General features: G+C 37.2%; 3 protein-coding genes across 8 annotated transcripts in view; 1 reads left to right on the top strand and 2 right to left on the bottom strand.

Moving 5' to 3' along the window:
* Positions 1–11,386: 11,386 nt before the first annotated feature.
* Positions 11,387–37,544, bottom strand: LOC125653330 (serine/threonine-protein kinase Nek4-like). 5 transcript variants are annotated; one of them, XM_048882766.2, is made up of 11 exons: positions 34,516–37,544; positions 28,731–29,018; positions 28,519–28,619; positions 28,226–28,319; positions 27,740–27,847; positions 27,468–27,648; positions 25,414–25,482; positions 24,978–25,038; positions 24,626–24,722; positions 17,740–17,945; positions 16,695–16,908 (listed from the first exon to the last, which is right to left on the bottom strand). In XM_048882766.2, exons 1-10 carry the CDS (start codon positions 34,636–34,638, stop codon positions 17,772–17,774), a joined length of 1,296 nt encoding a protein of 431 aa, XP_048738723.2. In that variant the 5' UTR covers positions 34,639–37,544; the 3' UTR covers positions 16,695–16,908; positions 17,740–17,771. The 5 variants fall into 5 exon arrangements, with proteins under 5 accessions (XP_048738726.2, XP_056000764.1, XP_048738724.2 ...); XM_048882769.2 differs by lacking the exons at positions 16,695–16,908; positions 17,740–17,945 and adding an exon at positions 11,387–11,735; XM_056144789.1 differs by lacking the exons at positions 16,695–16,908; positions 17,740–17,945 and adding an exon at positions 13,302–13,498.
* Positions 37,545–38,162: 618 nt separating this feature from the next.
* Positions 38,163–41,401, top strand: LOC130048721 (rho family-interacting cell polarization regulator 1-like). Its single transcript, XM_056145761.1, has 2 exons — positions 38,163–38,399; positions 40,823–41,401. Exons 1-2 carry the CDS (start codon positions 38,163–38,165, stop codon positions 41,399–41,401), a joined length of 816 nt encoding a protein of 271 aa, XP_056001736.1.
* A 5,978-nt stretch (positions 41,402–47,379) lies between these two features.
* The window catches only part of LOC125653316 (uncharacterized), a 19,262-nt gene continuing 13,284 nt past the window's right edge, over positions 47,380–53,357 (bottom strand). For both annotated transcript variants that reach the window (XM_048882737.2, XM_048882738.2), the window contains exons 5-6: positions 52,499–52,888; positions 47,380–51,297 (exon numbers count right to left, since the gene is read on the bottom strand). In XM_048882737.2, the coding sequence (XP_048738694.1) occupies positions 50,213–51,297; positions 52,499–52,888 (1,475 nt within the window). In that variant the 3' untranslated portion in view covers positions 47,380–50,212. The remainder of the gene's footprint in view (positions 51,298–52,498; positions 52,889–53,357) is intronic.

The following is a 53,357-nucleotide window of genomic DNA, read 5'->3' as shown; positions in this document are numbered from 1 at the left end:
GTAGATCTGTGTAATCAGACTAATGTGTACCTGTAGATCTGTGTAATCAGACTAATGTGTAGCTGTAGATCTGTGTAATCAGACTAATGTGTAGCTGTAGATCTGTGTAATCAGACTAATGTGTACCTGTAGGTCTGTGTAATCAGACTAATGTGTACCTGTAGATCTGTGTAATCAGACTAATATGTAGTGCAGATCTGTGTAATCAGACTAATGTGTACCTGTAGATCTGTGTAATCAGACTAATATGTAGTGCAGATCTGTGTAATCAGACTAATGTGTAGCTGTAGATCTGTGTAATCAGACTAACGTGTAGCTGTAGATCTGTGTAATCAGACTAATATGTAGCTGTAGATCTGTGTAATCAGACTAATGTGTAGCTGTAAATCTGTGTAATGAGATTAATGTATACCTGTAGATCTGTGTAATCAGACTAATGTGTAGCTATAGATCTGTGTAATCAGACTAATGTGTACCTGTAGATCTGTGTAATCAGACTAATGTGTACCTGTAGATCTGTGTAATCAGACTAATGTGTAGCTGTAGATCTTTGTAATCAGACTAATGTGTAGCTGTAGATCTGTGTAATCAGACTAATATGTAGCTGTAGATCTGTGTAATCAGACTAATGTGTAGCTGTATATCTGTGTAATCAGACTAATGTGTACCTATTGATCTGTGTAATCAGACTAATGTGTAGCTGTAGATCTGTGTAATCAGACTAATGTGTAGCTGTAGATCTGTGTAATCAGACTAATGTGTACCTATAGATCTGTGTAATCAGACTAATGTGTAGCTGTAGATCTGTGTAATCAGACTAATGTGTAGCTGTAGATCTGTGTAATCAGACTAATGTGTACCTGTAGGTCTGTGTAATCAGCCTAATGTGTAGCTGTAGATCTGTGTAATCAGACTAATGTGTAGCTGTAGATCTGTGTAATCAGACTAATGTGTACCTGTAGGTCTGTGTAATCAGACTAATGTGTAGCTGTAGATCTGTGTAATCAGACTAATGTGTAGCTGTAGATCTGTGTAATCAGACTAATATGTACCTATAGATCTGTGTAATCAGACTAATGTGTAGCTGTAGATCTGTGTAGTCAGACTAATGTGTAACTGTAGATCTGTGTAATCAGACTAATGTGTACCTATAGATCTGTGTAATCAGACTAATGTGTACCTGTAGATCTGTGTAATCAGACTAATGTGTAGCTGTAGATCTGTGTAATCAGACTAATGTGTAGTGCAGATCTGTGTAATCAGACTAGTGTGTAGCTGTAGATCTGTGTAATCAGACTAATGTGCAGCTGTAGATCTCTGTAATCAGACTAATGTGTACCTGTAGATCTGTGTAATCAGACTAATGTGTACCTGTAGATCTGTGTAATCAGACTAATGTGTACCTGTAGATCTGTGTAATCAGACTAATGTGTAGCTGTAGATCTGTGTAATCAGACTAATGTGTAGCTGTAGATCTGTGTAATCAGACTAATGTGTACCTGTAGGTCTGTGTAATCAGACTAATGTGTACCTGTAGATCTGTGTAATCAGACTAATATGTAGTGCAGATCTGTGTAATCAGACTAATGTGTACCTGTAGATCTGTGTAATCAGACTAATATGTAGTGCAGATCTGTGTAATCAGACTAATGTGTAGCTGTAGATCTGTGTAATCAGACTAACGTGTAGCTGTAGATCTGTGTAATCAGACTAATATGTAGCTGTAGATCTGTGTAATCAGACTAATGTGTAGCTGTAAATCTGTGTAATGAGATTAATGTATACCTGTAGATCTGTGTAATCAGACTAATGTGTAGCTATAGATCTGTGTAATCAGACTAATGTGTACCTGTAGATCTGTGTAATCAGACTAATGTGTACCTGTAGATCTGTGTAATCAGACTAATGTGTAGCTGTAGATCTTTGTAATCAGACTAATGTGTAGCTGTAGATCTGTGTAATCAGACTAATATGTAGCTGTAGATCTGTGTAATCAGACTAATGTGTAGCTGTATATCTGTGTAATCAGACTAATGTGTACCTATTGATCTGTGTAATCAGACTAATGTGTAGCTGTAGATCTGTGTAATCAGACTAATGTGTAGCTGTAGATCTGTGTAATCAGACTAATGTGTACCTATAGATCTGTGTAATCAGACTAATGTGTAGCTGTAGATCTGTGTAATCAGACTAATGTGTAGCTGTAGATCTGTGTAATCAGACTAATGTGTACCTGTAGGTCTGTGTAATCAGCCTAATGTGTAGCTGTAGATCTGTGTAATCAGACTAATGTGTAGCTGTAGATCTGTGTAATCAGACTAATGTGTAATGTAGATCTGTGTAATCAGACTAATGTGTACCTATAGATCTGTGTAATCAGACTAATGTGTAGCTGTAGATCTGTGTAATCAGACTAATGTGTACCTGTAGGTCTGTGTAATCAGACTAAAGTGTAGCTGTAGATCTGTGTAATCAGACTAATGTGTAGCTGTAGATCTGTGTAATCAGACTAATGTGTACCTATAGATCTGTGTAATCAGACTAATGTGTAGCTGTAAATCTGTGTAATCCGACTAATGTGTAGCTGTAGATGTGTGTAATCAGACTAATGTGTAGCTGTAGATCTGTGTAATCAGACTAATGTGTACCTGTAGATCTGTGTAATGAGACTAATGTGTAGCTGTAGATCTGTGTAATCAGACTAATGTGTAGTGCAGATTTGTGTAATCAGACTAATGTGTAGCTGTAGATCTGTGTAATCAGACTAATGTGTAGCTGTAGATCTGTTTAATCAGACTAATGTGTACCTGTAGGTCTGTGTAATCAGACTAATGTGTAGTGTAGATCTGTGTAATCAGACTAATGTGTAGTGTAGATCTGTGTAATCAGACTTTGTAGCTGTAGATCTGTGTAATCAGACTAATGTGTAGCTGTAGATCTGTGTAATCAGACTAATGTGTACCTGTAGATCTGTGTAATCAGACTAATGTCTAACTGTAGGTCTGTGTAATCAGACTAATGTGTACCTGTAGATTTGTGTAATTAGACTATGTAGCTGTAGATCTGTGTAATCAGACTAATGTGTAGTGAAATCTGTGTAATCAGACTAATGTGTAGCTGTAGATCTGTGTAATCAGACTAATGTGTACCTGTAGATCTGTGTAATCAGACTAATGTGTAGCTGTAGATCTGTGTAATCAGACTAATGTGTACCTGTAGATCTGTGTAATCAGACTATGTAGCTGTAGATCTGTGTAATCAGACTAATGTGTAGTGTAGATCTGTGTAATCAGACTAATGTGTACCTATAGAACTGTGTAATCAGACTAATGTGTAGCTGTAGATCTGTGTAATCAGACTAATGTGTAGCTGTAGATCTGTGTAATCAGACTAATGTGTAGCTGTAGGTCTGTGTAATCAGACTAATGTGTACCTGTAGATCTGTGTAATCAGACTATGTACCTGTAGATCTGTGTAATCAGACTATGTACCTGTAGATCTGTGTAATCAGACTAATATGTAGTGTAGATCTGTGTAATCAGACTAATGTGTAGCTGTAGATCTGTGTAATCAGACTAATGTGTACCTATAGATCTGTGTAATCAGACTAATGTGTACCTGTAGATCTGTGTGATCAGACTAATGTGTAGTGCAGATCTGTGTAATCAGACTAATGTGTAGCTGTAGATCTGTGTAATCAGACTAATGTGTACCTGTAGATCTGTGTAATCAGACTAATATGTAGTGTAGATCTGTGTAATCAGACTAATGTGTAGCTGTAGATCTGTGTAATCAGACTAATGTGTAGCTGTAGATCTGTGTAATCAGACTAATGTGTAGCTGTAGATCTGTGTAATGAGATTAATGTGTACCTGTAGATCTGTGTAATCAGACTAATGTGTACCTGTAGATCTGTGTAATCAGACTAATGTGTAGTGCAGATCTGTGTAATCAGACTAATGTGTACCTGTAGATCTGTGTAATCAGACTAATGTGTACCTGTAGATCTGTGTAATCAGACTAATGTGTAGCTGTAGATCTGTGTAATCAGACTAATGTGTAGCTGTAGATCTGTGTAATCAGACTAATGTGTAGTGTAGATCTGTGTAATCAGACTAATGTGTAGTGTAGATCTGTGTAATCAGAAAAATGTGTAGCTGTAGATCTGTGTAATCAGACTAATGTGTAGCTGTAGATCTGTGTAATCAGACTAATGTGTAGCTGTAGATCTGTGTAATCAGACTATGTAGCTGTAGATCTGTACTCTCTGGGAGAGAACAGAGGGCTCTCTTGTCTGTCCAAATATTTTCCCAGAGAGCTACAGATCTGCAACTAGCTAATATGTTATCCTGACTGTATTGCTTAACAAGCAACACCAAAAGTAGAGGCAAATGTTCCGTAAACAACCTTCAACCTATTTTAATGATTTTACTATTTTTACAATATGCAGGTGAAAGAAAACGATTATCATTTCATATATTTCACTTCGTTTCTCTAAACAAGAGGCCCATGGGCCACATCGCTCACCTGAGTCACTTTGGACCATATTTAAAGATTTTCCCAAAATATTCTCATATAAAACTTTTATCCCTATTGTGACCCCAACCTACCCCGAGACACATGATTTTTACAAGGTTGAATCTGCACTATGTCAGGAAGCTTTCACTGAAATGTAAACTTTTCTGGTCCAGTGGTTCTTGGGAAGATTTTTGAATGACCCCGCCCTATTTTTGCATTTTTGTGATTATATCACCTTTGAAGGATCAGGCATGGGTCATTTGAATAAACTTGAAAGCCCCTTATCCAAGAATGCTTTTGCCAAGTTTGGTTGAAATTGGCCCAGTGGTTCTGGAGAAGAAGTAAAAAATGTAAAAAGTTTACAGACAGACAGACGGAGAGACGACGGACAACAGGTGATCGGAAAAGCTACATCGTCGGGGGGTGGGGGTGAACTTTTCTTCTTGTGGAGGGGGGATAAGAGAGGGGTGGGTCTTAACTCAATTGAGTAGTTGGATTTCATACCAAATTACTCAAGGCATGCTTATTATCAATATGTCAAATTTGCAGAAATGAGCAAAGTAAAGAATAGCGCGATTCAATGACATAGTCTCAAGTATGATGACCGAGCCAATACCGCAAACTGTCAAAACACAGGTAGAAATCAATTTATTGTACGTTTGTGAAATTCCGGATATATTGAAAAGTCAATTCAAAAGAAGACCTAATACGTAGTCTTACTTGCAGAATAAGAAATGAGACAAAGGGGAAAAATAAACTTGGAGAAAAGCAACTATACTGACAACGAAACGGGCTTTAGTTTAGTTGTTTTTTTTATTGATAATTACATAACTGATATCATTTGAGAAGTTTTGGGAGCACAAACATGTCCCTACCCCCACTTTGAAAGGGGATATATGCCCCGGCTGCCGCTCTACGCCCTTGAATACATACTATAAGTTTGATATGCTGACTTGCTACTTCAGTTGACATACACCAAATTATTAGATATTCAGTTAGGGGATGAAGCGGGGTAGACCAGAGGGGTACGAGTGGTGTTATTATGAAACTGGTAGGGATGTACTTCTTGATTGGATTTGGTGAAAAGAAATATAATGATAAAATGTTTAATGAAATCTAATCCAATTTATCAGTAAATGTGTATACAAGAATCAATAAATGCACATAGGAGCAAATAATCAAAGCTCTCTCTCTCTCTCTCTCTCTCTCTCTCTCTCTCTCTCTCTCTCTCTCTCTCTCTCTCTCTCTCTCTCTCTCTCTCTCTTTTCTGCGTATGTGTGTGTGTGTTCTAAAGGTATCCATAATACTTTAAGAGGCAATGTCACGAACCATCAAGCTTTATATTGAAACTGAAAAATTTAACACATACCGGTATATATTATACCTTAAATCTATTGAGTATCTACCATGTTGAAATATGAAAAGTAAAACAAATTATTTTAATGAGTATATCTAAGCTTATTCCATGATTAATGTTACCATGACAATCAAATCCATGTAAGGTAAAATATAGTAAATTTCAATGTATTTTAGATATAATATGCACTAAAAGTTGTGATATCATGATAACATTACAGTTCTTGGAACTCTGCAAAATTCTCTTAAATAGTCATATAAAGAATTACATTTATTCAAAAACTGCAACACTTGTATGAAAAAAGTTATATTGTTTCTGGGTTATCTGATGTTGTTCTTGCAGAAATTGAAACGAAATGGAGAAGCATTGGGGGGGGGGGGGGGGGGGGTGTAGAGAGGGGGTTAAATCATGCAAATTTTGACAAACATGTGCAAATGTAGAGTTGAATTCAAATATCCATAGAAATTTTTCAACACTTTAGTAATTAAAATAAATGTAATTCTTTTTAAACTTTTCATCATTTGTACTGTTATTACATATCAAAATGGCAAAAACTTTATATAAGAAACCCTTAGCTACCAATTCTATTACGTAGCAACCAATAAAAATCTTTAGTTTGGAATAAAAAAGCAATGCTTCAACATAATATAACATATATTCAAATTCTTAAATAATCAAGATTATTTGATACATATCAAATAGTCCACAATTAATTAAGATTGGCTAATACAGTTCGTACCGTTTACGAAATAAACCTGGTTCGAACTATCTTGCCTCTTACAATTCCGCCTAACGGGGAACGAGTTAACTTTTCATTCTGCTCAAACCTTAGATTCAACACATTGTGAAAATCGAGCTAATTTATTAACATCGTGCAATCGTATACGCAGCCAAACGATCCTTTACCAGTGCAGCAACAGGATGAAGCAAAAAAGAAAAAGAAAAAAAAGGGACAGTTAGAAGCAATACCGATCGATTGGTTTTTGATTTGTTTTGTCCATGGTGAAGATAACGAACTGTGACCTATCTAATTCCTATAATCAATACAATAAAACATCTCTTCCAACAATGGAATCGTCACCACTGTCGGCGATGGGTTGCTAAACTTTGTCCTGAGTTAGGCGTTTTCTCGGCCGCTTAGGGGGGAGCCTCAGCCTCAGCGATTTTTATCGTGCCACCTGTGACTCGGACCCGCGGTTTAATTTGACGGCCTGTTACAACTGCGATGGGTGCTGTGGACCTTTCAATCCTGGATCCCCACGGGACTTGAGTCCGAGACTAGGAGGGCAAGGCAGTGAAGCACGGCAACGTTATGGTCACCCCCCCCCCCCCCTCTTTTAAATGCAGGAGGTACCCATTCAGCCGGTGATGGAGGTTTAATCCCGGGCGAACGCTACTCGCCTTTCTCAAGGTCAACCTGAATAGAATCGTCACCACTGTCGGCGATGGGTTTCCAAATTTTGGCATGTGCTCGGCCGCTTTGCGGGGAGCGATTTTTATCGTGCCACCACACACGGACCTTTCTAACCGGGATCTCCACGGGACTGGAGCTCGAGACAAGGACGGCATACCAGCCAGGCAGTGAAGCACGACAACGCTGGTCCTCCCCCTCCCCTGAAGGCAGGAGGTACCTATTCAGCCGGCGATTGTCGTCTAATCCCTGACGAAGGCTACCATCCCTTCTCAAGGTCAACATGGTGAGTCGCTGCATTTATTTGACATTCCTTAATATTAACTTAGTTCAAATTCTACCGGCTGTCGTAAAGCACTTGCACAACATAGCCCATAGGGCGATACCATACTCAGACTTAGTTTCTGTATGTATCTTCTGGCAGCCGCCATATGTAAATTCATATCCTGGTCATGTCCTACACCACCTAATATACCTAGCATTGCCGGTGCTCTATTATTATGTATCCCAATGGCAAACCTATGGCACAATTTTGATTGTATCTATTTGGCCAAAATGCCATTCATGATTCAAGGTACCTGGTTAACGTAGGTTTCATGACCTTTCATAGGCATGGCTAGCGAGTCGGTCAAGCAAAGGGCACCAGATAGTCAGACCATGCTACAAATTCCAAGGCTTGCTTACTCTTAATTCGTCCCATTCTGTAATCAGTTCATTATGTCGCGTTACTTGTATTTATTCATTTACATGTCATACACGGGTGAACCTGGAAAACGTTCAGGTATACCTGATTGTGCCAAAATGACGGCACTGCATAGACCAGGGGCTCGGACCTCAACCTACCACGAGGTTCAATTTGCAATGTGGCCAACCACTACATTATCTCGCTAGGTTTACTTGCTAGGCATTATTGGGCCCAAGTTTCAGGGTAGACATTGCTATTCACGGCCACAGGGGTTCACGGGTTCTTACTACGCACGATCACAATTTTAGGTACCAAGGACCTCACCGGTCAATTTATGCAGAGTTATTAACTTCATAGTACTTATCTATTATTAACATCCCTATGCAATTATGTGGTATTCTTGCTAGTTCAGCAATTTGCCTCTTTTTAATTTATGTAGTTTACTGATGATTCCGACAACGTACGTGACGTGGAGCGCTATATGCTATTTCGTACACACTTTTCAGGTTTGTGCTAGAACCAGCATCACAGCGTACGAGTCGCAGTATATTCTCACCTTGTCGTTCTTTGGATATTTAGCACTTTCCATAGCACAAAGACCCTAGTTCCATATCATTAGTTGCATTTAATTGCAGTTTTTGTTTCCGATAATTGTCCACAAACTCAATTTAAGTTCGGACTTGCAGATTGTTGATCGGTTCGTTGTTGTTTATTCTCAATGTCAAGCCTAACCAAAGTTATTGTTTGGTTAACTTTAAGTCAATCACACTCCATTCCATTTTCATGTAAATAATTGACTGGTTTTGTCTCAGATGTATTCGGCGTTGAATTTTTCTTTCCATAATTCATTCAATAGACATTTATTGGAGTTTGTATGGTTTCAGCAGTCGAGAAACCACGTCAGGAAGTGTCATGTTTTGTTATCCAACTTTTTCCGAGGAGGCGTGGCTTTGAGGGTAGAGGCTTAGGGGTGTTAATGGGCTGGGTAATTTTCGTATTTTGGCTCGAGTAATCGGTCTTAATTTTAATTCTTAGCTGAGTTTGGGCTAATTCTCACTGGCTCTGGAACGTTTGGATTAGTTTGACGAATTTATGAGGAATTTCCGGTCGAAAAAGTTTGATCCATTACAGTTTATTGTTTTATCTTAGGAATCGTCGAAAATGGTATTTAGCAATGTGCCATTCTGCTATCATTACCTTAGTTTTTACGGAAGTATTTGGGACTTGTAGTTAGATCTTTTTTGACGGAATTCAGACTTCAAAATTATTCTAGAATTTTCTGCTGAAACTCTTCAGAATCAATCGGAATCCTTTAGAGGTATACCAGTTTCAGTTATGGGACGTAATTTTCCTCCAGTAGGACTGGGAGATGGTTTGCTAAATTGGTGCTAGGAAATTTTGTCCAATTTTTGCTTTCCATCATAGGAGTTATTCAGAACTGACAAGTCTTATAGTCCGCCTGAACTGCGACCACTTTGTTGTTAATCTTACGTCACCTTTGAGATTACACATTTTAAAATGGTCATTTCAGAATTCAGTCTAATTTTGGTCAGGAATCCTGAAGTTTTAGCTATTCCCTTGAAAAATCCAGGAAATTCAAATAATTTACAACTTTCATAATCACTATCAAATGTGTCAATTTGATGATACCAGTGACCTCTTGGTTAAGTCACCATTGCTTGAGAGTACGCAAGGGGGTTCGAAGGGGGTAGCATAGAGATAAACGCTCTCCTATTGTGCCTCCAGGGGGCCTGGGTGACGGACGAGAGTGCACGTCGCCCACCCCGCAGAATTGAGATGACCTTGTTGTTAATTTATTACCTTCGAGGTTACACTTTTTGCAATGATCAACTTCAGAATTCAATCTAATTACAGGTCGGAAATCCTGAAAGTTTTAAATATTCCCACGAAAATTACAGGAAATGCAGGTAATCTTCAAGTTGAGAGCGATTACCGAAATGTGTCAATTTGGTGATAACTTGGTCTTAGTAACCATTGCTTGAGAGTGCACAGGGGATTCGGAGAGGGGAGCGTAGAGATAAATGCTCTCCCCACGACTGCTGGCCCTGGGGGGCGACGAGGGTGCACGTCGCCCACCCCACTGTTTAAGTGCCTCCAATTTCAAGTATGCATGAAGAAAAAAGGAAAAACAAACATACAAATATAAATTTTTGTGGGGGACATTGTTCCAATGTCTGTGGCGGACTGGGGAGTGCGTTGGGGTAGTTGATCACTAATTCTGCGCCAAAACCGGCTCTCCTCCCACCTACTACTAAAGCAGGGGGCAGGTATTTCACGTGTACCCTCCAGACGACCATTAAACTAGGTCAAGGGTCAGTGGATATTCATAGAAAATACTAATTTCTTGCATAAGTTGCTAAAGTTTAATTCGTGGGGCTCTCAGCTAGTTCATAGCTGGGGCCACATCCACCTCCTACTAAGGGAGGGGATGCTACAGGCTGGTGCATGTTGCGACAACTGTAATTAAACCAGGTAGCACGCAGGAGACCGGTGAGATGCGCAGACATCTCTACCTCCCTTAGAACGTGGGGAATCGTTCAGGTTCGGGCACCTATGTCCACATAGGGCCCCCTGTGTTGTCCCTACTTTGGTAGTCAAACTGGCACACTGGCCGCCTCCCCAGTTCCCCACAAAAAGTTTGCATGCGACCCTTTCCACCATATATGTAAATGTGCATCCTGTTTCTGATCCAATTAATAAATATTAAACTTGTATCACTCTTGTCATTGCAGTTGCTAAGCAACCTATGAGGGATTACAGGGCAGTCAGTTAAGCTTCGACACACCTACTGGTCTATTCAGATATTAGGTTAAGGTCACTATTCAATTCGGGCAGTAGATCAGATGTCTTGCGGCTGGTTGTGCTGTATATTAAGTTTATTTTAGCACAATGGCTTCTCTAGGTAAATTTAACATACCTCAGGTCATGGTCATAGAGCCAATTCTTTTATTAATTAGCACACACTTTAATTAGTTTTTAGTGAATTTGAAAAACAAAAATTAAAAGTTTTCCTTTGTAACCAATCTTACTACATAGCAACGTAAAAAAAAAAAGAGCTTTTCATAAATACAGTACAAACATGTCAAAAATAAGCGATTCTAAAATCATATTTAGAATGGCAGTAATTATGATAGTAATTAAATGAATGTAATTTTTTTTTAATTTTCATCATTTTGTACTGTTATTACAAATCAAAATGTCAAAAACTTTACATAAGGAACCCTTAGTTACCAATTCTATTACATCATAGCAACCAATAAAAGACTTTAGTTTGGAATAAAAAAAAAAGGAATGCTTTAACATAATTATAGTTTAACACATATTCAAATTCTTAGATAATTAGCGTACACCTTAATTAGTTTTTAGTGAGTTTGAAATACAAAAAATTCAAAGGTTTCCTTAGCAACCAATTTTACTACATAACAATGTCAAAAAAGAGGCTTTACATAAATACACTGTCAGTATAAACGTGTCAAAAATATGCGATTCTAAAATCATATTTTGAATGACAATTATAATACAGCAAATGGAAAAATGTCAAAATTATTAAAGTACATTCTTCATAGCGACCAATTTTTCTGCATAGCAACATAAGAAAATAGATAGAATGTTTTAAAGCATGCTCCATAAGGTCATTTCATTCAATGTGTGACAACAAAGCTTAAACCTTCAATGATGTCACTTCTTGCTCGATCCTGGTTGACTAATTGCAGTATGTGCTTCTTCCATTCACATTTCACACTCTGAAACAAAATAATAATAAACTTTAAAAGTAATGATAGTTGAGCATGTTTAATGAATAAAAACGGTTTTTGCGAGATAATAAAAAAGGGTCTTCAATGATGAACAATAGACCCATGGGCCTTAATGGTCACCTGTGTATTCCGTGGAAATCATTTTTTTAACCTGTGGTTTTTTTTATTATGTTCCCCTGGTTACATACCGTATAACAGGTATTTTCTGTGGTTGTCCAATTTTTGTGGATAGGAAAAATCTATATAGATACATAAAAGTATAGATATGTATAATGCAACCGCAGAAATTGGAAACGCTGGATATAATTTGCTACTATTTACGGATCAAATCGCAAAAATTTCCAACCGCAGAAGATACCCATTACACGGTAGATATTATACATGTATAACAAAATTGGTAGAAATTGGTTTAGCTGTTTCAGAGAAGAAGCTGAAAATGTTCAAAAGCTTATGACCGATGCATGATTGACGACGATGGACGAATAAAAGAAAGCAATATGTCACCTGACTCAAATTCAGCTTGGTTATGCCAGTATGCATTCGGGGATATATCATGATATTTTACTTTTTAATGAGTTAATTTATGCATTTATATACAACAGACTGTACAATTCCCATACCCAAATTAAATACTGTTATGACGTAGTTTCTGTACCCAAACTTTTGATGATTTGACTCTTCTAACATTGTCTACGCAATTGAGTGTAACCTATGTGGCTTAATTTATGTGGGAGAAACTAAGGGTTCACTTCATGAAAGAACAGATTTCAAATACATAATGGTGGTAGCCAACTTCTTTACAAGCATTTCAATTCACCGGACCACTCCATCTTGTCCATGAAGGTAAGGGTTTTGGAAAAAAAATTACCATCACATAAACAATCCAACATTAAGCACCCCTTTTCGTAGACAACGAGAAGATCACTGGATCAGGACACTAGGTACTGCATTTCCATATGGATGCATTGGTAATGTATATAATGTGGGAAATTTGACTAGTCCACAAGGAAATAACGTGAATGTGATGGGACTCTTTCCCAATACTCAAAGACGGAAACGCAGTCATGGACATCATTCATATAAAAGACCAAGTATAAATGATGTCACGTTTGATTCACTTTTACCTTACGTCAACAAACAATCAGGTACACCTCCTATTCGTACAAAACTTTACTCTGTTCCATGGAGAGTTTTACATACGTTATTTGAAGAAGCCACAACTAGTCTATACTTGGATTTTCAACACCTGAATATAGACTGAACTCTATGATTATGGGTGTTGCCAATCACAGTCTTTTTAAACCACCACGGGTCATGGATGATATTCCTTCCAAACCCTGCCGCCAGTTCTTTAAGCTCAAATTTACAAACAAAGGAATAGATACCGTCAACATAAGCAACATTAGTTCAGTCGTGTATTCCAACTTATTTCAAGTTCAAGTCTACACCCAGTGTTTCCTACAAATATACTTCTACTATTGCATCCAAACTATTTAATTATAAACAAACTTTGCAGTGCCTAGATATAGACCATCTTATACGTAATCCACCTACATGTTTTTCTTCTTCGTCTTCTTTCAACTATAGTCCAGCTGGACATGTCATTACTGGTGATGTTGATATAGTTGAAAATGAGGACTTCAAATCACTTATTCTAAAAGGTCCTAAATACAGAGAACCTCGGTCTTTCAATTGGTGACTGAACTTCATCTCTATTATGAATTCTGTCGAAGATTATACCAGTCGATAGGCTAAATATGAAAAAGAAGAACTTAATACATTGTCAGAATGGATTAAAAATATAAGAGGAATATTAAAAACCGCATTAGACATATTAAAACAAAAATACGTACCATCTATCCTTCTGTATTTAGTAAACCAGAGGCGATAAAAGAATTAGATAGGTTACATGAGGAATATGTTTTGGTTCCAGCTGACAAAGCTTGTAACAACATTGTCTTTGTTTGTAAGGCTCGTTATTACAACTATATTTTAAACGAACTTTAATTCCACTTTTGGTAATCGTACTTATGCTTGTACTTATACTCCAACTGCTCTTTAAAAAGATGAAATTCTTCAAAACCATGCTTCAGTTTTAGGCACATTTAGTATCCCAGTCGGTGGGTCGAATGAATATGAGTTACCGTACCTATACTGGATTCCTAAACCACATTTGAACATAAAAACCAGTACAAACCAAGCCCCTATCTTTGCTCCTCACGAAAATATTAACAGTTGTGAAGAAGAAACTTCAAATTTACTGTGCGACTACATATGCCAGAAGTGGTGTAAATCAAATGTGGATTCTAAAAAAAAAATTAAGAACTTTTAGTAAACTTGAAATCGCAAAACTTTTCTCAAATCAACATCAAAATCTATGACTTTTCCACACTTTACACGACTATTCCTCACGATAAATGAAAGACTGAACTTTTTGACATCATAGACAGTTGTTTCTTCAACAAAAATGTAAAACGGAAATATTCATATCTAGTGATCAGTCATCCAAAAAATTACTTTGTTAAACACCGCTCTGATTCCACGCACAAGTACTCTGAAGTTGAAATAAAAAATATGCTAGAGTTTTTCATCGAAAAAAAATTTGTGGTCTTTGGTGATCAGGTCGTCCAACAGTCTGTTGGAATCCCCATGGGCACGAATTGTGCTCCTTGGTTAGCTGACCTGTTTTTATATTCATATGGAGCAAAATTTATTCAAAAACTTCTACGTGAGAAAGAAAATATCTTGCTGTGGCCTTCAATTCGACATTTAGATATATCGACGACGTTTTATCTATTAACAATACGAGAATAACTTTCATTCATATGTTGATTCGATATAGCCCTGTGAGCTCGAAATAAAAGACACCACAGAGTCGTTCACTTCTGCTTCATAGTTAGATATTTTATTGAAAGTAGATATTAACAGCAATCTAACAACTCAACTTAATGACAAACGTGATGATTTCAGCTTCTCTATCGTCAACTTTCCATATTTATGTAGCAATATTTCATTATCACCTGCAAATGGTGTTTATATCTCTCAACTGATTCGATACGCAAGAGCTTGTTCTGCGTAATAGTCAGTTTGTAAATCGAGGAAAGCTACTGACAAACAAGCTGACGGTCTCGTTCGCAAATTCTATGGTCGCCATAACGATCTAGTTTGCCAATACAACCTATCATTGGGTCAAATGCTGTCTGGCGTGTTTCGTACCGATTTTTAGACCGTTCATGGCACACTGATTTTGACTACGGATAACTCCGTTTACCTGATCAATATATAGGGCTCACGGCGGATGTGACCGGTCGACAGGGGATGCTTACTCCTCCTAGGCACCTGATCCCACCTCTGTTGTGTCCAGGGGTCCATGTTTGCCCAACTATCTATTTTGTATTGCTTATATGAGTTATGAGATTGATCACTGTTCGTTATCTTTACATTTCATTCTAAGAAAAATAATTTTAATTATTATTAAAATCTTTAGCAGTTCACAGACACGTATTTGCATTAAAACTAATAACCGACGTTATCAACCTTTAAATCAACCAACATCTTTCCTAAATATTATTTATTTGCATAAATTAAATATGTCTTCCTATTCAAAGAAAAATCAAGCTCTGGTGTTGGAGAGAAAATGGTGAGCAATCTCAGCAAGTCATCCGTATTTTGTGGCAACGAACAAGTGGAGGTAATTAAGAATCTTTGTCAGAGAAATGATCTACCCAGAAATTGAAGGTCACCGTCATGGTGTTAACACAAGGCCTTTGCATACCGAATTTTTAAGGTCTGTTGATATGAAGAAGAATACTACTATTTCAGTATACTACTATTTCAGTACAAAAGTTATTTTATCATGTTCTTTTTTACTACATCAATCAACTTTAATGTGTATAATAATAGTTTATTCAAGGTAACCAACCTGAATTTCCTATAAATTTTGATCATTATCACCCAAAACACTCAATAATAGTAGGCAGGATCATATAAAAACTGTATGCACATGTAGTTTGTGTCTGTATTTGAATAATACCCTTTAATTATGGACCACTTATAAAACAAAAATTCGTCCTCAAATAGATAGCATGGAGAAACCGCATTATGTGGAATTGTAATTATATTTCCTTGTGTAATTATTATTATTATTTCATTCATTTATAAAGCGCAAAATTACCTATACATGTAGTTTCTATGCCGACCAAAGTTTGAATATCAGTTGTTGAGTTACAAGTAAGATACAGCACTCGCAATTCTTTGTTATACAAACAAGGCTCGTGCCATGTTTTTGTTTACATATAGATTGCTTAATTAGAAAATAGCATGTTTAAAACAAAATGAGATGTGACAAACACTAAAAACTATTAAAATTGTGTTTGGTATTAACTTGTAAATTGAAAAAAAAAAATCTGCTTTAAACGATACTTTTAATCGTATATTTAACGTATGTAAACAAGAACATGACACGAGCCTTGTTTACATAACAAAGAATTGTGAGCTCTATATCACCCATGTACCTCGACAACTGACGTTCAAAATTTTGATGACCGTTAGAAATAAGCGCTAAGCGTATTGCTTCACCTTCAACTGCATTCTCTCACCAGAAGGCGCGTCACGCAAGCTTCACATACACCTCTGTCAACGCTTGGAATCACGTGACAATATAATCACATGATATAAACAATCATTCTCGGTTTCCTTTCCCTTTAAAAGTTCAGGCAACAGATGATACATCAGGCTCTTTTCATAGCCAATTGACACTTTAATAAGTGCATATTTACCGTTTAGCTGTTTGTCTCTTATTTTACAAGTTTTATCGTATTTTTACAGCCTTTCTTACTTTTGATTCCATGTTTACATTTAAATTTCCACCACGTGTATATCCTAGATTCATACGCATATTACGAAGTAGTTCCAAATTTATGATCAGAAAACGGCGATTTTAAACAATTTACAGTAAGCATCAATTTAATTGCACCAAAAACATATCATAATATGACTAAATATTTAGTCCAAAACATAAATGTTGGATCAAAGAAACTTTTACAAGATTTCTGTAAAAAGCCGTTGACAGAGGTGTAGTGCGAGGAGCGCACGGAACTCTGGGTGGAGAATGCTTCAACTGGTGACGTCTCAATGTGAAATGAATAATTCTTGACGGGGCCTAAAAACAAACAAACAAACAAAATAAACTTTAAAGTACTGTTTTCCTAAGTCAGTAAATATTTGTATCTCAAACAGTTCCGTTTAATATGTTGACAGATGAATTATATAATTTCAACCATTTTAAGGATGTAGACAATGCCTCAGATCAAAGACTAGATACGTTAGACATACTTGTGAAATTTCAAAAATATCTTAAATTAATCATCATATTGAGTATTATAAGTATCTTAAATGGACTAATTACATAACTGCATTCCATATAGATTCTCTCTCTCTCTCTCTCTCTCTCTCTCTCTCTCTCTCTCTCTCTCTCTCTTCTTATCAATCTACACAATAGATGAATTATAAAAGTAGAAGACATATCAATAATCGCAGTATTTCTATAATCTACAATGTCGTCTAATTATATTTACATGATATAGATGCATGAAAACGTTTAGCAGATGGTCAGTACTGCGCAATGCCTTGTGGCTTGTCTACGACAGATGGAGCGCAATCCGTTTATACAAAATAATATGAAATGCATCCAAAATTCCAGCTGTTGTATCATGCGAATAATTCATAGACTAAACCAGATAAACATTAAGTCCCGCCAATAATTATAGTATTCTTAGTTGTCAGTGCAAATCAGAAAGTAACAGGGAGATCGGACCTTTTTACACAGAAAATTAAATATGTCAAAGAATATGTCACCCCTCTGCATTTTTCACTTGCCACTTTTGAAATTGCTTCCTTCAAGCTTATAAATTCTGAAATAAACAGTATCCAGTTTCCTTGGATTAAAGAAAGTTAGACTGTAAAACAAGTAGGGACCGGATAAAACACCGACTCTGTATAAAAGTCCGATACACGAGGTATCTGTCAGTTGTCTGTGAGGTCATTAGATGAGATGGGTATTGTTGTGCTCATGGAGAATCCCCCAGACGGCCTCGAGTCCTGTAGAACCCTCCGCCCATCTTCGATACACTTCATAGCTTGCATTAAGGGATAAAGTTTGTAAAACACGTCTTTGTTCATGTGCTTCATTACTTTTTCCTATAAAAAGAAATGGTTGTGAATAAAAAATTATGTTATATATCGAAATAGAATTCTAGTTCACGTAAATATGTTTGGTGGGATAAGGATCAATATACCATATTTGTTCTTTATGAATGCTAAGTCCATAAAACGAAAGCTAGGTCGAGGTAGTCTAAAGCTAAGTTCATAAAATGAAAGCTAGGTCGAGGTAGTCTAAAATGAAAGCTAGGTCGAGATAGTCCAATGATAAGGGCGCTCGCTTTGTAACAATGCCAATCCCGGTTACGACGTTTAACATGAATATAAGCATGGAAAAATATCGCAACACTAGCTTTGTTTCTCTTAGCCAAATTATGATGATTAACCTGATCTCTAAAACGTAAAAACACCATCAGTCTTTTTATAAAGAGAAAAAGACGTGCTATTTTGGGGAAAATTTACAGTATATTAATATGCCTCTATCTCTATTATGAATGACATAAAGTTAAATAAGGTAAACATGATGCAAACTTCAAACTAAACAGAAGTATCTAGTGTAACGTCCGATCACAGAAGTATCTAGTGTAACGTGATCACACGAATGACGGATTCTAGACGTCTTTTTAAAAATCTGAACAAACGTTGAATTTAATGTTGTGGTAGAGTTTGTCACTTCTGAAGTAGTGATCTATTGTTTGAATTGGCGGTGTCCTTTGAAGAACTATACCCTAAAATTTAATGTGCTCAATAGGGTTCAAATTTGGACTTCAAGTAGGCTATGATAGTGTCACAACTGATTCTCTAAGCAAATAATCCTGCATATTACGACCATGACGTGATCTGGTATTCTCATCCATTAACACTAGCCTTGGTCGAAGAGGGTCATTGTCAAAATAAGGCACAACACTTGCAGCAAGAATGTCCCTTTGTTAATTTGTGCATTAAGGTTGTCCCTAACTGTATCTATGCCTCGTTCACACGAAGAATTTAATTCGCATTAAACGTAAGTTAATGCGAATTAAATCTGAACCGCGTTCACACGGAGATTTTAATGCGCATTAGTTTACTTCGAATTAAAATTGACGTCGCGATTTAATGCGAATTAAATTTACTTCGCATTAGCTCCGTGTGAACGCTAAGCGAAGCTAATTCGCATTAAATGTACACGCATGCGTAAAGGCAAATTTGGGTCACGTGCATCATACCCATGGTCAGCTATATATATTAATGTCAGTTTTGTACGAAAAACTAAGCAAAATGAAAATAATCACTAAAACATGTACAAACAGCATGTCATTAGATAATGTCAGACGTAAATCTGTGCTCTGCATAGGCATACTGAGTAATACATGTGGAAGGAATTGTTTTTGAATACGACAAAAATGTTTTAAAATAGTGATATGATTTTCTTTTTTACATAAAAAACAAATATGCCGCTCATTGTTTTAAATTCTTTTATACCATATGACGTCATAGTAGACTTATAATACGTATTAGTAATTAAAAATTACGTCACAACAGTAGTCAGCGGAATAGTGAAAAAGACGTTCCGAAGTTTTAAAATTGGGCCCGTGAAGAAACAATATATTGTCTAGATTGAATGCTGGTCGTCAGAGGAAATAACAAGTAATTTCTTGGGAACATAAAAATAAACACGACAAAACTCCTTATGTGTAGATCAGTTATGCATGTAAATTGTAAAAATGTAGTATACTACATGTATATAGCGTTTTGAACAAAGAATTCTGCATCTACACAATATTCATTAAAATATCTATAAAAATAATTTTCAATAACATAGTCTATTCTTTACTTTATTTCGCGCACCCATTAATGGAGATGCACACGAATTTAATGCGCATTAGTTTACTTCGCATTAAATATTACCGCCGTGTGAACGCTATTTAATTCGAATTAATTTAATGCGCATTATTTTACTTCGCATCAAATTTGATGCGAAGTAAAATTTAATGCGCATCCGTGTGAACGAGGCACAAGATCCAGCTTACAGTCGTAGGAATTGGAAATACAGCCCCATACCATAACTTATCCACCACTAAACGGAATCGTCTCTACAATATTTCGTTCAGCATATGCAGTTCTAGATTGCCGACATTCGTCCATCTGTTAGCAAAAAAGCGACTCTCGTCCGACCAATGGACTTCCTCCAAGTTCCAGTGTGGCAAACTTGACACCATTGCATACCAATCGGATCACGCGCTCGTCCTTTTTCGTAACCGGTAAGAAGACTCGGACGTGGATCGGCGCAAGAATTGCATCAAATCGATGCATTTCTTCGCCGGAAACGCGCCCGTGGATGAGTGTTAAAAGGCCAGAACCGAATCCCTGAATAATATGTTATTTATATTTTCACCACAGATTCAGTTTTGGTATCATTAACGTCTTATTCACTCTAATACATAACATGTAAGTGGAAATTGATAGTGGTACAATACCTTAGATGTGTATAATATCTTACATGCATTTGAAAGTTCACGTTTCATAGTGTAACGTACTACTGTGACGTCAAAGTTACGTTTACGTATACGTAGTCAACCAACTCTGATGGCGTCGATCCACATACGAGGTTCATTTGCGGTTACGGAAATAGCCGAGTAGTTACGATTGCATTGCATACGTGCTGCTTTGTGGTTGGGTGTAAACAAAGGTCTCTCTATGGATTTCCTTGCACGATAACCAAATGACTTCAGTCAAATTCCCATTGTTCTCGTTGAAAGCAAACGATATAGCAACTATTCCCTTTTTAAAACGAAGCTATTAGTAAAACGTTTCGTATAACCATCCTTCTGAGTGCATTGTCCTTCAGAGCAAATGTTTAACGAGGTACTCCAGATCTATCACGATCTCTGACGTCATTTGTTTACTGGTACTTTCTGACAATTTTATGGTTTAATGGTGATGACCCACTTAATGACCAATAATCTGCCATCAGATTGTATTTGTGACTTGCTGAGGACTCATAATTTCGATGTACAGGTTAAATAAAGAACTAAAGCACTGTACAAAAGTCGTTATTCTGTTGGAAGTGATTACAATAGTCACACGGCGATTCCAACTACTTTTATGTTCTATACTAAGTTCAACGTTATAATTTTTAATGTACAAATTTCCCCTAATATCCCTCTGTCACTATCGAGCTTAGTCACAGTTAGCAGAATATCTTAATAAATTTCAAATTGATTGAGGGAATCGAACCCAAGACCTTTCTCATGGAAGTCAGACGCTGTATCCACTGATCGATGACAACAAAATTAAACAATAACAAAAATCTGTACTAGTATTATATAATATGTTATTTTTGTGTATTTTTATAATTCATAAAAAAAGTCTCTATCTACTGGTAGATTATAGTTAAAGGATGAAAGAAAAAAAAACTATTAGTCCGGGTTTGGTTCTAGTCTTTACAAAAAGCTTACCCATAATCGTCCTAGATTGCCACATAAGGCTGAGTAAACGAAACTGATTGTTTTTCATTGCCTTTATTGTTTATGGACATAAATGTTAATTTTTAATAGACCTCTTACAGTGATGTATTAGCATAATTCATGTATTGTTTACGTATTTTAAGCTCTATGTGAGATCAACAACAGAACTATTTTACAAAGACGTTCTGGGCAGGCAAACTCGATATTCTCTTTAGAGAAGTCGAGAAGCATGGCCTTCATCGACTTCTCTTCGCAAGCATTCATATTTTGATTCTGGAAAACGTGTAAATGCCGGAGTCGGTGACGGTTTATGCTTCGACCGAGCTTTCGACTCAGATATTCCTGGATTTACGCAATAGACAAGTTGTTTTCAAACATTTAACAGTAATGCACAAAACTGTCACCAGGAAATCAACACTTATTTGCTTTTAATCCATTTTCAACATGTCCCCTGTCCCGGGTTTAAATCACAACTCTGATTACGTCAGCCTGCCTCTGCTTTTCTCTTAACTGGTTCCCTATTGTGACAGACCAGTTAACGTAAACCCGGGATGCTTAATATGAATGCTTGCGAAGAGAAGTCGATGAAGGCTATGCCTTTTGACTTCTCTAAAGAGAATAGCAAACTCAACTATTCTTTTATGGCATGATTTGGGGGGGGGGGGGGGGGGGGGGGGGGGGTCGCACATGTGCTTCCGTTGAGTAGCACTGAATGAATGATTATCATAGTTGAAGAATTTTACCGTCTTCAGACAATGTCCTTCCTCTCCTCTGTGATTGTTAGAAAATGCATCATACGAAAATTCTAATTTATTTCATTGCTTGAAATTCTGTTCAACGCAAGGGAGATATAATGCAGGTGATCTAATGACTTAATACAATTTTACAAGATTTTTCAATCTTAAAAAAAGGAGAGAAAACGAAGAAAAGAAATTGCAATGTAAGAAAACTGGCACTTTAATCTTATTCACAACTATCAAAATCGTTTCTATAATTCAATAAATAACATTATTATATAGCTAATAAATAGTCAACTATAAAATCTGCGTAAAATCTAGAGAATGTTAGCGTTCAATATCCTGAGAATTTATTGAACGCTAACTTTGCATTGCGTAAATTGTATGCGCCCGAAACATTCCGAGTATGAGCGTTCAATATTGACGTTACCGTCACGACGTAAACAAGCCAAAATGGCAGACGACGGTCCTCCGAATCTGATAGAGCTGGTATTTGATATTTACTTAAGCAAAATGTTTTACTGTACATAAATTATGATGTCCCCATTCACAAAATCAGTTTGCCTCATGCATTAATGACGGGTTAAATATTGAATAGTTAAGAAATGCATGTTGATATTGCACACTGCCAATATTGAAATCTCGTCTATTTTGGGGTATTTTGAGTGAAAAGGGATATAATTTAACGACTAAATACTTTAGCTATATAATAAAAGGGTTATTGAACTTATATTGGTGAATATCGGCACTCGTTGGCTGTCAAAATGCACTTGCAAGCTCGTGCATTTTCACAGCCAACTCATGCCAATATTCACCAATATAAGTTCAATAACCCTATAGAATTGGTCGTTTTTGAACGCAAACCTTAAAAAACTCTTCTCGAGAAAATGTGGGCAATTTAAAGCAATTCAGTACTTTTTGCTGTGTGAAAAATAAAAATAATTTTATTAAAAACTGAACATCTGCTTTTCACTGTTTTCTTGAGGTTGAGAAGAAACAATGCTCTCTATTACTTAAATGAATACCATGTCTACTTCAAGGTCATACTAAAAGAAGTATTTCTAGCAGGAGTTTTATCTTATATGAGATTTACCATTCAATAGAAAAGTTTGATAATTTGAAAAAAAAAGATATAGATATTTAAAGCATATGATACATTTATATCAAGACGGCAAGCTTTGTTAGGTCACCTGTGGGCCTCTTGTTTAAAAGCTATACTTGTTTTATTTGGAATAAAATCGACCACGGTGAGGATAGTTCCACTTGCAGACAATTTTAACAGTTTGTGTTATCTATATAAAGAATGGATATGTATTGAAGGAAAATATACACATAATTATATAAGTTATAAAAAAAAAAAGCGTTGAAAATGCGAAATAAAAAATAAAATTGAAAGTGTGGCGTGAGGCGGATTCGAAGCATTGCAAAAATCAATCACAGCATATACTGCAATCGGTGCAGGAGACTGAGCTATTCTAAGCACAACTAATAAAAGTGTAAATATGAACCAGGTTTTCAAAAACAGTTCCCCTAATATTTTGTCGGTGTTTCGTGAATTTTGACCCCAAGGCAAGGGGTGCCCTTAAGAAAATACTATAGTAAATTGTTCTTAAAATTGTAACCTATCAAAATAAACAAAGTCTTAGGGATAGGCCTGCCTTGAAGGACTTCAAAGGCAAAATGTATATCAAAATCGGTTCTTAAATGGGGGAAATGCTGTTTGGGCGAACTTTGAAGGTTACTTTCAAAATTGTAGATAATAAATTATAGGTTCGATATGAGAATATGAAAAGTTCAAATATATGTACGACAGAAAATAATTAAATAAACTTGATATAACAATGTAACCTTTCCCCGAAAATTGTCCTCCCCTATAGGTCTTTTCTTTTGTTAATCTGCATTGTTCTCCACTATAGGTCTTTTCTTTTGTTAACCTGCATTGTTCTCCCCTATAGGTCTTTTCTTTTATTACCCTGAATTGCTCTCCTCTATAGGTCTTTTCTTTTGTTAACCTGCATTGTTCTTTTCTTTTGTTAACATGCATTGTTCTTTTCTTTTGTTAACCTGCATTGTTCTTTTCTTTTGTTAACCTGCATTGTTCTCCCCTATAGGTCTTTTCTTTTCTTACCCTGAATTGTTCCTTTAATTAAACTAGGGGTAGATTTTAAATATGTCAATATCCTCACTTCTTCACTCCTTAAAAGTAATGGACCTCGGGCCCATCGGGGCATCGGCTCCATTACTTTTAGGGAATGAAGAGGTACATGTACGTAATGACTACAGTCATTCCTTTACGAAGTAGCCGGTATTGGAACTCGGAGGTGAAAGGCAGGGGTCTTTTGGATATAACCTAAATGTTACGATAAACGATCACACAGTGATTAAGAACCCTCACTGCTACGGCCTTGAGATTCTTGCATAAATCAAAAGTAGCACCTCATCAGGTGACATCTTTATTTGTGTGCAAAATTCTCAAATGGATGGTAAAATAAACAAACAAAATGGATACATATATTTATGTATGACCAATCAATACCTTGAATTCCCTTTCGGGTGTTTCTTTTTTCTGTAGACTTTTGATGTATGACACAATATCGGCAGCTTTGTGACTTCTGATTTCCATCACGAGAGTCCTACAAAATGATAGAGAAAATCATCAAGTTTTTATCTGGTATGAATTTGTTATACATTCTCTTTACTGACAAAATTGACATAAAGCTCAACCTGTGTTAAAAATTTCTCATCAACACACGCCTGTAACTTTGTTAAAATTGTCATCAACATACGCCTATAACTTTGTTAAAATTGTCATCAACATACGCCTGTAACTTTGTTAAAATTCTCATCAACATACGCCTGTAACTTTGTTAAAATTTTTATCAACATACGCCTGTAACTTTGCCGATTCCCTTTCTAGGAACTCCTTGCATTCAGACGCTTTTCTTGGATCTGTAGAACATGGAGACATTTGTATGTAAAGCATGGTATCTCTGTTAAGCAAAGGACGGAATGATTTATAGATGCTTACCACTATACAATATATCGAGCAATTATAATGTGAGGCGGCTCATATTGACATTGCATAATTATGCGTTATGATAATAATTAAAGTAATTGTTTTGTAACTTAATAATTGTCCTTATAAAATCACTAGTGTGAGAAATAAATATACCTAATGCGATCGAGATAAAAATTCTAGATTTAAAAAAGAAACTTAAAATTGTGTATCTATGTTCAGGGGTGTGTAAATTCATGGGTAAGGTTGATCAACGAGATTCGCGAACATTGATCCTCCACGAACAATGATGATTTCACAGTATATACCGAGACGTTGTGGTATAGAATTGGCATCTTCCACTCCTGAGTCTGGCAACGATATAGCATCTTCTGAAGCTGGAAAGATATAGGTATACTGGCCTTTATCTACTTTTAAAAGTTCAAGTTCTTTATTACATTAAGCTTTACAGCTTATCAGTACAATATTACAAACAATGTAAACATGACGGTGGTCCATTTACTCAAAACAAACAAGTTCGAACAAGATATAGGCTATTACGGAAGCCGATAAGTGGCAGGGTATAGAATTGATATTCATTTAACTGGCGACCGCCACTTATTATCTGGCGGCCACCATTTGAATTTACCTGGCGGCCGCCACTTTTTAAATGGCGGCTGCCAATTTCAAAAACAATTTACTTCATACTGCTGAGTGATTATTTTTGAAAGATTTACAATAGTACGCAGACACGTAGCTTCGTTTTTCATAGTGTAGGAACAGTCGGAGGAGAAATTGTCTTCTAAAATTGTTGACAATTAGAAAAAGAACCTAAAAATTTATCTTTTGCCCAAACTTCGTACTCCTGAATTGGAGAAAGGAGGGCTCTATTCATCCTTCAATTGATCAATTGATCAGTTCATTCATTGTTACATTTTTACCATTCATTACTACAACCAAAAGAGTTCGATGGGGGGCCAATCCGCAAATCAATCTTATTTTACAAGTAAAAATAACTTAGCATGCGTGTGATAATAACGGGTAATGAACGTTGTCAAAATAGTGGAGAGTCAACAACATCAAAGCCCCCCCCCCCCCCCCCCCCCTGTTCTACAAGCCTGATACGTTAGTACACATTAAGATTTTCTCGTGTGCGAATCTGTCGACATTTGATACCTTGAACATTTATAAAACTTTGTTAATTAACAGCACAATCAAAAAACTTTAATGCTTTTAATTGTATACCACATGCATATTACTAAGTATTGAAGAGGGAGATCAGTACAGGGATTTCACCCCTTTCATTTTGGAAGAGAGAGGGGGGATTGAATAACTGGCGGCCGCCAGCTAAATTAAGTGGCGACCGCCAGTTAATATCGCATCGTCATAATGACTGACTTCCATTTGAAACCTGAATGAAAATACGAATTGTATTGTGTTGTGTTGATCGAAGAAAGTGTTCATTTCCCGTGTAACAGTATTTGTAGATCCGCCTATAAACTAAGTAACAAATAGAGTTATTCCCCCTGAGTCAGCCTCCGCTGCCTCCTTTTCAATTAAAGACTCGTTGAATGAGGTTGGTGTAAATTTAAAGTACATTTTCTTTGCAAATAAGACAATTTGAAAATTACCCACCCAACCCAACCCACATTTGAATGGATATATTCGCTTTGCTTTTTTTTCTGTTGCAAGTATCAGCATTTTGGGAAATGGTAGGGTTGTGGCATCCCGCTTGAGTTGAAATACTTGACCTAAACCGTGATGTGAATGAACCTCGTCCCAGTGAATCTGTGGCGTAAAAGCGGCAATTTGGATGTAAATGTTATACAGCATACTTTGACATCTGCACCTCCCAGGATCAATGCTTTCTATATAATAAACTTTTGACCTTTGGTGTTGTGAACTTTGAACTTGTTTGGTTGTGCTATATTTGAACTTTGATGTTGTTTGAACTTTGACCTATGATCATGAACTTTGATCATGACCTAGCTACATAGTTGTATGTGTAGCTTTAATGTTGAATGTTGTTTATATATATATATATATATATATATATATATATGCATCTGTTTTGGGGCATGCTCGTTGTTGGCGTCCCATTGTCAATGTTGTATTTGATTGGCAATTTAATCATAACAGCCGTGTCATAATATCGCCACACTTATGCTAATAAATTCTAAAGTTACAATTTGTTTGAGTTACACTTTTCTGAGATAAATGAATATCAATTATATACCCTAGCACCTATCGGCTTCCGTAGTACCCTACATATATCGCGAGTGAGTTCTACACATTTTCTAGAGACAGACATATGAAATAGCAATAATACTTTAGAAACTGAATGAATTTTTCCTGATGTAGTTTTGCTTGTGTCCACACTCACCATTTTGTCGTCTAGATTTCTTGCTTTTCTTTTTCTTAGGCCTGGCTCCCTTCTCTTTGTAGTCTTTAATGAAGTGGAGTATACCCTTAATGGTTGGGCGAGATGCTCCGTCATGACTCAGCATTTCCACGATAAGATTCTTAATTTCGTCACTGTACTGAATTTTGGTTGTTTCAGGTATCTAGTTTGAATGATAGAAAGCGTGAATTAAGACCAAATAGTTAAGAGAAATATTGATTTTAGCTTATAGAAATGCAACACACTCGCTTTACCTTGCCAGACTTCACAACTGTGTTGATCTCCTGGACAGATTTTCCTTCAAATGCATAAGAACCTGTGGCAATCTCAAAGCATGTACACCCAAGACTCCATATATCTGCCTAATAATCAAAGAATTATCAATTGTTACGATTTGCACTTTAATATTATGAGAAAAATCCTTAAATCATAGTGTAATGCAGTATTTTCGTGGTTGTATTCGATAAATGTACAAACTTACAAATCACCTTATCTAGTTGGGTTTTTTTAAAATGCAGTTTTAGAAGAAAATAATCTGAAAAAATTAAACCACTGCTTGATTCATATCCACTTTTAACAGATCAGCATTCGACACGTTAATCTACTGAGTTACCTAGATAGGCAATCAGATTTAAAGGGAATCCTGGTATACAATTCGTATTTTCATTCAGGTTTCAAATGGAAGTCAGTCATTATGACGATGCATTGTTCATCCTTAATAATATTAATCTAAATGTCACCTTCTGGTCGTAGGGCTTCCCTTGTATTATTTCTGGACACATATAGAACGGGGTACCGATCCCTTTAGTGTTCATTCCGGCGATTTCAATTATCCTAAATATTGCAAAATCGAATCATTATTGAATTTCATATTCGAGAAAGATGAAATTGAACAACTACTATGGTAAACAACTGCTTAGAATTCATTGGCAGCAAAGATATAATTTGATAAAGATTGAATTTTCAGTTTAGTAGAGTTCTAAATCAACGTTTAGAGATAAGACTGAAGTAATACTGATTAATCATATCTTACTTGGCAACTCCGAAATCGGCTATTTTATAAGTTCCGTCTTCTGTCAGCATAATATTTTTAGTTTTCAAATCTCTATGTATAATGTTCATATCATGTAAAACCTGAAATGTGACATAGAAAAAGTCTTAATCTTAAATGAGCAAGCATCCGTGTCGCAATTAAGATAGACAGTGACGGAGAACACTACCTAACACACCACCCACATATTTTACCTCCACTCCCGACGCTATTTGCTGTAATATCGATATAAACTCGTCTTCATGGATGGTTTTGTCTTCTCGCTTCAGATTCCTGATTTTCTGATACAGAGTTCCCCCACCACAATACTCCATTACCACACACGGCACTCCATCTTGCTTGAAATGCTCCTTGAACGACACAATGTTTGGGTGCTTCCTTTCCTCGGCTTTCCGCGACACTTCCACTTCTCTCTCCACTAACTCCCAATGTCTGTCGTTGGCGCCTTTAACGTGAATAAGCTTCACTGCAAACGCTTCACTCTTTAAAATAAAACCAAATTATATGCTCAAAATATCTTTCATTCAAAATGTGTGCATAGTTTTGTTATACATGTTTGGGAAAATTATTAAAATTATAGTCGTTTCTACGATTTAGAAAGTCGTTCCTACGATTTAGAAAATCGTGTCTACGATTTAGAAAGTCGTTTCAACGATTTAGAAAATCGTGTCTACGATTTATTAAATGGTAGAAACGATTTAAAAAGTGCCTTCAGAGGTAGCCTAAATGGGGCTTAAGTGGGAATTACTTTGGAAGTTTTCAATACATGGAGATACAAAGGGTAAAAATAAACCCCTATTATGACCCCACTTTACCCCCTAAGGCAATGTGATTCTTCAGATTTTTTAAAATACCCCACCCCATTTTCACGAATTGTCAATCCCCTTGCAAGAGTGCTTGAATCTTGAAATGAACACGCTTGGAAGCCCTTTACCCAAGGATGTTTTGTGCCAACTTTGGATCACATTGGCAATCTCTGGACAAGAAGATCAAAATTTGAAGTTTAACACAGACAAAAAAGTAATTTCAAAAAAAAAAAATATCTCACCTTAGCTTTCAGCCCAGATGTATGGAGCGCCAAATTAACATAAACTCAAATAATTGAAGATGTCTTCAATTATTGGAAGATATCATCAATTCATTTGATGCGCGCAACAATTTAATTAAAGATATCTTCAAATAATTAATGATATCTTCAATTCTGAATTATTGCGATGATAGCATTAATTCTTCAGCTGAATTGATGCGCGCTTTAATTGAATTAATGATCTCTTCAAATGAATTAATGATATCAACAATTGAATTGATGCGTGCTACAATTCAATTGAAGAGAGCAATAATTGATATAATGCGCGCATTAAATCAATTGATGAGAGCAATAATTGAATTGATGCGCGCATTAATTCATTTGATGAGAGCAATTGAATTGATGCGCGCTTCAATTCAACCATTGCTCTCATCAATTGAATTAATGCGCGCATCAATTGAATTAATGATGGCAATAATTGATTTAATGCGCGCATTAATTTAATTATTGCTCTCTTCAATTGAATTAATGATATCTTTAATTCATTTGAAGAGAGCAATAATTCTTTTAGAAAGAGCAACTATATAATTAAAGATATCTTCAATTCAACATATCAACAATTGAATTAATGATCTCTTTAATTGAATTGTTGCTCTCTTTAAAAGAATTGATGCGCGCATTAATTCCTTATACAAAAGCATTGTAAATAATTAAAAATATCTTCAATTGTATTAAAGAGATCATCAAATTATTTATACCGAGTTCTAAATTAATTATTGCGAGCAATATTTCTACGAAATTGATGCTCTCATCAACTGAATTGAAGAGAGCAATAATTGAATTAATGCGCGCATCAAATCTATTATTGCTCTCATTAATTCAATTGATGCTCTCATCAACTGAATTGAAGAGAGCAATAATTGAATTAATGCGCGCATTAAATCAATTATTGCTATCATTAATTCAATTGATGCGTGCATTAATTCAATTGATGAGAGCAATAGTTGAATTGAAGCGCGCATCAATTCATTTGATGAGAGCAATAATTGATTTAATGCGCGCATTAATTCAATTAAAGAGAGCAATAATTCAATTGATGATATCTTAAAATAATTGAAGATATCTTCAATTATTTGAGTTTATGTTAATTTGGCGCTCCATACAAATGAGCTATAGGGAAACACAACATATGGTAGTTAGAAAATAGTATCACAGTACAGATGTAAATTATAGTCCACCTCATTAGCAAAGCAACTGCACAGATGAAGGGAAAGAACTACGGGATATCGGAACTAAATAATTTTGGAACTCTTTGGAAAAAGAAGTTACGAAAAGTATGCTTCATTTGGGCAATTCATATATACAAATTAGAGACTGCTAAAGATGATTCATTTCTGATACAAAAAATGTCTGCCTGATTTTCAGAATGTGGCAAGCGAATATCTTAGTACCAAAATTCTGAGTTATTATATTCAATTTCTGATGTTTGGTGGTGGAAGGTGACTCAAAAAATAGTTCACAGCACCGTGCATTTCCTCTACTGTATGCGAGCATTTACTCAGTTTGTTAGGTTTTTTAGTCATTGCGGATAACAACAGACCGCTATGCAATGATATCGTAAATGATTATATTTTGTGCATCAATCTCCAGACGGGATTCCCCCTCCCCGCACTTCTCTTCACATGCGAAGTAAAAAATATCTTGCTGTGGCCTTCAACTCGGCATTCAGGTATATCGATATATCCCTGTGAACTCGAGATAAAAGACACTACAGAGTCTCCACATCTGCTTCGTACTTAGATATTTTATTGATTGATTGATTGTATATTGTTTAACGTCCCTCTTGAGAATATTTCACTCATATGGAGACGTCACCTCTGCCGGTGAAGGGCTGCAAAATTTAGGCCTATGCTCGGTGCTTAGGGCCATGGAGCAGGGAGGGATCTTTATCGTGCCACACCTGCTGTGGCACGGGACCTCGGTTTTTGTGGTCTCATCCGAAGGACCGCCCCATTTAGTCGCCTCTTACGACAAGCAAGGAGTACTGAGGACCTATTCTAACCCGGATCCCTACGGAACGGTATTTTATTAAAAATGAATATTAACGACAAACTAATAACTCAACGGGATGATTTTAGCTTCTCCATCGTCAACTTCCCATATTTATGTAGCAATATTCCATTATCACCTGCATATGGTGTTTATATCTAACAATTGATTCGATACGCAAGAACTTATTCTTCGTATGATCAGTTTTTAAATCGAGGCAGGCTACTGACAAACAAGTAGATGATATAGGGGTTTCAACAGTCTCGTTTAAATTTCTGTGGTCGTTATAATGATCTACATTTGTAGTTTGTCAATACAACCTATCATCGGGTCAAATGCTGTCTAACGTATTTCATACCGATTGTTAGGCCGTTTTTGTCACACTGATTTTTTCTATCCGAGATTTGCAATTGTGTATTCCATTAGAATGGTTAAATCTGAAGTTGCATATTTTATCAATAATACGTCCGAAATTCCCAAGGAATTGAACATTTAGAAATACAAGAAGGGGGGTACCGGAAGTCCTGTCCACAAGAACCTTGTGACAAGCCTAGGTTAACAGTGGCGGATTTAGGGGTGGGGTGCAGCCGGCGCCCCCCCCCCCCCCCCAAAATTTTCAAATTTAATGTAAATCGTGGTATCTTGATTAGAAAAATAAACTAAACGATAAAAGAAGCAATGATTTCTTCTACTCCCGGAGAAATAAATGACAAAATCTTTTGATTTCTTGAATAGCTTCATTGGGAGAACTTAATTTTTTCCCAAAAACCCTTAAAATTTGCGTCATATTATCAATTTCACCTTATTAGAAATGATAGAAAATAGTACAAATGACTAAATAGGAGACATTTCAAGCCCTCTAAAATCTGTAAAATCAGGAGACCCCTGGGCCCCCACCTCAAGGCGGCCCCCAGACCCCCTGCCTCATAAAGTGGCATCCCCCGTAAACGCAATTCCTGGATCCGCCCCTGGTTGACGTCCCTACATCCGAACACCATTTTACAACGAGCTTATATGGTTCCGACAGAATTTTGGTCGGAAGGATTTCTAAGTCAAATCTACTCAATTACACCAATTTATTGAATTTTTCATTAAAAAACTAACTTCTAATATCCGTTAGAAACGTTGATACTGCATGTAGAATCGGTACACAAGATTTTGTTATGATTTGGCGTAGATTCTGCCATACGTATACGAAAATTTTACACATCTTTACATATTATCGAGATTTTCCAGAAAGTTTCCTTGGCAGGAGCGTAGCTTCGTCAGGCTCGAGTAGGCAACGTGCCTACACATTTTTTTTTTCAATTCCAAAACATCTTTTCCCCCATAGATGTTTACAAAAAATAATATGTTCATATATATTTATAGTTTTTAAAATTATTATTCCGTCAGGCCTTTTCTTTTTATAATGTATTCTACATGGTGTAAATAATGGTTATATATTTTTTTTTTTATAAAATCATGGTGATCACAATGACTCTCTCGACTCGGTTTAAAAAGCTTTGAAAAATTTGCAATAAAAAATGTCTAAATTGCAATTATTTTGATGCTCAGACTAGTGCAAAAGAGTCCTATTATTTAAAAAAAAATTCAGGGCGATCCCCTCCCGCACCTACCCCCACCCCTCGGCGCTTCGCCTCTGTCATTGAAATGGTCCTAGTTACGCCCCTGCTGAGCTTCAGTTTCATTTAAAGGGACTGATTCACGATTTTCCCCCAATTTTTTTTTTTCACTTTTAATGATCAAAATCTACTGTCTAATGTGTTTAAAAGGGTTCACATAAAAATTAAGGTTATACATTATCAAAGAAGCTTATTTTAGAGAGTTTATTATTTGTTTTGTAATTAAAGATTGCGGTGTGTTATTGTTTTTGAAATTTTCAAAAGAAATGGATATTGATCTAAGTTTATTATATCTTTTACATTTCGAGCATTTTGGGGGTAAATGTGTCATCTAGAAGTTAAAATTTGTGACTATGCAAAATTAAGGTGCTTTATATAACAAAATTGATATTTCACTGGTTTGTTTGTATATACATAAAAAGACTCGAGTCTTTGTTTACATAACACAAATTTAAGGCTAAAATGTTGCTTTAATTCTTGCATTCAGAAGGTCAAAATTTTGGCTGTCAATATTAAATGAGTTATATTTATAATGTTTACCATCAAAAATGAAAAATATTTTAATAAACAATCGTGAACCAGTCTCTTTAATAACTGTTTACATTCTAACTTAATCGTGAACCAGTCTCTGTAATAACTGTTTACATTCTAACTTAATCGTGAACTAGTCTCTTTAATAACTGTTTACATTCTAACTTAATCGCCTTCACCCTGTATATCGATTTTCATTTCGTATGATATGGTAGTAATAGTACTTTTTCTTCGTATATCGGCTTGGTAACAGCTCAGTGGTGAGATCACCTAATATTAATAATGCAAGGGCCTGGATTTGATCCCCGATTGATCCAAAGATTTCTCTCCCCTTCCAGCCACAACCAGGAACTACCCAAAAACAAACCTGGTAATATACCCTCGAAGCCCGAAGTTTTTTTTTTTTGTTTTTTTTTTTTGTTTTGTTCAAACTTAAAATATGATGCTGATGATTTTAACAATATCACTTTTCATTTTTATTCAATTAAAATCTTCATCAAACAGATTCTAAAGTATGCCCTCACTTCTGGAGTATCTTTTAAATCACGTGTATTGATATTTAGAGTAAATATTGAAGTGCTCTATCCTATCGGAAACAAGAAAATGGTTGAACGTATGTCAGAAGATTTAAATGAAAGATTTACAAACCGAGACGCTATTTTTAGCACAGCACAAGTATAGGCCTATGATTTAAAGCTCTCAATGAAATTGTTTTATATAATTGTCTATGTAGGTCTGTACACGTACCGAAGTTATTGTAGTGGTCGACTTTCCGTTCCTCCTAGCTTTGTACACGTAGCCATAAGTACCATGTCCTATCAGCTTCTCCAATCTGTAATCCCCGTAAACTTTACCCTCCTCCTTATCCATAATATACTAAACATTGGCTGCTATTTCTTCAATAAAACTGTAAATGTCACTGCTATGCTTTAGAACTGTGTGCAATTTTGAATATAGTTAACAAAGAAACCACCTCTCGGGAATCTTTATAAACTGCGCATGTGTCTCCGGGTATTAACCATTGATTTACAGATTTAAAGAGAATGGCACAATTCCAAAAAAAATTAAACTTCCTTGTTTGGAAACTGTTTTAAAATAATTTGTAAAAAATACGTCATATGGATGTTTAAAATTCTACTGGATTGCGATTGATTTTGATCTACATGTACAATGTATAATGTCTGCGTTTAATGGGCCTGGAAATTCAATGTATTTCTTATTCCGTTAGCTACCCTAACTTGTATGTAGTACCAAACAGATACGTACAAATTTTCCTAGGTTCAATTTTTTTTTTTATTATAAAGACCTCTTGTTGTGCATGGTATAAAAGAAATCTATCCTATAATTTTTTCCCACTTAGTTTCAAATATAGGATATCAGACTCCAGTTAGAAGAATGTGAAATTAAACTATGCCCTATGTAAAAAATTTCTATAGAGATTTTACAAAAATTAATAATACTTTTCATAAAGCTATTTGTTACTAAATCTCGAAAAATATATTGTAATCAATATATTTGTGTACACCGCGATATACAATAATAGGGTCTGTAAGTCTCGTCATGTGATTGCCGAGATTTAGCGAGATTATTAACTTCCGGGTACATCAACTTCTCAGATTGCACTGTGTAGAGAGTGATATACATAGATATAGCGTTATCAATCGATTATGTGGAGGTTTTAACGATTGAAGCATTAGTGGAGTCATCGAGGATTCTTCGCTTCGTGTTTAAAGTGATTTCCTACACACAAAGAACACCGGAAAACACTTATAAACAGATATATTAACAAATACACAGAACAACTTACAAAGGGTCAACAAATATAACGACTATAGTGCTGCGCAATTAAAATCCCCGTCCGCTTGCCTAGAGTTCGCGGGTAAGAGAGAGAGAAAAACACGTGCAGGCTCAGAGGACTCCGAGCCCGACCAGAAATACCAAACATCCACCCCCCCAAAATCACTACACTCCCCCCTGTTTTGAGGAGGAATGTCCCAATTCCGATAAATTAAACCTGCAACACTGTAGCTTACATTAGATGCAATTACACCTCTATAAGATCATAGCAATTTAGCAGTCCAAAATGTTCACAACACAGAAAGTCACGGTCACACAACGCATCACAGAAAATCAAGTAACAGGAAAGTCACATCACAGAGTCACATACGGTCACAAACTTTCCACATGAAAACGTCACAGGACAGGCATCATCTTGGACATCGGACACGGCACATCACACCAGACGACATCACATATTCCAGGTCAGCAGATCCGGAAACACCACAAGGAAATACCCCTGCCCAAGAACGGCTGGGTTACGGCAGCCTAATCTACCCTTCCCCGCATTTCGGGGTACTGTGTGCATGGAGGAGTTCACACCCCTCACATAACTCATTAACTTTCTTTCGTACCCCCTTGCGATGACGAAACCTGGGTTGTCCCTGGTTCACTGTTAGTTGAACCTGGGATGCATAGCCATCATCCCACGACCAATGGATACTCGTGAAGCCACAAGCAACAAACCCATCCCGTTCATTGCTTAGACGTTTATCAGGAGGAAGCCTCTCAGTCAGAGAAGGAACACTGCTATCCCACCAGGCTGAACGGGACAGAGCCACAAACCCCGCATTTGCGGGGTCATCCCCACGAGACGCAGACACAACACACCCTCCATCAGACCAACACACAATGGTACATTTATCAGGTGCCTTGGGACAGACGCCCCTCGGAACTGATAGGCCACTGCTTCAATCATGGCTGGGGCATTGGTAATGATTAGACTGTGCCACTCAGCAACAGTCTCTAACACTACAACTGAGGCCTGCATGCTTTCACTATTGCATGGAATACCAACACAGCCCTCGTCACAAACCTCCGCGCATGCATCGATTCCAACCTGGAATAATCCAGACTCACTAACATGACACTCAACTGCATCCTCGCCCCCTGCATCCGAGTACTGGCCATCAACAGAATGCAAGACCAGAGCCCGTGCCACATCAATTTCCCGCCGTCCAGCACTACTGGTCCAACCACTCAAACTCAGCTGATCATAAGCTGAGAGAGATGATATACCGATCACACCAGACCGTGCCTCAACCAGACACCCCAACTCGACTGTGGAAGGATCATCATCCACATCGCAGAACACATCAACAGCAATGTCAACATCAAAACCCAGAGAACACCCAGTGCTACCCCGAGAAGTCATATCACTATGGCAACCAACACTATCCCCGGTGTTCTCCAGCCCATCACCCTGGTGACTAACACCTGCCTCAGTGTCCTCCGGCCAACCACACAACTTCTCATCTGCGCCTGGCAGCACCCCTGTCTGCGCCGACCATGTGTCCCTGACATCTACTTCACTCCGGGCCCTCTGAACAACCACACCCATCGACAACAAAACACTACTGCCCACCACAGACACACAACTACTCCGTTTCACTGGCATTCTGACCTCATGACATGCACTGTCGACTACTGACCTTGCTGTAATGGAGCTACCTAATAAGGGTTTACGGAGCACCTGCCCCGACCTATTTTGAGCCCCGGTCCTTAGGGACCGACCAACTAACACGCACTGACTAGACAACTTGGGACCATCCCTACTAGCAGCCTTACAGTCTTCTGTACTGACATGCCTAACGAGTGGAGATCTCGACCTTGACCTGCTATGTCTAATCCCACGTCTCACTGGCGAGAGACCGAAACGAATACCCCTATCTGCATTGCCCATAGGCCTCACCGGCACCTCACTCGTCTACAACTTCAACTGTGATGCGCCAACACCTGACTGACCCTGCGAGATGCACTGGTGACATGGGGGCCTTGGGGAACTCTCGTTTGCATAGATGGGCAAATGATGGGGAGACTGAGGTTGGTCATGACTACCACCACTACTAGTACGGCTAATGTAATAGGTGTTCTCCAAAGATACCGACCCATTACTGCTGAGGACTCTATGGCATGGCCCACCCACCACGCTGGGACAACCAACTTGCTCGTCCAATATAACTGGCGGAGTTGGTTCAGGGTATCCCCCTACTTGACCTACGGACAAGGTATCCCAACCTGGACTTAAAGATGAAACCCCCAAATCACCCCTGGGCAGAGGCCCTGGGGAAGAGTTACCTACATTCCCAGGACACCCCGCTAACTGCTGAGCCACTACTATGGAACTGTCGCCACCCCTACTGTTTCTCCTAGACATTGCCTGACTGATCATGTTACTAACATTGTTAGTCAACTGTGCCAACTGGGTCTCTAGCATTAGAAGCCGCCCTTCCAGTGCCTGCGACAGATTAACTGACCCAGTCCCATGTCCCTGGCCTGAAGCTACAACAGAACCCATTCTATCTAGCTGGTAATGTTGGTCCTTTTCAAGTCCCCCCATGTGGCCCCGCATTCCATCCTTGGGTGCCCGTCACGCCCCGCGTAACATCACCCCCCGGAATACCCCTGCCACCCGGCGACCCCGCATCCCTTACTTGGGTACCCGCCAAGCTTTCCTGCCCGACTACCTTACCCCCCGGGATGCCCCCGTCACCTATCCATCTCGGACTAACCTGACCAGAATACCAGGCCATCAGAATTACTGCCTAGCCACAAACCAGAATAATACAACACAAGTACAATAATTACATTTAACCATGTAAACTAACAAAATTAACTAAGAAATTCTAACATTTCAAAATGGCTCCCACCTGCGACCACGCGGGCCCCGCTATGATCCGCGGTGCAGGTGGGCAAAATATCCTACCAGCGACGCCAATAAAGTGATTTCCTACACACAAAGAACACCGGAAAAACACTTATAAACAGATATATTAACAAATACACAGAACAACTTACAAAGGGTCAACAAATATAACGACTATAACGCAAGATTGCGACTACTTTTTCCGTCTTGGTTTTAAATTTTACTTTCCCCTTTCAAAGTCTCGCGAGACCCAGAGTATGCGAGAATTTGGGCATGTTGGTAAATAATACCAGTTCTGCAACTTTTGTCGTGATTGATTCACCTGATTTTAACAATGGTGCACTATCATTGCATTGCAGTAGACTGTAGTAATGATTCAAGAAAGAAACCTAATACATGTACTCAGAAATATCCACAAATGATAGATTTTAATGGAAATTAGGTGGATTTTTTCCCACTGCTGTCAGCCAGGAAATTTCCAAAGCTGAGAAGAGCTTGCGTCAAAACATAGCCTAGCTTCACGAGCCAAATTCAGTTAATTTTTCCTGTATCCAGACGTTTCACACACCTTTCATTTAAAAATGCTTTTAATTGTGGAATGCACAGGTTAAATCGTCTTCCGATGCCATATGTTTGAATAAACAAAAAATGCCCAAGATCGACACGCTTTTCCGGACTTCTGTACAAGAGAGTTACGCTAACTTGGTATTTCCGATCTTGCGTATTAAAATCCCCGTCTGCTTGCCTAGAGTTCGAGAGAGAAAAACATGTGCAGGGTCAGAGGACTCCGAGCCCGACCAGAAATACCAAAAATCCACCCCCCAAAATCACTACATGTTTGACGAATTACGTGTAATAACCTCCAGTGTACAAGCGTCGATGAGGGTACGTCTTGCAGATATTCTCTTTAGAGAAGTCGAGAGGCATAGCCTTCCTCTCGACTTCTCTAAAAAGTGCAGGTTGGTAAAAGCGTAATGTATGAGCTAGAGAGATGTACGATACGTTTTTATATTCTCAAATCATTTCAATTGAAAATGTATGCATACTTGAAAATAAAAACAGAATTATGCATAAAACATGCTTTGTGTTTTATACGAACGTACTGGGGATGGAAGGTGGGATGGAAAACGATACATGTACGTACCTGCAGTGTACAGTTGTATATTCAATAAACAAAGCGCATTAAATGTGCCTACATGTATATATATCAGTTACATCACAGATGGGTTAAGCTTGTTTAATATTTAATTACTTTCTAGATATGCCTTGAATCTGAGGATAAAGGTGTTGTGCACTGTGACGTAATCATCAATGTGGATGTCAGATGCCAGTATGCCCATCAGGTCTCTACTAGCTATACAATAACAGTTACCCGGTTACTTTATAATAGGGAGTGAAATCTCACGAAGATAACTAATTTACAGGGGTTTGGTACTAAATTGCCATGAAATCAGCAGTCAACTTCCAATTTCTGGGGAAAATCTACAGAAATTGACCCCATTATACACACAGCAACGCATAAAGTACATTTAGACCAAAGGGTTAAATGTAACCACAGTAACGGTACCACTGTCGAGGAAAACCCGCTGTTTCGTTTTACATGTAGTTTTTCTAAATCCATTTACATTTCTCAGTGAAATGCTATAGACTTTCTTAATCCTGAAAGTTTTTTTTTTTCATTCTGTAATATATATTGGAAATTAGTTTTCCTGAGTAGACAATTCAAATTCTATAAGAAAAAGTCTAACAGAATTTGTTAATCATAATTGAATATGTTTTAAGAATTTGTATTCCTGTAGTAAAATATATCAATAATTTTTGAAATTCCAAATTGGTTTTCTGTACGAATTTTTCCCCCTTCGATGTTTTCTTTCTGGGTTTTTTTTTTAATGCAGGTATCTCATGTATCAGACGAAAGTCATTTCTGACAAAGGTAGTTTGAAGCCTTTTGGGGGGATCAAGAAAAGGAGATTGGCAGATGCCGATATCCGTGAGTGTGAAGTTCATATCCAAGAGTCTATTTATTTTAGGCGCAGATCAAGAATGAATTACAGTATCTTCTAAAGATTTTAGAGCAATAGTGAATTGGAATCAGCATGCAACACACACATCCAATTGAGGAATCTTACTGCATGGGTATCTTTGTACCCTAGTATGGTTCTACAACGGTTACTTCGTATAGAGGAGATCTAATAGATAGTGTTGATATATCCATGCACGAATATGCATGTAATGGGGACACACCACCCCTAAACGTTTAGGTATCTAAAGAAAAATTTGCAAAAGTGGATTTGAAAGTAAAACGGCAGATTACAGTATATACAGAAGTTTAGTGTTCGACCTTAACACCAGTCCGTCAGTCCGACCTTCACACCAGTCCGTCAGTCCGACCTTAAGGCCAGTCAGTCAGTCCGACCTTCACACCAGTCCGTAAGTCCGACCTTAACACCAGTCCGTCAGTCCGACCTTCACACCAGTCAGTCAGTCCGACCTTCACACCAGTCCATCAGTCCGACCTTAAGGCCAGTCAGTCAGTCCGACCTTCAGGCCAGTCAGTCAGTCCGACCTTCACACCAGTCCGTCAGTCCGACCTTAAGGCCAGTCAGTCAGTCCGACCTTCACACCAGCCCGTCAGTCCGACCTTCACACCAGTCCATCAGTCCGACCCTCACACCAGTCCATCAGTCCGACCTTAAGACCAGTCAGTCAGTCCGACCTTCACACCAGTCCGTCAGTCCGACCTTAAGGCCAGTCAGTCAGTCCGACCTTCACACCAGCACATCAGTCCGACCTTCACACCAGCCCGTCAGTCCGACCTTAAGACCAGTCAGTCAGTCCGACCTTCACACCAGCCCGTCAGTCCGACCTTCACACCAGTCCGTCAGTCCGAGGCGACAAATAATCGGGAAGACCTGTTCGATGTGTCGGTAAAAATCTTCGGTGGTCCGGCATTGTCTCCGAGACGTTATTTGCACTTGCGCGGACACAGGTTTCCATAGTTAACCATCTACATTTTTCCTGTGCTGTTTTTAACGTTAATGATGGGGGTTCAAAATTTAAATACGTAAAGCGCAATATACTTAATTTTATTTTGTTCGTTTCACATATTTTTCATATTACATGTTTACATGTTATTGTCGTTCATAATGAATTATGGCATTGTACATGGCGTTGCATAATAAACGCCAGCTGCTCCAACAAGCTCGCCTCAATGATAAAATCTAACAAACTCGAACTCTGGTCAGCAAAGGCCTCGATTACATGTAGCTTACCAAAGATTTGGGGTTAACGCTTCCGGTAAAAAGGAGTGGATACCCAGGCGATTCGCCCCTAATTTAAGTAAACATAACATATTCCCAATTGTATCACTACATCAACCAGGTACTACATTTGTATATAGTATGCCCAAAGTCCAACAAAAACTTACTTCTTCCTGTTATGTGGAAGTGCCATCACGAATACATTGAAATGTTACATACGTGTATATAAAATCAATTCAGACATGATTACATCTAGAACATGCAAAACATTTGAAAATTACTCGGGAAAATTATAATAACAATCTAACAGTTCAAAACACACATCACGGAAAAACATTCACTGGCATCATCCTGGCATAGAAGAAACAGAATTTATTCAAAAACTTCTACGTGAGAAGAAAAAATCTCCTGCTGTGGCCTTCAATTCGACATTTAGATATATCGACGACGTATTATATATTAACAATAATAATTTTCATTCATAAGTCGATTCGATATATCCCAGTGAACTCGAAATAAAAGACACCACAGAGTCGTCCACGTCTGCTTCATACTAAGATATTTTATTGAAAGTAGATATTAACGGTAAACTAACAACTCAACTTAATGACTAACGGGATGATTTCAGCTCATCGTCAACTCCCCATATTTATGTAGCAATATTCCATGATCACCTGCATATGGTGTTTATATCTAACAACTGATTCGATACGCAAGAGCTTGTTCTTCGTATGATCAGTTTTTAAATCGAAGCAGGCTACTGACAAACAAATTGATGGTGCAGGGGTTCCAACAGTCTCATTTAAAGTCAGCATTTTGCAAATTCTATGGTCGTTATAACAATCTAGTTTACCGATACAACCCATCATTGGGTCAAATGCTGTCTGACGTGTTTCATACCGATTGTTGGCCGTTCTTAACACACTAATTTTGACTACGGATAACTCCGTTTACCTGATCAGGATATGGGGCTCACGGCGGGGGTGACCGGTCAACAGGGGATGCTTACTCCTCCTAGGCACCTGATCCCACCTCTGGTGTGTCCAGGGGTCCGTGTTTGCCCAACTCTCTATTTTGTATTGCTTATAGGAGTTATTAGATCAATCACTGTTCGCTATCTTCACCTTTCACATGCTCTTTAGAGCCCATTCTACGCCCACACAGTGGCCAGACACTCTCCAACCTAGAATATTCTGGGGACTTCCCCAACCAACCCCGAGGGTTACAATCATATTCCAAAGTGCAACGCAAAAGTCACAGTCCCACTTCATAGATTTTTGCAGTGACTTTAGTTTATCTCCAACCAGTTGGTGTCACCTAGAAATTTGCCTATGAAGATGTTGTGTAGCTCATGTGTACTAGATATTGACACAGGTGGCCTAGTTGATCAGAATCTAGAAATTGTGTTCCATTTTTAGAACGATGTTTGGGGGAGTTTAATACAAAGGTGACATAATAACCTGTTCACTTGTACTGTATACTTTTTAGAATAGAATTCTTTAGAAATTTGTTTTAGACTATAATTTTTGTGGTAAGAAGCACTCTTCAGAAATACATTGAATATTACTTTACTAGGGACTGAACTTAATGTCAGATTTCAACAGCGCTATGAACAAGATTATTCTCGTGTGTGAATTCAGATCAACTGTACTTACTTACTTACTGCCCATTACGCCTCTGGCGTGTAGGGCAGCAACGAAGTCTCTCCATCCCTGTCTGTCGGTTGCCTTCTTTTGCAGAGTTCCCCAGGTTTGATGGTAAAATTTCATCTCTGCTTCTACTGTTCGTCTCCATGTTATCTTAGGCCTTCCTCTCTTTCGTTTACCCTCAGGTGTCCAAAACAGGGCTGTTCTTGAGATGTTATCCTGGTATTTACGAAGGATATGACCTATCCATTTCCATCGTCTCTTTGTTATGATCATGGCCATGTCTTCTTGTTGACATCTGTTGAGAAGTTCTTCATTTGATATCTTCTGTGGCCAGACTCTTTGTATGGAAGGTTGACAACTTCTGTTGGTCACATTCTGTTATCCTCCAGCACTCTGACCCATATAATAATATTGGCAGGATGCAACTTTTGTAAAGATAGAGTTTAGTGCGGATGGTGTACTGCCCTGATCTCCATACAGTTTGTAGGTTCTTGAAGGCTGTTCTTGCTTTGCAGAGTCTTAGTTGGATATCTGCCTCTGCACCACCATCTGTGCTTACCACGCTGCCAAGGTATGTAAAAGTGTTGGTATTAGGCAGTTCTTGCTCGCCTAACATGACTGGTGATGGTCTACTGATGTGCAATGTCATGATTTCTGTCTTCTTGATGTTGATGTTCAATCCAATTTGTCCTGCATAATTTTGTAGTCTGTTGGTTTTCTCTTGTATGTGCTGATGCGTATGAGAGAGCATGGCAATGTCATCGGCGAAGTCAAGATCTTCTAGTGTTGAGTGTATGCCCCATCTAATGCCTCTGTTGGAATCTGATGTTGTCTGATGCATTACCCAGTCAATGGCTATGATAAAAAGTGTTGATGACATAACACAGCCTCGATGGATCAACTGTAAACCACATTCAATTGTAATCTACTAATAAAGAGTAAAGGTACATAGAACTCTAAATATAGGGTAACCAAGTTAGCTGATGTAAACCAATAAGAGGCCCACAGGCCTTATCGGTCACCTGAATACTAGTGAAAAAGTATCACTACTTCCATGGGCTATGAAATCTAGAAAAAAATTCCGTTCTGAATATCTAAGCTTAATTCTAATGTTCAGCAACAGTATAAAAGAAGACGTTTTCTTAAAACTTCACTGCCTTCAAAAGTGCATACACTGATGAAAGGCTTTAAATAATAGGTGTATTAACATTAAAACATCAAAACATATGACTAATTTGGACTCATCCTTAAGTCATAATCCTGGGTTTTGATTGAAATTCACCATTTTTTGTACATCCTTTTCTGCTATTCCTATAAGTATGCATTTAGATTTTATATGCGATAGTGTTATTTGATGTTGATTTTATTTGATTTAAATTTCTTTCAGATGTCATTGAAAGTTATGAAATAACTTTCAATAATACGTAACTATTTAAAAAAAAACCCCCAATTAATTCCGCTTAAAATTATAATTAAGCAGTCAGATAAACATATTAAACAAATTCATATTTAAGCATAGCCTAGCAAATATAAACCTTAACCTTAAACTCTTAACCCTTGATTAATTAAATATTCCAAAAAGACCATTGGTTTGTTTTTCCCCCCGCCAAGGCCTTTAACGCCTTAGTCTATGAGTAGAGTTCCACATCTGGTTAGACTGTACAGGTAGGGTAGAAGGATATCTCTTACAGGATTTGCAATCACTGACAGTAAGTTGAATTTGACATTTCATACTTTTAACATTTCAGATATAACTAATATAATATTAATCTATGATTAATAATGTGAAAAGAGATAAAGACATAAATACTAAATACTAAGTTTGGCCCCACCCTGGGGTCAGAACCCTTACTCTGGGGATCATCAACTTTACAATATTGGTAAAAGACTACCTGCTCTATCCATTTAGTTTCAATTTAATATCAACAGCACTAAAGAAGATGTTATTTAAGTGTTTTACTCATATACATTATATAACAAGTTTGGCCCTGCCCTGGGGGATCATGAAATTTACAATTTTGGTAGAGCCCTTCCTGCTCTCCGTCGCCATGCATTTAGTTTTTCTTACACATGTGTGGTTCTTGAGAAGAAGATTTTTAAAAATTGGTCAATTTTGGGCAGTTTTTGCCCCACCCCTAAGGCCCCAGGTGTGAAGGAATCCTAAAATTTACAATTTATGTCGCCTTTGTTCCAAAGATGCTTCATACCAAATATGAAAAGAATTGGAATTATAGTTATCAAGAAGTTAAAAATGTCTATTGTTCACACATTTAATAACTGACCATTTTGGCCCCACCCTGATACCAAAACCCCTACCCCTGGGATCATCAAATTTACAATTTTAGTAAAGGACTACCTACTCTTTCTAAATATTTATTTAGTTTCAATATAGTATGAACAGCACTAAAGAAGATGTTATTTAAGTGTTTTACACATAAACACTATATACCAAGTTTGGCCCCGCCCTGGGGTCAGAACCCCTACCCCGGGGATCATGAAATTTACAATTTTAGTAGAGGTCTTCCTGCTCTCCATCACCATGCATTTAATTTTTAGGTCACCTGAGTAAACTCAGGTGACCTATTGCAATTGGTTTTCGTCCGTAGTCCATTAACAATGGAACATTTTTAACTTCTTGATAACTACCAGTCCAATTCTTTTCAAATTAGAGAACACATCTTGTTTTATACTGTTGCTGAACATTAGAATTTAGCTTAGATATTCAGAACAGGAAATTTTTTCTAGATTTCATAGCCCATGGAAGTAGTGATACTTTTTCACTAGTATTCAGGTGACAGATAAGGCCTGTGGGCCTCTTGTTCTTACACATGAAATGTGTGGTTCTCGAGAAGATTTTTGAAAATTTGTCAATTTTGGGCAGTTTTTGCCCTGACCCTAGGGCCCCAGAGGTGCTGGAGACCTGAAATTTACAATTTATGTCCCCCTTGTCCCAAAGATACTGCATATCAAATTTGAAAAGAATTGGACTGGTAGTTATCAAGAAGAAGTTAAAAATGTTCAATGTTCATGACAACCGGTTGCAATAAGTCACCTGAGTTTAAGGCCTGTGGTAAACTGAGTAAACTCGGGTGACGTAATAAACCAAATGGTATAAAATTCTACTGTGTATTCTGAAAAATTTATACATAATCAATCTACAAATTTCATCCCGAAATTCCGTATACTTCCCAAGATATGCAGAAATGAATTCGGAAAAATGCCTATTATTTTTGGTTGACTTTTAGCTGAGCCCTCGCACTATACAACTAAACAGAATGTTTGAGCATTACAACAAGCTATTACCTAGGATGTGCAGCATTAGATATCATTTCTAAGTTGAATTTCTTACCCCAATTACTAAAATGAAGTCCATAATAAATCTAAGTGAATGAAAATTGTAAAACCGTCTGCACTTTCACTTATCACTGCCAATTTTGATATTTGGTCATTTTTCGTCAGTTTTTGCCCCGCCCCTAAGATCCTAGGGGTGCAGGAGTCCTGAAATTTACAATTTATGTCCCCCTTGTCCTAAAGATGCTTCATACCAAATTTGAAAAGAATTAAAATGGTAGTTATCAAGAAGTTGAAAATGTTTAATTGATAACGCAAGACGATGGACGACAACCAATTGCAATAGTTTACTCAGGTGACCTAAAAATGCTTTATCTATGGCTAGTAAGATTAAAGCAAAGAATGCGTAATGTTGTAGAGAAGACAGGAGGATACAAGTTGACAGGTCAGAAAATTTTGCTAAAAATATGTAAAAATAACGCATTTTCAGGGTGACAACCCCTCCCCTTGAAAACCAAAATTAGTGGTAGAACCCCTTTTTTCAGAATTTTCTGGATCCACCCCTGTATCCAATATATGTTTCCAAAGTCCGAGTAGTAGTTTAATATAAATCCACATTTAAAAAATGTGCCTAAGTAATGTGCCAATTGAATAAATAATAAAGCATGATGCTTGGACTTCATTCACATTTAAAACAAATAATTCAATATTCGGTACAAAAATTTATTACTATTTTGAATTCAAAATGTACATAATATATGGTAGGTATATGTAATGATAAAAATTACGTAATTATACAGTGTTAGGCCAAAATGTACACAATATATAATGGGTAACTGTACACGTCATGATGACATATTGTATGATTTATACACAATCTTGATATACTGAAATTCAGGAGACCAGCTGATTTTTTTAATCCGAAGTACCATTGGCCTGATTACATCTGTAAATACATGTACAAATACACAAGAAATTCAGCGAAACTTCGATAAAATAAAAAAGTATTCTGTTGCAAATTTCAGTGTTAAACATTCTAAATATGCAGGTTTCCATCGATGTCAAATGGAACATCACAAGTAATTAATATCAAATAAAGAAACTTGTAGTGGTACTTTAGGCTTTCTAAAATGTTTCTACATGCAAACAATATGGTTGCGTGCTTTCTAAAAAAAAAACCCACCCCAATACATGTAATAACAAAATCTGTAGTGGGCAGTATGTAATGGCATGAAGAACAGATTTGATTCTGAATAGCAGTGAAAAATATGTACATGCTTTGAAAAAAAAAAAAAAGGTTAATGTGTATTAATGGTACAACAGCGTGCTCCACTTTTTAAAAAAAAAAAGGGGGGGGGGGCGCACAATCACTTTAAAATTAGATTTCATGGGGGAGGGGGGTTGAATTGTTCAGCAAATAATAAATTAGAATTTAAAAAAGTGCAGTCTTATTTAACTCATTATCAGTGTATAAACAAAAATCCTATTATAAAATATATTTTATTATTAATCAGATAAAAATATTTTACCCTCAAATTACAATATCTTGTCAGGGGTGGGTGGATGGGTGTTCATCTTTCAGCAAATGAATTCAAGTCATCAGTTCAACATACACTCATTCCAATCCGTACTACATAAGGTAAAGGGGGAGGGTCACCCAATGTGTGTCTTATACTACATGTTGAAATAACAATTTTGCATGTAAAAATGATGGGAAAATGAACGTTGTCACTATATACTAAGTTTGGCCCCGCCCTGGGGTCAAAACCCCAATCCCGGGGATCATGAAATTTACAATTTTGGTAGAGCCCTTCCTGCTCTGCATCATGACACATTTAGTTTTTCTTACACATGTGGGGTTCTAGAGAAGAAGATTTTTGAAAATTGGTCAATTTTGGGCAGCTTTTGCCCCATCCCTAGGACTCAGGGGTGCAGGAGTCCTGAAATTTACAAGTTATGTCCCCCTTGTTCTAAAGATGCTTCAAACCAAATTTGAAGAGAATTGGAATGGTAGTTATTAAGAAGAAGTTAAAAATATTCAATTGTTTATGCATGACGGACAACAACCAATATCAATTGCAATAAAAATGTAAAAAATCATGCAATTCTAGAATTAGAAGTGCACATTATTTATTTTTAAAGATACATAATGGAAAAGTTATCGACTGAATATTGGGAAAAATGCCTGCCCGGTGGTGAGTTGTTTTGCAAAAGAGGACTTCACCAGTACAGTGACCTGCTTTATTGTGCAATGAGCTTAGGCAGGCATATTTCCCAATATTCCGTCAACGACCTATAGTTAATGTAAAACGTTACATTTGAAAATGGCAGGTCAATCTACACCGTCAGAAAACTTTAAGATGGTATAACAAGAGTAACATATTAATGGTACATAATAATAATAATACCATATTTATATAGCACCCTTTTCATACACTATGTACGCTCAAAGGTGCTTATAATATGCCCGTGAAAAGGTTATACGGGTGTTTTTATTATAAGGAGTTTGTTTTGTGACATTGATTAGCAAACATGGCATGAGTTGTAGAACTTTAAGTAAGGTAGTATGTCATATCTTGAAAAATGAATGCAAACACGGACAGACATCGCTATACCTTAAAACATCCAGAAAAAGGCTGATGTATAGAAAATAAATTAATGCTTGCATTATAGGAATGTTTATTAATCTGTAATAGGAATGTTTATTAATCTGTAATATGCATACAATTTTAAAGATCAATAATAACCCTGGTTTAAAGAATGTTTTCTTAAGTCATGATTTGATGAATTTTACTCAAGGTAGTATCAGCCATCATGAAGCTGTGACAAGCTTTCTGTGCATAGTATGAATAAAAAGTCCTTGTTTAAAAACTGACAGGAGGTTAACAGACAAACCTAGAGTTCTGTGTGGAAAATATTTCCCCAAAATTAACCAAGTTCAACAACATGTAAATATTTCAAACATAAAAGAAAATGAGAAAATTGTTGAAATTTCCTTGTTAACAAAGCCCAATCTTTAAAACTGTGAGAGGAGCTAAAAGGACAAACCATGCATTCACTTTATAATATTTCCTCTGACTAAATTGACTAAGTTCAACAATGTGTAATTTTCTCAAAAATTAGAAAAATCAAAATCCTAGCCACATGCACATCTTCAATACCCACACAAAACTGTATAAAATATAGTCCTCACTTGAAAATTATGGAAGGAGTTAAACAGACAAATCATATATCCTCTGTATAACATTAATTTTTTCAAATAAAGGGACAAAACTCCTGCAATAGAGGTCGAAATGGATCAAAATTGCAACATGATCTAGAGTGGCCCACAAAAAAGCTAAATAGTAAGTTAAAATTTCAGCTTGATATGTGACAGAGAAATGAAGAAAACAAACAGAAAACCCAGCACAGACAGACAGACAACGCTGTACCATAATACTCTAAAAACGGGCATATAAAAAATCATTAACTTCATTCTATTTCTTAATCATTTTAAGAATATTCTACATTAGCCAAAGTACTCATATCAGTCCATAAGGAATTTACACCTCTGTGGTTCGCTTCATAAGCTCGACACCACTTCCTAGGTCAATATTGACGGCAGAGTCATCCAAAACATAGCTCTGTTGACTGTAACTTGTTGAAGTACTAACAGGAGAGGTTCTACCAGTGTCATAGCCACGGTTAACTAGATACGAATACTTTGGAGCCTCATTAGGATTGTTTATCTGTTGTACCAGTGGCTTTGGTTGAGAACCAGGTAAATTTTGCTGGGTTACTGCATGGCTTTGGTTTGGAAGTGTCGATGATCCTGGCACTGAAAGTCTAGCATCAACTGGACGAAAATGGCCTACAGGGTTAAACTGGTTTGGAACCGGAAAAGCTGGTCGAACAATTTGCCCTACTGGAGGCATAAACCTAATCGATGGATTGCTAGGCTGGTTGGAAGGCATCATGGGATACCCCTGGAATGTCGCTCTTTGTATGACCATCCCCTGCGATGGCCTGGCTTGAAATGGCACACTTGTGGTAGGTTTAGGCTGTAAAATTGTTTGTTTACCTGCATTGGATTTGTTTTCTTTCCTTTTCTTCTTGCAAGTTTTATCAGGTTTTGCATAAAGTGAAGTTTGAGGATCCTGTTCTTCCCCCTCAGAATGAGAGGACTCTTCCTCTGAACTCTCTACCTCACTCTCAGTCTCTGGACTACCTTCACTGTCAGATTCTTTGTTACACTGAATTTCACTGTTTGTCTTTTTTATGGTGTTTCTAACAGCATTAACATTTTCAATTGAATCATAGCCATCATCTTGACCAGTTTTAGCACTTCTATTGACTTTTCCTGCTGATTTTGGATGAACTCTTGGTTCAATAATTCTTTCAACAAAATTCTCCTGTGGATGGTCATCATCAGCTTGAACAAATGAATCATCTTTCTCATCACTGTAGCGGTCTCTGCCTGAGGTGTTATTACTGCTGTCACTGTATCTCCTCTCTCTGTAGTGACGATCCATGTGATCTCTTTCATAATCATCTCTTCTTCTTGGTGGATAATTCCTTACATTTCTTGCAGCTCTATACCTGTCATGTTCCTCATATGGAGGTGGAGGAGGAGGCTTCCTGGGAAGGTCTGGAATTGTGAGCAGCAATCTCTTTAGAGTATTCATATTTTATCTACATACTAGTACTATTTTCACGTCTGTGATCTTTTCAATACAAAAGGCCCTTGAGCCACATCACTCACCTGAGTCAAGGTGGCCTTGCCACTTGTTCAGCTGCGAGTTTTAAAGGATGTTTTTTATAAACCTTTATTTCCTTTTTAAAAAATTTGAAGATGTTATCGGAAACACAGATATTTTTCTTTAGGCCTGATTTGCACAAACTTTGATCTACTCTGTGTCAGCAATTTCAACTTTTCTGGCCTAGTGATTTTTTAAAAGATTTTTAATGATTTTGCCTATAGTGAATACAGGGTTATTTTCGCCTTTCTACACTTGCAGACAGTTTCCTCCCATTTTAAATTTGCCCAAACAGTTGTGTTAAAAGAGAGATATGAGAGAAAATAGTTTCGCCCACTCTTAAATTCGCCCAGTTAACGAGGGCAAAAGGGATAAAGATAAAACAGGGGCAAATATTTCCCTGTATACAGTATATTCGCATGTAAAACTTTGATCCACTATTGTGGCCCCAACTTACCCCAAGGGGCCATGATTATAAAATACTTGAATCTGCACTATGTCAGAATGCTTACATGCAAATTTCCACTTTTCTGGCTCTGTGGTTCTTGAGAAGATTTTTAAAGATTTTCCCTAGATATTAGCATGTAAAACTTTGATCTTTTGATCTTAAAACTTTAGCTCCACCCTATATATTTGTATGTAAAACTTTGATTCCCTATTGTCGCCTCAACTTAACCCCGGGGAACATGATTTAAACAAACATAGATTCTGCACTATACCAGGAAGCTTTCGTGTAAATTTCAACTTTTCTGGCCTGTGGTTCTTGAGAAAAAGATTTTTAAATGACCCCACCCTATTTTTGTCTTTTTGTGATTCTGAAGGAGGCATGACCCTCATTTGAACTTGAATCCCCTTCACCAAAGGATGATTTGTATTAAGTTTGATTGAAATTGGCTCAGTGGTTCTGGAGAAGAAGAGGAAAATGTGAAAAGTTTACAGACCGACAGAGTGGACATACAGTCAAAAGATAATCAGAAAAGCTCTCTTGAGCATTCAGCTTAGGTGAGCTAAAACTGATTACCAATCAAAATTTGATGGTAAACAGATAACACACTGTATATTGAATAAGAAAATTTAACAAGGAATTGATACCATCAAAGACGCTATCTTCCTCATCAGTTGGGGGTCTTGACCACCTGCGAGAAGATACAGGAGATTTTCTGATGGAAGCAAATGGTTGTTTAGATCCCTCAGACTGCCAGGCTCTGCTGTGTGGAGCTGAACGAACGCTGCCATTGAGCGAGGTGGCTGCTGTTTGTGGGGCCCCATCCTTCAAACGTCTCTCCTGCCACCGTCGATTCAGCCCCCGCTGTCGACAGTAACAGTAGGTGAGAACTGATGGTACTATGATAACCAAAACAACTGCAAATATGATCCCCACAATGTAAATGACCTCCGACTTGGTGATGATGGGGTTGTAGTAATAACTCTCACAGCCATAGCCGGCGCCCTCATCACAATTGTTAGGGTTCGAAATGTCAGCTGCAATGAGATCAAAATCCTTATCAATAAATCAATGATCAGAGAATTATGTCAATTAAGTCTAAAATAGGAACTGACAAAGAAGAAAACAAGCATTCTGAGAGTATTGCATGGCAATACATAGTCCCCTACTGGTTGCAAAAATTACTGTACCACAATATTATTTAAAGTTCATTATGTAGGTTATGGTAAAAGGGAAAATTAAGGAAGCAGGATAGGAAATCAACTACTATTCAAGTAGACCAGGGGAAAAAAGAGAATTTTATAATTCGGTTTAATTAGGTCTTTAACCAAGTCAATAAACTGTGACATGTAGGTGATCATGAATAATTTAGCTATATTGTTGTATTACTATGCTAGAAGTTTTAATGAGTATAGTACTCTTATCTACAGAGATAAGAAACTTGTATGTAAACTAACAATTAATGCTATTTTCCAAGTCCAAGTATCTTTAGTCCAAAAGTAGGTC

This window comes from Ostrea edulis, chromosome 7 (assembly GCF_947568905.1).
Source record: "Ostrea edulis chromosome 7, xbOstEdul1.1, whole genome shotgun sequence".
Taxonomy (NCBI): domain Eukaryota; kingdom Metazoa; phylum Mollusca; class Bivalvia; order Ostreida; family Ostreidae; genus Ostrea; species Ostrea edulis.
The sequence above is the reverse complement of the archived record's forward strand: the minus strand, read 5'-3'. Positions and strand labels throughout refer to the sequence as shown.

Bases quoted from the DNA above. Each gene is read 5' to 3' on its own strand.
- LOC125653330 (XM_048882766.2), bottom strand. From the start codon at position 34,638: ATGGATAAGGAGGAGGGTAAAGTTTACGGGGATTACAGATTGGAGAAG. The intron at 28,620-28,730 runs GTAAAATATGTG...GTCACATTTCAG, and splicing joins AAATAGCGTCGGGAGTGGAG to GTTTTACATGATATGAACAT. The intron at 27,649-27,739 runs GTAAAGCGAGTG...CATTCAAACTAG, and splicing joins CAGTTGTGAAGTCTGGCAAG to ATACCTGAAACAACCAAAAT.
- LOC130048721 (XM_056145761.1), top strand. From the start codon at position 38,163: ATGTGGCCCCGCATTCCATCCTTGGGTGCCCGTCACGCCCCGCGTAAC. The intron at 38,400-40,822 runs GTACAATAATTA...CCTTAACACCAG, and splicing joins ACCAGAATAATACAACACAA to TCCGTCAGTCCGACCTTCAC.